Genomic DNA, 62,142 nt, shown 5'->3' with positions numbered 1-62,142 from the left:
CCCCGAAAATCATGTTCCCGAAAATTCCATATGCCCGAACAGAGCTGAAAATGTCAGGGGTCCTGACGCTAAAATCGCCGACGCATACACGATTTTTTCAGATCCATTCACTGAACCGCAAAACCGTGACATAAACAAACCCGACTCAGTCGTGAGTGCCCTAGCTCACTGAGCAGCTGCAATGCGAGGCAGTAGTCGACCAACGCTCATTCGACGTTGCACGCACACACATAAAGAAACAAGTTTTTACACAAAAAGTTGGTATTTATGCGTGGAAATGTAATATTGAATATAAGTTATGGTTGTTTTAAGTGTTTTGCACAGCCTAGAACCATTCAATTGTTTAAAAATAGTCAAAATAGTGTTTAGAGAGGATTTTACGAGTCAGTCATACGACACGAATTGAGTGAGTGTAGCTCATTTTTTCACGTCTCTCATTCTCCAGCAGCCGACCGGCACGAGTCAGGCGGCAGTGGTTGAACGGACACAGTAGGCTTACAGTCACATGCTAGCAGTGAACTGACATTTTGGTTTGCTTCATGTGTACGCTGGGTTGGAATCATTTTGCAGGCCTGTCCCCGAATGTCATTTACCTGAATGGCCATTTTACCGAACTGTCGTTTTCCCGAATTTACACATACCCGAATGGTTATTTCCCCGAATGTTCCATTTTCCCGAATGATATTAACTTAGGTATAAACTAAATTGTTTTTTAGGGATATTTTTACTAAAGTATGTGCATTGTCCTGAAATTTGTTTGAATTTGGTTGCTGAGGTCCCGAATTATAATTACCACTGTTCACGGTAGTCGGGCATGTACGTGTGTCAAACGCATTCTGATCTGAAACCTCTTTGGCCAGTTGTCGCACTTACAGCAATTTTCAGAGTGTGTCAAGTTAGCACGAGGCAACATTTTTCGGTTTTTCGGAATTGAAATCGAATTTTGGGTATCTATGTAGGTCAAAAGATGAGGAATTGTGAGCTGCACAAAATGGCTTTCTTAATTCAATTTGGCTCAAATTCGACGTACGACAAGTTAGCTCAACTGCGACGAAATGAGAAAAATAGGCAAATGTATTAAGCAGCACGCAGCTATTTCGATTTGTTCATTAGAAATATGTACTCTACTCAAGATGTTCTCCTTCTCTACATCATTTGTCATAGTCCTTTAACTCCACAGACTTGGAAAATATTCAAAATTTAAGTGAAGCTGGAATTAAACGCTCGTAAAAAAACTCTGAATTTTTTGAACGTTCAATTGTGGACATGATACTTCATTAATCGCCACTTCCCCGAACCCGGTCAGGCGGGTATGGAGAAATGTCCGTTCGGGGATATGGTCATTCGGGAAAATGATTTTCGGGGATGTGGAAAATTAGGGGAGGTGGTCATTCGGGAAAATGGTTTTTAGGGGAAGTCGCCATTCGGGGATGTGGCCATTCGGGGAAATGGATTGTTCGGGGAAATGATTTTCGGGTAAATGACACTTCGGGAAAGTGTCTTTTCGGAGATGTGGCATTCGGGGCAATGTCTTTTCGGGAATATAGGTTTCGGGGAAATGTCATACATTCTTCAAATATGACTACATGCTAATTTTAAATCGACTTAAGTATAAATTCAATTATATGGACAAATTCATTGAAATTATGCCCTCAAGTGTTTTTATATGAGATTCAAAACAAAATCAAATCCCGGAAATCTCTATGAAAATTCCCTGGAATTCAGATTAAAAAAATCAACAGAAAACAATTTAAAATGCATTTTCATGCGTTGAAAAGCATCCTTAGCATTGCATTGGCCTTAATCCTTCTAAAATTTTTAGGTTGTTAAGTATACATTGTGAGAAAATCTCATGTTTTTTCATGAAATATTATTATCAAATATCGTTTTTGAGCGAGCAAAATGAAAATTTCCAAAATATATGCCTTCCCGTTTGTAATCATAGCAGCCAATGTTTTATGCTAAAAACGCTTATATACCAAGAATTTTGAAAATTCGACACTTTTTGTTCACTAAAATGCAAATATCTCGGCTTTGCGTGGACATAAATTGAATGTTAAAAAAAGAAAACTGATCTCCGTAAAATTTCATATAAGCTGAATGCATTAGTTTTGGCTACAATTTTTTCTCCCTAAAACGCCCTGCCATTGCCAAACACAAGCTTTTATGGACTATGTCTGTTCAGGAATTTGTTCAGGGGACATTAAACTATAACTTGAAGTCCAAGGCGACCAAATTTGAATGACTTTAGTATGATTGTTACTCGCATTTCTGAAAAATACTCGAAAAATGCACTTTTTTCATTCAAGCTCCGCGCGCGAGTTGTAAACCATTTTTGGGAATTTTTTGTTGTATGAAAACATTGTTCCTGACATCCTAATCTATTATTCTAGGGGTGAGCACCAAAGATTTGACAACTTTTCATTTTTTTGGGACGGCCTATTGTGAAGTCGTATACAATTTTTACGACGCTGACTTCGGCACATCAAGATTTGTTGACTTCAAATGCCATAGAATGTTAACAAAAATATGTTGACTTCAACTCTACTTGAAGTGTATGGCTACGAAAATAAAAAAAATATGTTCATTTTGGAAAGGCCACTGTCATGTTTTTTCGCAAATATCTGCAAATATGTTAGAAAAGTTGACAGAAAACAATTCAAATACCAGCAAGTTATATTGGCGTGTAACAAAATTGACTTTTTGGTGAGCATTCTGGGGCTTGTTCCGGTGGGCATACTGAACCCAAATCCCGAATATGAGCTTGATTTGATTTGATTTGATTTAAAATTCAAAATTTTGTTACACTCCAAATTGTTATATGCCGTCAATTAGCTGATCCTTTCCAAAAATCCCAAAAGTATGATGATCTGATACCCCTGCCTTAAGTCATTACCGTTATTTTAATGTACTTTTTTGAAGCTGAATCTCACTTATTTGTATGTAATCTGTGTCATCCAACACATCGTTGGTCGATTTTAAAAAATCTATTTACAATATGAAAGTCATGGCTTGGCCAGCGTAGCACAAGACTCAAACCGGGTAATCCCAGGGTCGGCAAACTACTAGGTGATTCAAGGGAGGATCGGTTACAACAGAAAAACACGGAAGGATTTCCACTTTTCAACAGCACTTTATTTGGGTTTTTGGTTCGTGTGGGTGTGGGTGTGTAAAGTGTGGGTTTTTCAGGGGCTAACATACCGTGATCCGCTCAGCTGATGGTTCGCCTCCGGCGATTGCGGGCCGGCAGAGGAGTTCGTCCAACCTCCACTCTGCGGCGGGAACTGCCCCAAGGGGGTATTGTTGTTGCTGACGGATGCGGCGGCCCTTTGTTCTTGGCTGCGAGTCTGGACTTCGGCGCCAGATGCAGCGTTGTTCGCCGGCCTCCTTGGGCGGCGTCGGTTCCTTCGGCTTCCGTGCCGGGATGATGGACGACCAGCGGGCGTTGCTGGTTCCGATGGGCAGGCGTCTTCCCTCATTGGCTGATCGGCAGCCCCAGAGTCCACTGATGCGGGCGTGCCGAAAGGGGACCCTCCTTTGCGGTTAAGGCCAGCGGCCTGAGGGTGGTCGTCCTTGACGATGATGGCGCGGGGAGGCGCCAGACGACGGGGGTGGTCCTATTACGGATTAGACGTGGGAAGCTACCAGCACGGGATTTACGCAACCCAGGCCGACCAATCCGAGATGGACGAGCTGCTCGCGGAAACCTCCTGGTTCCGCCGATGGGAAGGGCGATTGACGACCCTTCGCGGGAGCACGACTTGTCCACTCGGACGCCTGTTTGGAAGAGAGCGATTTTCCCCAAATCGACTTCCCTCATAAGTTTAGCCCAAGTCCATTTTCCCACCATTTCCTTTCTGACGTAAGCAAATGCGCCCGCAGGAAATTGGTGGACATCAGCCTCGCTTACACTGATACGCTTCGCCCCCTCAAAACTGTTGTAGTGTAGTGTAAGTGGTATAAAATGCTGAGGCGAAGCTTCAATTATCCAGAATTGTAACCAACGGTTACAAATAAGTGAGGAACGCACCAACCGCAGTAAGTTTTATAAGTTGATTTTCATTTTTCAATAAATTGCGAATCGGTCAACCCTAGTGTCCTAAGTCGTAATTTCCAACATTTTGGCAACGCTGCAATGCATTGCCCATTTGCGGCCAGAAAGCTCTCACTGCGAAGCTTTTGTTGTGTTGCTTTTCAAGCTTCATTGGCGCAAGCTGCGGCAATGTGTGAGTTGCTTGAAACATTTCAATGCTTTATGCGGTTTCGTTGATGTGCCGGATCAACATTTGTGGGTAGTGAGACATAAAGATATCGAAAAAGGGATCAAATAGATCAGACTGTTCAAATCAGCCCTCTGGCACCACTGTAAATGCCTAGAACGTTTGACAGTCACCAAAACCTTGAAGAGCCCACGCATTAGTATGTGTGAAGAGCCCACCATAAACAATGCTTTGGATTAGTGTGCGTGAAGAGCCCACCATAAACAAATCTTAGGATGAAGTAGTATTGGTGTGGTCTGATTGTTTACATCAAAATTAGGAAATGGCGAATGTGAAATAGTTTAATAAAAAAATATTTTTGTGTTGAAAACTGTTGAAAATTTTGACACAAGTGGTCACGTTTATCTTGATCATATTTCCGGACATGAAACATGTGTGTAGATGCCGGAAACAAGAAGTGGCGGGACGAGCAGCTGGAAACGGGAAGTGATGGAACGAGCAGCCGGAACGGCGGAAGTAATTTTACCTCTTCCGAAGACTGAAACCGGAACTGGTGCTTGTTGTTTGGAGCAAGAATCCGACATAAAGCTGCTCTGATGCGTGGAGTAAGTAACCTTACACAAAAGCAAACCCCGAATCAACCGGGGAATTCAAGATTGAGAAAACCTTGGAATCTTCGCGGAAGGAACATAATTTCAATGGCCCTGGCCATGCAGATAGTTTAACATGTAAAAAGTACACTATTTAAGAAATGTCTGTGCACTTTGTTTTTTTTTGCAAAATCTGACAGCAGGCACATTCGTTTTCTTCATTGTTTTCTTGATGTTCGTCAACGAATATTTTGGTTTCATAAACATGGCGGCAGTGACAGAAGGCTGGTTCAAATTCTAGTACTATGCTGGTTACTTATCTATTGTTTATAGCAGCCATTCTCAACCTTCTTCTAGGCTGGTACCCCCTACCGTGTAAATCAAGTGGGCTCGGTACCCCCGTTGAGAATCGCTGGTTTATAGTAAGATATATCACAACAGTTTTAAGACATGAATACAGTTATACTACTGCAAAAAGGTTGCAAAATGCCAAAGAATTCATCAAACAGTTTTCAACCTGTTGTTTTTAACTGATTGTGTCATCTCCATTTGGTTTATACAGTGCCATTCAGACATTTCTGCTTGGCAAAACACAACGTCAATTTTTTAAATTATTCATTATTGTGATTGGTTTTCAATCAACAATTTCGAAGAAAAATGAAATAAGTCTCATTCATTAGTAATTTAACGAGAGAAAATGAGTAGAAACTGGATTACACTGTATCCAAGTTTTTAAGTGAAGATGGCGTTCGAATGGTGAACGCCCGAAATGTCAAAATCGCGCAGTAGCACCAACATTAGAAAAAAAATGTGGCTGTCATGCCATGGCACACTTGTTCCGTAATGTTGGTACCACTGCGTGATTTTGACATTTCGGGCGTTCACCATTCGAACGCCATCTTCGCTTAAAAACCTCGATACGGGCTCTATAGATTCATGTCCGTTTGTCTGTGGTATCACGCAGCTTCAATGCAGCAATGACAGTCGTGCTTGCCGTGCAAAATAGAACCGCAAACATTCGAATTAGTTTGACCAGTGCAAAATAGCAGACAGTCCACCGAACTCCGCCAAGGTATCCAACTTGTCTCAAGATCTGCAGCATGCAGCAACATTTGGGGAGCCAACTCAAATCTCCACTAATGGTAGGGGCTCTAGAACCTTGTGTGACACTCTTCTGCGAGATTCGAGACAACATTAGGCCGATAACCGGCATCGGTCTGCATTCTCCAAAAGCGTTGCACGGAATGAGCGTGCCAAAGGAAAACAGGCAAACTAATCGAAGGACTTGCCATATTCCAACCACAGTGCGAGTGGATTCGCCGATGTGCGTCAGCAAATTAAGATGATTTAAGCCGCAGAACTTGCCGCTCAGCGAAGAGTGGCGGCGCAGAAGTTTTCCTTGACGAAGTCTCCATCGGTGGCTTGTGTAGAGATTTGTGGTACAGAATGCTTGAACAACTCCGCAGAAGAACAGCATGAATAACGTGGATTGTTTGGGTAGAAATTGTTCGCTAAATAGCCGGCATTGTAGTTAAGGGTAGAAGAAGTTGTACGTCAAACAAAGAACACGTACCGATACGACCGGAGGCCATCAACAGCGATGATCGATAGGCGATCTAGTCGACCAGTTGACCACGAGGAGTACATGCCCAGAAATGCCAAACGGAAGCACTTGCATCCGATTGGTGGATGTTTGAAGTGCGTGTGCTCAATACGTTTCTCCTGTGTGCATGGATAATCACTACAGCACAACTCAATAGTTCTCTCGATTCGGAAGTACCAAACGTCTAGACCGGTTAGGTTGTCTCACAGACAAGCAGACATCACAGCATGCTTTCGGAATGACCGTTTGTAACCACATTAAAAATTTTAAGTTGCTCGTCTACTTGTCTCCGCGTCTGCTTGTTAGGTCATTCAAGGTGTAATGGGCCAGACCACAGCAAATCGGGGCTGGAGAATCTCGAGAGTTTCCCATTCTTGGGTCACACTCCAGTACATCCAATGTTTAGAGCAGTCGATTGGAGCACCTTCAATTCGATACATAAACGTCAACACTTGGCTTCTTCGGAGGATAAGTAATGACGCAAATTGGGCATGGATTCAATCGCAACACTTGATACGTGGATAAAATTGCTTAAAAAAACGAATCAAAATGTCACATTAAATACCATGTGGTCCCGTTAAATTATTTGAAAATGACGCTAACTTGGCGATTTCATTGGATTACATTCTACATATCGTCTTCTTTCCATTATTTATTTGTGAGCGCCAATTTCGAACGCTAGGAAAATATGATCATTTTCAGTGTGGGTTTTTATGCAATTTTATGAAAATTGGCCAAGTATTCGATATTTGTAACCACAGCAGAATTATTAAAATGGAAACCACCGTCGATCGGCTTTCATTGATTAATCTCTTTCAGGTGCCAGTCAATGAATCATTTTCTTTAGCTGAAATCGGTAACATTGATACCGTAATTGGTTTGAATTTTTAGTTTTTTATCTTGAGAAAGAAATTCTAATAGTAGTTTATGCAACAAGTTGCAAAAAGAGAATTTTTTCAGCACGAGTCGTACATTTATCCAACGAGGTTCACCGAGTTGGATAAATACGACGAGTGCTGAAAAAATCAATTTTGCAACGAGTTCCATACAACATTTTTTGCAATTCCGAAAAACACCCATTGAGTGAAATTTTAAGTCAAATTTTCATGTATTTTGTCAATAAATCGTTTAAATCAAAAAAATGTTGAAAAGTGTTACTTTTCGAAACGCATGCTACGGTGCGTCGCGATGCGTCAGCATGTATTTGTCTAGCGTCGTGTTGTTGTTTTTGTTGTTGTGATTGTTGAGAACGAAAGTTCTTATGGAACTGCAAGAAGCTCTCCGGTTGACTCTCAGGGTTCAGTTGGAATCGATTCTAAACCTTGCTCGAGTGCAACCTAACGCGGCTGTCTTGAAAGCGCTTTATTACGCACGAATGTTGTGTGCATTTTGAATATTCCGTATTCCGGAAGATATTTCTAGATACACGCATTTTAGTGAGAGTTTTCACTCGCTTTGTAATCAATCAAAGAGTTATGGCAATTTGGCAATAAAATCGGTCATAAACAAATTAATGTATTGCATTGACAACATTAGTAAACACTATTTTCATACAGCAGACTTCTCTGGCTAGATATTTTGCGAATTCATTAGACACCAATTGCACTATGTTCGAGCATAGGTTCGCTAACATGTCCCCCAGCACCACAATTGGTCGCGACGAAAAAGATCCACACGGAAACAGGACCAGGTGGGCTTAGAATTAAATCCTGCGATTCACTGCCAAATAGAATACCGGAATCTACGACAGATTAAAAGAGCAGCACCGGTGATCAAATCCTCCGGCACCATCGAAAACATAAGCACAACATCCAAATAAAGCATTTTCTTTCCATGTGTCAAACTTTGACCGTTGTACGCTGGATGTTTTCTCGCTGCTATAGTTACGACGCCTGGCTCTGGATGCGCGCGTTCAAAGAAAGTGTTGCCAATACTAATCAAACAAATTAATGGCAAAAAGTTTTTTTATTTTCAAATCATTGTACAAGCAGTGCTAATTATCAAATCTCTTCACAGTCTTCGGCAAAGTTGTGCCCTGAAACTTAAACTATATGCTCATGAGGTTTTTGAAAAATCCAAAAATCGTTGAAGGCCTCAAAAATGGCAAAAACCAAAACGCACCGATTTTACGGGTTAAATCCCATTTAAACTTTAAAGCCGGAGCGCCAGGTCCTGTCGCAACCAATCGAGCTCATATTTGGGATTCTGACTCAGTACACCTAGGGGATCATCCCCTGAAATGCCCACAAAAAAGTGTGGTTTTGTTACATCCTAATAAACAATCTATGTGATGATTATCCTTCAAACTGCATAGCAAAAGAGCACCTTAGCGCATCTTCGAAAGTGAATTTTTTCCATCGATTCATAAATAAATCGTAGCAAAACGTTGCAACAATATGCTACATTCTGCAGGTGAAAATCGTGGCTTCAAATCAACCAACTAAGCGCTATAATTTATATCATCGATATCATTCCTTCAACGAAATTGATGCAAAGATAAATAAGCCTGACTTCGATGACATTGAAAAACTCGTTTTCATCCAATATATGTCAGCATTTGATGGTTTTTTTGTTCTTCAAATTTGAAAGCCATTTCCGGAAGGGTGCCAAACAGCACTATTTTTAGCCAGAGTTCTTCTTTTTCCGTAGAACTTTAAAATGCTAATGTTCCACCCAAACGCTGTAAGAGCACACACAAAAAAACTCTTGTAACGCTCGTGCGTAAATGAAGAACCAGGAAATGACCGTCGATGGATGATCTTTAGCAAGGAGGAAAAAAAAACCTCCGTATCGGTGTATGAAACAATATTTTCAATCAAGGTCAATCCGCGAGGATACATTTTTTTGTTGCAAACCCCCCAGTTCGGTGGAGGCAAACTTATTTGATTTTTTTTTTTTTTTTTTTTTTTTTTTTTTTAATTTATATTTATTCAAATTTCTTTTTTCATGTACATTCATTCAGTTAAAATATTATTGAGTGTCCAATCACAAACGATGACTTTTCACCTCAATTTTAAATACTAGCAACTTTCATTTATTCATGAAATATTGTAGCTTTCGCTATTCAGTGATTTCAAATGTAGGAGGTCCTACATGTACAAAAGGGAAAAGGGATACCTTAAAACTAACTTATAAACTATATAAAGAGCGGATCAATGCAGCTGAAGACTGCAATGATTTTTGTCGAAATGCATCAATTATCTTATTGGACATAACATCCAAAGTGTCAACTTCGGCTAATTGATGAAGTTCACTGGTGCTGAACCAGGGAGGAAGTTTCAGAATCATTTTCAGAATTTTGTTCTGAATCCTCTGAAGTTTTTTCTTCCTGGTTAAGCAACAGCTTGTCCAGATCGGCACAGCATAAAGCATGGCAGGTCTGAAAATTTGTTTATAAATTAACAGTTTATTCTTGAGACAAAGTCTAGAATTCCTGTTTATAAGTGGATACAAACATTTGATATATTTGTTACATTTAACCTGGATACTTTCAATGTGATCCTTGTAAGTAAGGTTTTGTCAAAACCAAGTCCAAGATATTTCACTTGATCCTCCCACTTTAAATTTACCTCATTCATCTTTATAATGTGATGACTTTTGGTTTAAGAAAATCAGCCCTTGGTTTGTGAGGGAAAATAATAAGTTGAGTTTTGCAGCATTTGGAGTAATTTTCCATTCTTTCAAATAAGAATTGAAAATATCCAAGCTTTTGTAATCTTCTTGTGATGACACGAAGGCTTCTGCCTTTGGCGGAGATGCTTGTGTCATCAGCAAAAAGTGATTTCTGACATCCTGGGGGCAAATCAGGCAAGTCAGAAGTAAAAATATTGTATAAAATTGGACCCAAAATGCTTCCTTGAGGGACGCCAGCACGTACAGGTAGTTGATCAGATTTGCTATTCTGATAACATACCTGCAGAGTACGATCCGTCAAATAATTTTGAATAATTTTCACGATATAAATCGGAAAATTAAACCTTTTCAATTTCGCAATCAAACCTTTATGCCAAACACTGTCAAATGCTTTTTCTATGTCTAGAAGAGCAGCGCCAGTAGAATAGCCCTCAGATTTGTTGCTTCGAATTAAATTTGAAACTCTCAACAACTGATGAGTAGTTGAATGCCCAAGGCGAAATCCAAACTGCTCATCAGCGAAAATTGAATTTTCATTAATGTGCGTCATCATTCTATTAAGAATTATTCTTTCGAATAATTTACTAATAGATGAAAGCAAACTAATGGGCCGATAGCTTGAGGCTTCAGCAGGATTTTTATCCGGTTTCAAAATCGGAATTACTTTGGCATTTTTCCAACTACTGGGAAAATATGCCAAATCAAAACATTTGTTGAAAATTTTGACCAAGCTACTTAAAGTTGCTTCTGGTAATTTTTAATTAAAATGTAAAAATGCCATCCTCACCAGGGGCTTTCATATTTTTAAATTTTTGATAATAGATTTTATTTCATTCAGATCCGTATTAAAAACTTCATCTGATGAAAATTCTTGTTCAACAATATTCTGAAATTCTATTGAAATTTGATTTTCAATAGGACTCAAAACATTCAAGTTGAAATTATGAGCACTCTCAAACTGCTGAGCAAGTTTTTGAGCTTTTTCCCCATTAGTTAATAGAATATTATCACCATCTTTTAAAGAAGGGATGGGTTTTGAGGTTTCTTAAGAACCTTTGAAAGTTTCCAAAAGGTTTGGAATAAGGTTTAATTTGTTCGACATCTCTTGCGAACTTTTCATTTCGCAGGAGAGTGAATCTGTGGTCAATAACCTTTTGCAAATCTTTTGAATTCGCTTCAGTGCAGGATCACGAGAACGTTGATACTGTCTTCGGCGAACATTTTCAGACGAATCAGAAGCTGAAGATCGTCATCAATAATGGGAGAATCAAATTTGACTTGGACTTTAGGAATAGCAATATTCCTAGCATCCAAAATTGCATTAGTTAAAGATTCCAAGGCTGAATCAATATCAGCTTTGGTTTCTAAAACAAAATCATGATTTAAATTATTCTCAATATGATGCTGATACCTGTCCCAATTAGCTTTGTGGTAATTAAACACAGAACTATTGGGTCTGGTAACTGCTTCATGAGAAAGTGAAAAAGTTACTGGAAGATGATCAGAATCAAAATCAGCATGAGTCACTAAAGGACCACAATACTGACTTTGATTTGTCAACACCAAATCAATTGTTGATGGATTTCTAACAGAAGAAAAGCAAGTTGGCCCATTCGGGTATAAAACCGAATAAAGACCAGAAGTGCAATCTCTGAATAGAATTTTACCATTGGAATTTACTTTTGAATTATTCCAAGATTGGTGTTTGGCATTAAAATCACCGATGATCAAAAATCGAGATCTATGCCGAGTAAGTTTATTCAAATCCCCTTTGAAATAATTTTTATTTTCCCCAGTGCATTGGAATGGCAAATATGCAGCTGCAATCATAATTTTCCCAAAGAAGTTTCAAGTTCAATGCCCAAACTTTCAATAACTTTTAACTTAAAGTCACGTAACGTGCTATAAGTCATACTACGGTGGATAACTATTGCAACTCCACCGCCATTTCGATTCATTCGGTTATTAGTTATAACTTTATAATCTGGATCACTTTTCAAATAAGTGCCAGTTTTTAAAAATGTTTCGGTTATAACAGCAACATGCACGTTATGAACTCGTAAAAGTTGAAAAATTCATTTTCTTTCGCTTTTAAAGAGCGAGCATTAAAATTCATAATATTGATGGAATTACTTAGATCCATGATTAAACTTCAGGGTAAGAACAACATCATTCGCAAATTTTAATCCAATCTGGATTGCTTCCATCATGGATGTAGCATTACTCATTGTTTGAATCAAACCAAACAGTGAGTTTTGCAAAAAGTCATTTTTCAAACGTAACATCGCCGAGATCAGAAGATCCCAAAGCGTTGCCAGCAGAAAATTTTTCAAATGAGATTTGAGGTACCTGCCCAATTTCAGAAAGATTGGTAGAGGATTTAAAATTCGTGGATGAACCCGAAACGACGTTAGCATAAGAAATGCCATTGTTGTTACCTAACTTTTCCACGGTAGGGGTATTTCTAGAATTGTTCGAGTGAGACAGCACGAACGTTTGATTTAAAGATGCAGGTACAACCTGACTTTGAGAAAATTTCGGTTTGGATTTCGGCTGATGCTTAGCACGAGAATCCAAAACCTTTTTCTGATGGGGCAATCCCAGAAATTTGATTTGTGATTTCCACCACAATTTGCACATTTAAATTGGGTGACTTCTTTCACGGGACAATTGTCCTTGTCGTGAGAAGAATCCCCGCAAACCATGCATTTTGGAACCATGGCGCAATGATCAGTACCGTGACCGAATGCCTGGCAACGCCGGCACTGGGTCAGATTCTGGCCATTACCGCCATGTTTCTTAAAATGCTCCCACTTTACCCGTACATGGAACAAAAACTGAACTTTGTCCAAAAGTTTCAAATTGTTGATTTCATTTCTGTTGAAATGAATCAGATAAAATTGTGAAGTCAAACCAAAGCGAGAAATATTCCCGTTTGATTTTTTCTTCATTGGTATTACTTGGGATGGGGCAAAGCCAAGCAACACCTTAAGTTCGTTTTTGATCTCATCCACCGACAAGTCGTTGGAGAGACCTTTCAAGACCGCCTTGAATGGCCGAGCATTCTTGGTCTCATACGTGTAGAAATTGTGTTTGTGGTTTTTCAAATAACCAACAAAAGTTTGGTGATCTTGTAAAGATTCCGTCAACAAGCGACATTCTCCTCTTCGACCAAGCTGGAACGAAACTTTCAAATTGCAAGTTTCCTTGCAATTCTTCAGTTGCGTTCGAAAGCTGGCCAAATCGGAGACGGAAGTCACAACAATTGGCGGAGCCTTTACTCGTTTCTCGACGGCAGAAGGCTCAGTACGAGGAGAAGGTTCCTTGTCATCAGTTTCGGATAAAACACCGAAACTGTTTGTCAATGGAATTGGAGGATTGACCTCACATTCAGAATCAGAATCAGACCTCAGAAGAGGCTGTTTTCTTTTTCTGTTTCCGTTAGCCGGTTTAGCGTTCAAACGCTTCACCGACGTAACGACCAAATCTTCAGAAGATTTGCGTTTACCTTTGTTTTGACGCATTTTGCAAGCAAAGTTCTCTTAAAAAGATGGCTTCGTTTGTAAAATACAACAAAATTTCAGGTGGGGTTAGTCTTGAAAAGACTGTTTAGAATTTTGGAAAATAACTCAGGTAGTCTTTAAAAAGACTGTGAATTTTGTTTTGAAATAACTCTGAGCTTAGGTAGTAAAAAATACCGCAGCTCTAGTGTCCGTTCACCACGAAGGTTCGCAAGACACTGAACTTATTTGATTGTTTTTGCAATTAAACCGGCAATCAATCAGCTCAATTTGGATACTTTTTTGAGTATCTTCATTAATAAATTAATTTGTGTTTGAAAAACTCTAAAACTGAATCCTCGATTTGTGCGCACTAGACCATGTACGGAATTCACTTGTTGGTGGCTTGAGAGTGGCATTCTTCTTTTAAAAAGAAGCATCAATTAGCTTTTGCTTGCGTCATCCAAAATTTGATGTGTGTTAGATATTAATATATTCCTCATGACAATTAACAACTGGAACAGAAACTATTGAGAAGCGCACAGCAGTTTCCTAGTTTCTTGAAACAAAAAGTCAGATCACAAAGACCATGATACGTTACAGACTAGGAATGTAGCGCGACATGTTTATGCTTCGGAGATCAAATATAGCCAATCTACTAAGGGACTAGGACTAATACAGACAGATTATAATTTATTGGATATATGTAACATGAAAAAATTGTCGATAAAGTTTAATCAGTTCAATATGCATTGAAAAATGCGAGTTGTTTGGAGGAACCATTAAAAAAAGCTTTTTGAAATCAATCTATCTTATCTAAAACAAACGCAGCCAGTCCGATGAAAGCATGCTGGAAAGTTTTGTGATTAGATTTCGCTTCAAGTACTTTTCTAGTTATAATTGATAATTGCAGTAGGGGAGAGTGGGGAGACTTGATCCCCTTTTTTTGTATCGCACATAACTCTGTCAATTTCTCACAAAACTATGATCTTTTTGCATGAATTGAAAGCTTAAACATTCAACTATGTTTGGCTGAAATGGTATTTCATCAGATAAACTCTTCCAATAATGCCAAGTGTTTTTAAAAAATATTTTTAACCGGCATTTTCAAAATGTTGGGGGTAATTTGATCCCCCTTTCAACATTTTAAAGAAATCATAAGCAAAATGTTTCTTATTCATCCAAACTTTTAATTTTCTATAAGATACAGCAATTTCACATTAAACCTGTACGTTTGTGTTCAAAATATAACAAGTTTAGCATGTAAAATATTTAAAAACTTAAAATTTTCTTTTTTAGACCAAAATTGAGCATGTTTACAAAAGCTGGTAATTTTTGTTTACAATTTTGAAAAAATGGTTCAAACTGCAGTAAGTTATGTACAACTATACTAAAGGAAACTATGTACGAAACCCCAGCCAAATTATTTAATCTTGAGGCTGATTCCAGTGACTGTAAAAATGTGGGATCAAGTCTCCTAAACGCACTTTTAAACAATGATTGTAAAAATAGTATGACGATAAATTTAACGTCAAATGCGTAAGGGTTTTGGAGTTGATATGTTTATCAAACATTCATGTACAAAAATATTTTTGAATAATTTTTGAGTGTTTTCTATACTTATCAAAACAAAGAAAAAAGATCTCATGAAGTTTTGCAGCACTTTTAGAAAAATGTGTCTAACTCAATCTAAACATTTTTTAATTTTTTTCTTTGTTTTCTACAATGAGTTTTAGTCAATTTCGCACAACTTTCTAGAACAAAGCTAATTGTTTTACCCACATGCTGAAGAGATACAGGCTTGGGATCAAGTCTCCCCGGGGATCAAGTCTCCCCACTCTCCCCTACATCCGAGAACACCCAAAAATGTTGTCCAAAAATTAAAGTGGCCAGCCTGCGTTGTGTTTACCGTAGAGGAGATTCTGTGAACAGATCACATTTCGTAGAATGTACTGTACCAAACGCTCCGGTTTATTAAGGCATTGTTGTTGTGTAAATTGTTTAGTGTAAATACAATTGTATATAATCAATTTCATACACTAAATTACCGTCATAACAAGCTGAAAAATTAATAAAATACTAAACGAAATAAGATAATGCGTCCAATACAGCGTTTTTGTTTTAGTTGAGGCATTAAGAGATTATAAAAAGCTTTTTGAAATCGCTCCTAAAATTGCAAATGATTCAAGATCGTCTTTTTTACTCGTCGACATTTGATTTTTTTTATGTTGGAAAACTGTGCTTTTTTTAAATCAAAAATCTAATCAATAAACAAAACGAAAGGAGAAAATATTATTTTTTTCAAGACTTATTAAGTTGGAGAATGAAACACGATTTTATTGAAAATAATTGTCTCAGCCTTTCATTTAGAATAATTTATAAAGGTTTTTGAAAGTTGAACATTAATCTAAAATTACTCCATAAAAATGGACTCCACAAAATGGCCTTCATAGCTCATCTGGGGAAAATGTGACAGCTGTTTTGAACGAATTTATGTTACAAAAAATTTACTGTTCTCGGATAGAAAAGAAACAAAACAACAAAATTAGTACATCGGTTACCATTACCATACCATTTGAAAAGAACATAAACCAAAAAATAAAGATCCTGATCAACTTTTTTTTTGGGTTCCTTGGCCAAAATAATAAGACCCGGAATTTTTCATTGGCCATTAGGGTGACCTACACCGTGTTAGGGTGGTCTAAACAATAGCCTATTTCATTATTTTTGAAAAAAATTATTTACCAATTTTAATTGTTTTGGACGCAAATGAGAGGTGATACTAGATATAGATACAGATGAAACTATGGTATTCAAAGTAAAAATAGTTTGAAGACCGAAAAATCAAGCTTCGTTTTTTCCGATTTTGCACGCAGCGTGACCAATGACCAATAAAAATACGGGTCTAAATATTTTGGCCAAGAAACAGCCAAACAAAATTTGAGACCGATCGGAGAACTTTTTTTCGGATTATGCTGGAATTGCTGTATAAAACATTTCGACTGACTGAAAACTTTTACGTTCTGCTACCCCTAGAAAAAAAATAAATGAGCATTACACCTGTTTCTCTTGAGTTTGTGAGCGAGCACATTGGTATCAATTCAAAAAGATCCTTTACCTGTTTAGGCCACACCTAAACTTTTTTCCTAAATCAAATCGAATCGAATTAATACATTATCTTACGTTTATTTTTTGCATTACAAAAAACTTCAAGGCTTTTTACCAATTCAGATTTTTGAGACCATAGATCAGAAAAGCCGAAAAAGCAATTGAAAAAAATTGAAATATAAAAAAAAAACAAAACACGGCAATTTTATGCCAAAATTTGATACTGAAAATATATTTTTTTTCCAAGATCTCTGAAAAATACAGTCAATAGGTATTTTGAAAAATAACGATTGCAAAACAACTGAACTTGAAACACTTTTTTCAATCAAATTTTGAAACTATGGCTTTGCATCAATGATTACTAAAATGGTACGTATATATCAAAAAATCTGGATTTTTGGAAAGTTTTATTTATTAGTTAGTTTTAGTTATCACCAAAAAATGTTATGGATTAAATAGGCATTTTTTGAGCCAAAGCCTTGATTTTAAAAATGAAAAAATCAGGAATTTTTACAAATGATTCATTATTGAACATTGAAAATCAAATCATAATTTTCTGAGATATCGGCATTTGAATATTAATTTGATATTTTTGAGTGGCTGTACCAAACAAAATGTTTTTGTTTAAAGAAAAAATTAAATGGGGTAATTTCAAAAAAAAAAAATGCTTAATTCTATAATTCGATCTTGCACTCAAAAATGGAGCACTTAAAAAAAGTTTCTAGGTATATGTTGATATATCTGATTTTACATAAGAAGTTGGTATAAAATAGTTATTAAAAATTATTTCTTGAATTATTATTTTTGCCAAAATTTTGTACTATTTCCAAAAAAAGAAGTCAGCGCTAATGGTCCGCAAAAAATTAAATACGTATTTTGAAATTAAACTATGATTAACAATAATTGAACTAAAAAATTATTATCTAATCTACAGATTTTCGAATATTTATATACCATTTTGTGTGGGAGGAATTCTCTACGAAATCGTTCTTTTTTTAATTATTATTTTGTATTTTCAAATCTCGCTGAAACTTTTTTGGTGCTTTTGGTATGCCCAAAGAATTCATTTTGCATCATTAGTTTGTCCATATAATTTTGCATACAAATTTGGCAGCTGTGTATATAAAAATGATATACGAAAATTAAAAAATCTATGCCATTTGAAGGATTTTTTGTTTGTTTGTGTGTCAAAAAATCAAAATATAGAGAATTTTCTCAGCTCTTCAAAAATATTTTTTCTCATAAGTGGGCAAACATGGACACTTATTTAAAGAAATGAAGAACTGCGAACATTTTCAAAAAAGTTACTTTAAAAATGGTTATAACTTGAAAACGGTGTTCTTTATCAAAATTTCACTAAAGTACTTCTTAATAACAAATTCCATTTTACATCGAAAAATGAAGTTGAAGTTTTTTCGACCAACATTTCGATTGTTTGAAAAAAACAGTATTGATTCATAAATTCATAACTCGGTCAAAGATTTTTTGCGCATTCTGGAAATTTCTAAAAAGTTGGCATTCGATGTCCCCTTACACAAGTAAAAATAAAAAAAAGTTTTTTTTGCAAATAAAGTTTTAGTGGCAAAAAGTTAAATGAAAAATCACAAAAAAAAAAAAATAAAAAATTAACGAGTATAATTTTTTTAGTGTAGTCCTTATCTATATCTACAATTTCGCCCATGACACCAAATCGATCAAAAATACCTTCAAAAGATACAGATTTTTGTATGAACAGCTGCCAAATTTGCATGGAAAATTATATGGACAAACTAATGATGCAAAATGGCTTCTTTGGGATAGATAATAGATGGGTGAATTGTACGGCCAACTATTGGCAATGATGTGAAAAAGGTTGTTTGGTTACATGGGGTGCCCTTTTAAAGCTTGAGTCAAAAATAAAAATAAAAAAAATAAAAAATAAACAGTTTTAATTTCATGAAATTTGTCAAATTTGCTTATATCAAGTCACTTATCTTTTTGCTACCGTCTAAAAAACGCATTTTTTGAAATCTTTTTTATGGATAAATAAACATGCTTTGCACCGGATTTCAGCTTGAACAGAGAAAGTGAAATTGAAATATGTACTTCTTTGTCCAAACTGCATATTGAATGACCCACATTGATTGCATTGAAAAACAATCAGATAATAGCCTAGCCTAGCTGAAAAAAAGTTGTCATCATTGTTACTCATCATATTAAATTTATTTCCGGCAAAAACAAAATAGTGACAAAGGCGACACAACACACGCCGCAAGATCCTTCAACGCAACATGCAACAAAACAAACAAAAAAATCAAGCCAACGCTACATCGCACACCGCACCACGTTCTTCACGATCGTCGTCGCGTTCTCGGCTCGGCTGGCCCACGTTGTAGCACCGCAAAAGGCAGCAGCTCAGCACCCGAATGATAAAAATTCATTAAAAGAGCCCGATCAACACTAGCCGCTACCAGACGTTGCAACGAGCTGGTGCCAAGCGGACATCCTCTCCCCATTCAAACTCAAACTCTTCCGTGTCAGTGTGTGCGGCGGGTGTGTTTGTGTGTGCTGCGTAACGGATCAATAGAAGTGCGTTTGTGTTCTCGAGACCGGAAGGACTCAATCAGTCGTCGGCGGGTGCGAAGATTGCGCTCAGTGAGAGTAAAAGTGACAAGTGTGTTCGTGTGTATCGAGGTTACAGGAACAGAATCAGTTCGTTAACATACCTCGCACTGTGTGCTTGTCGATCGTTGCAATTTAGCCGAATTAGCGCCAATAAAGTGCGGTGCGTGCGTGGAGTGTTAAACTTGGGGTAAATTTGATAAGCAAAAAAAAAAACAAATCCCGCCAAAATGATGGGGAAGTCGATTGTTTGCGCGGTGGCGCTGCTGGTGACGATGGCTGCGGCTCAAGGTGAGTGGAAACAAGAGTTTTATACATATATTTTTTAAATATTGTCATTTCCGGGTTGTTTCAGAAATTTATTATTTGAATGAATTGTATTTTAAAAATTTAAAACTTTGCACATCGTGATTATAAAGTTGATTTTTCTGTAAATATTTTTCCTTTTGATTATTTAGCAATTGATTTTGAGCTCGTACTTCGATATGCATAGAATAACAGAAAATAAATTAATCTACCTTCAACTGCAAATGTCTTGTTTTGGTCAGTATTAAAGGTGTACCCTTACCCATACCCCTACCTTGTACACAACAATTAAGGAAGTTGTTGTCTCTTATTCCAAAATTGTTGAACTCACGGACCCAATCCTGTAAAAAAGGATAGTACAATTTTTGTTGTAAATCCTTTTGGTGATAGTAGCTCAGGTGATGAATAAATAACTGTATCGATAGTTCCCGTAATTTTAAAGACAAAAAAAAAGTATAACAAATATCTGGGTGATTGATGTGCACCATTGAAATTAAAAGTTTTTTGAAGCACTTTTAATATTTTTTCCCCTTGAACTGCATTATATCTTATGATATATTCAATGCCACTAAAACATTGGCCATTTTGAAATTGTTTTTTCGTAACTGAGTCATTCTCCGCCAACTTAAACAGCAGTTGCTCCGACCCCTCTTCGATTTGCGTGAAACTTTGCTCTGAGGGGTTATTTTGGTTCCTGATCCCGAATCCGGGGTTTGTTTTTTCGATATTTTGTGACGGTGGGGCGGTACGACCCCATTCATTTTTCTGTTTTTTTACTAATACACGTTTTTCAGTGATTTGTAGCTCGCAACTGTGAAGCGATAGAAATTTGTTGTCAAAGGGACTTTTGTGTAAAATTAGACGCCCGATTTGGTGGTGTACTCAAAATTTCGAAAAAACTTATTTTTCATCAATTATATTTAAAAAATAGTTTTAAAATTGCTGCCATTTCTCGTTACTCAACTGTCAAAAATCGTGAGATATGTCATTTTATGGGAAATTTAATGTACTTTTCGAATCTGTAATAACCCAGAAGGGTCATTCTTTCATTTAGAACAAAAATTTTCATTTTAAAATTACGTGTTTTTCTAACTTTGCAGGGTTACATTTTAGTTTGTAACAATGTTCTACAAAGTTGTAGAGCAGACAAAAATAAAATTGTTGATATTTTGGCATAAGTTATTATTTTGACCATTTTTGACCAGTTTTTCAAATTTTTATCCCCAAAAACTCAATCGTGTGCTTTTGAAAGTATTTTTTCGAAATGTTCAGCTAATTTTGCATAAGAATGACCCCTTGGACGATTTGGAATGTTTGCGGTGATGGTAAAATTGCACATCGGATTTTCTTTGGTGGAATGTGATTTTAACTTTCCAATATAATATAATATATTTATCATTATCTTTTTCTTATTTTTTTTATGTTGACTGTTTCGGTTGATTTTATTCCAAGTGGTTGGTTCAAAGTATCTATAATTAATTTTACAATGTTAAATGGCTCTAAAAACCAGGAGGCATTTTTTTTTCAAAAAACTAACTTAATCCACCTATGTGGTTGGAGCTTCTTCACTTATTACCAACAATGGCTGATATGATGGAATTGTACAAAAATTTCATCTATTTTTAAGATCCGGAATAAAAAAGTACATAAATATCACTTAAGTGGCCATATCTCGAGACAGGGTCGCCAGATCTTCAATGTTTTGGACTCGTTGGAAAAGTCTTTTGATAACCCAACCAACGATGGGTTGGATGGTAGATCCAAACATAGTTTACATACATTTAAGTGAGATCCGGCATCCAAAAAGTACATCAATATCACTTAAGTCGGGATATCTCGAGACAGGGTTGCCAGATCTTCAATGTTTTGGACTCGTTGGAAAAGTCTTTTGATAATCGGATGGTGGATCCGGACATAGTTTATATACATTTAAGTGAGATCCGGCTTCCAAAAAGTACATAAATATCACTTAAGTGGGCATATCTCGAGACAGGGTTGCCAGATCTTCAATGTTTTATGCTCGTTGGAAAGATCTTCTGATAACCTAACCAACGATGGTGGATCCGGACGTAGTTTACATACATTTAAGTGAGATCCGGCATCCAAAAAGAACATAAATATCACTTAAGTGGACATATCTCGAGACAGGGTCGCCAGATCTTCAATGTTTTGGACTCGTTGGAAAAGTCTTTTGATAACCCAACCAACGATGGGTTGGATGGTAGATCCAAACATAGTTTACATACATTTAAGTGAGATCCGGCATCCAAAAAGTACATCAATATCACTTAAGTGGATATATCTCGAGACAGGGTTGCCAGATCTTCAATGTTTTGGACTCGTTGGAAAGGTCTCTTGATTACCTAACCAACGATGGGTTGGATGGTGGATCCGGACATATTTTACATACATTTAAGTGACATCTGGCATCCAAAAAGTACATCAATATCACTTAAGTCGGGATATCTCGAGACAGGGTTGCCAGATCTTCAATGTTTTGGACTCGTTGGAAAAGTCTTTTGATAATCGGATGGTGGATCCGGACATCGTTTTCATACATTTAAGTGAGATCCGGCTTTCAAAAAGTACATCAATATCACTTAAGTGGATATATCTCGAGACAGGGTTGCCAGATCTTCAATATTTTGGACTCGTTGGAAATGTCTTTTGATAATCTAACCAACGATGAGTCGGATGATGGACCTGGACATAGTTTACAAACATTTAAGTGAGATCCGGCTTCCAAAAAGTACATCAATATCGCTTAAGTGGGCATATCTCGAGACAGGGTTGCCATATCTTCAATGTTTTAGGCTCGTTGGAAAGGTCTTCTGATAACCTAACCAACGATAGTTTACATACATTTAAGTGAGATCTGGATATATGTGAAAACACATTTGTATACATAACTTTTGAACTACTTATCGAAACTTCAATCTGTATAAAACTCGATCTATGGGACCCTAAACCAAGTTGAATGCAACAGGTTCGGGTCAAATCACATGAGCTAGTTTGTTGGTCACATACATACATACACACAGACATTTGTTCAGTTTTCGATTCTGAGTCGATATGTATACATGAAGGTGGGTCTACGACGTTTTTATGCAAAGTTCATTTTTAGAGCAGGATTATAGCCTTACCTCAGTGAGGAAGGCAAAATCTAAAAAAATATTCATTTTTTTGTGAAATTTTGGTGTACAGTTTACAGCGTCTTTTTGCGTCGGAGCTTGAATTTTTTGAAGACTACTGTTTGCAAAACAACTGTACTTTTGTAAAATTCAATTTTAGACCTTTTTTTTGTTTAAACCCTGTCTTTACCTCTCTCAACACTTAGGTTATATTTGCAACTGCCTCATAAACTTAAAAAAAAAATTAAAAAATATTCGAAGAAAGGTACAACATATAAACAGTAACGACACACAATTTTGAAAGATTTTTTTGTCAAGGAGCACGTCTATTTCACAAATGTCTTTTTTTTGTTCAGGAGGTCATTTTGAGCTACACAAACTTTACCTCGTTTGTTTTTTTTTTCTTTCGTTTTAAGTATTTTTTGATTCTTTTATATTGTTTTGTATTTGTTTCATATTTTACATTTACCAGTCAAATTTGTTGCTTATTTGTAAATTTTTAGATTTTATGATTGTTTTTTTTTTCAAATTTAAACACAACCATTAGCTTTGAAGTCGCACTGAATATGTGTCAGGTAAAATAATCAACTCAAGATGTTTTTGAACTTCAATGCTTTTTGATGATTTAAAACAAACGTAAAACATTTGATAATTTGATTTTTTTGTGTTTTCTCCAATAAAAAATCGATCCTTGAAAAAATAGTTAAGTTACTTATTTTATGAATAATGTCGAGTTGAAAATTTTACATGGGTTTATACTAAATTTTAAAAATATTTAAAAAAATTCAAGATATTTAATAAAATAGTACAGTAATCCAATGAAGCAGTTTAATCTTAAAAAATGAAAAAATAGTTTTTTATGTTGCTAGTTTTTGAACGGGTGAAGGAAAGAGAGAATGCGTAACGTAATTTTCGAATGATCCTACTTTGTTTACATTTAAAAAGTAGGAGGTTGTTCAAACAAAAGCTTGACCTTTTTTCTTACGGGTTAATCAAAAACAAAAAATATGTTTTGCAAGATTCGATCGGTTTAAAGAAGTTTTCACTTTTTTACGGGTGAACGACTTATTGAGCTATATAATGTGAGCAGTTCCAATCAACCAGGTGGAATAAATTGTTTAAGACCTGTTTAGAAAAAAAATGACATCGACTGCAACCAGAGCTTCTTGAAATACCAATTACCAATTCTGATGTTAGGCGCAAAATGTTCAAAATGTTATTCCAATAAAAATATAAATGATTTTTTTGCTGTTGGTCGATTTTGATTTTTTTTTATTCTACAAAACTGATTGATTAATGAAAGTTCCACCAATCTTGATTTTAACATTGATCAGTGCATTGAACCACAACTAAACTACAGATATACACCTGCAATCATCATAATTGCTATCCGGCCAGCCGGATCTGCATTGTCATGGCATTGTCATTTGGAAATGAACATACAGTTCTTCATATACAGCTGTCGTAAGGTCCAACCATGTCAAGGTGCCACACTCTAGCCCAAAGAACAATGTCGTTGTTTCATCTAATTGGCCGTTTCAAGTTCTTTTTTGTCAGATTTTTTTTCTGTAACGCACCCAACGCAAACATTTAGCACCACATATTCGTGGGTAATTTGCATCCTAAAACAATTTTTGTTCGACAGTACTGAATGCGGTACCGCAAAGGTGTCCAAACCATGCGTAACCATGCAAATCTTGAAAAGCTCGGTACTCCAACAGAGGGTGCGATTATTTAAGGAGTTTTCTTTTGCCGCACGATATTAGCATATCTCCGCCATCGAAGTCAACAAACCGCACAACGAGGTTGCGCAAGAATTTGCAACTTGGTGGTTTCCTACCTATCTAATTGGTTTGTGGATGTTGAAGAACGGAGTCAAACACGGCGGTGGACTTGTACTGTTTACAGTCTATAAGTTGAATTTTGCCAATTGGCAGCAGCAGCAACGTCGCCATGCGACCGTGCGTTTGTGGTCAGATACGAAACCGGAATCCAAGGTAGACGAGATTTCGGTTCTTTGCGGGGTTGGCCGGGTCAAACACTAATGGTATTGGGCTTGCATCTAAAAAGTGGTCGTCCATCGCCAGTCCGGTTGAGTGCAAGCTGCAGGTAGCTTTCCCTAAGTTGTTTTGAAAGGTTCTTTAAAAAAATCTTCATTTGTAATCAAATTGCTATCGTAACAATTAGCATGTTTTCAAAATTCCATTGAATCAATCACAAAAACAATGTTATTGTCACGGCTCATTGAAAACGACTGCGCCCTAAAAAGGAAGCGATAATTGCACTGGTTCAACTTTTTCGGATTCACTTCCTCGTCCAAATGACACAGTTTTCTTGCTCTCTGGCGGATTCCACACTCTGGTACTGGAGGCACGCAACCGCCTTTAAATCGGTCCTGATACGATTCGACCTTCGCCGGGAATAGATTTCCTCTGCCATTCACTGCCCGATTTGGTAAGTTATGGAGCTCGATTGAGTAACGTGGTGTTTAACTGGGAAGTTGTTTTTATTATTAATACACGATTTCAATCTTTGTTTCTTGACAATTGGTAAGATTATCTCAGAATTTCCAGTTACCCACTTATTTTTTTCTGTAGGCAGAATTTGTGAAACAAATACTATAAAGTTAAGTTTTCACCAACTAAGAGTTAACATTCCCTATCGATACTGATTTAACTTTATGAATATACCACGTGGAATTATTTTTTATGAAATCTCAAACCCTCTTCAATATTCAAACCTGGCCAATTTTCTATAAAAAAAATCATTTTTGTATGGAGCGGTGACAATCGCCTGTCACGGCCTGTCAGCTCGACAATAAGACAATTAAATTATTTTAGAGAAACTGACAAACTTTTTTCCATGAATATTTAATTGCCTTCTAAATTGCTTGATGATATTTGACTTTTTTTAAATAATGAATTCGGTAAAATTTCAAGGCTAAATAGCCAGACATTATTTTTGCCCTATTCTTAAATTTTTTTCAGTTTTTACTGGCTTCAAAAATAATGTGAACAAAAATTGCCTTAATTATTTTTCAACGTCAAAAGTTGAAATTTAGGTAAAATTGTTCATTTTTTTTTGTTTAAAAGAACAGAAAATGTAACACAAGTCTCGTTTCTAAACATATATAATGGACCAATGTTTTCGATCAGGGGAAAAGACAGCCATATAACGTGAATCTTAGATTTATTATTAATTTTGATATTTAGTGAACTGTGTATTAGCAAACAGTTGTTTGGCCAATAAAGTAATACTTAAATAAATAAAGTTGTTTATTTAGAGTATAATGAGCAATTCCAGCTCAAATCAGGAATTCTTGTAGTACTTTTGTACCCGAGCCTCTCCGATTTCAATGAAACTTTTTAGACATGTTATCCTAGGCCTATATAAGCGATTTTTGTGTATATGGAGCCAGTTGCACTCGATAATGACATTTGAGAAGGGCGTAAGTTATTTAAATATTGTTGTATTTCGTAATTTAAATATTGCTGTATCTCGAAGCCGTTGCATCGTATCAAAAAGTGGTCAGAGACAAACTTGTAGGAAATTGGACGGGCTTTCTGTTAAATAACACTGAAAGAAAAATACACGCCACTTCTATGAGAACTATCAATTTTTAAGTTTAAAAGTTAAATTTAAAGGTGATGTAACTATTTTTTTTCGTTCAAAAATGTTTGAGGAAGTAGCCTAAGATGTTACAAAAAGACTCACGAAAAATGCAAGATGGTATCATACCATTGGTATGTCTCTCCTAAAAAAATACAAACATCATTTACTAAAACCCTTTTTTATGAAAAGTGATCCAAACGTCAAAATTTTCAAAAGCTGATAATGGAAATCGATTTTCCAGACAATTTTACATTAAAGTCTCCATATTGACCATTGTCGTATGTCCAATCCTTGTGAAGGTACAGCGATTTTAAAAATAAAATTGTTGAAAATATAGGGTTTTTGGGGGTTTTTGGCAATTTCTATATGACAGACTTGATTTTTCAGTCTCGTAAGTATTTTTAACGGAAAGCTCGCCCAATTTCCCTTTGACAGCATTTGAGTTGGATGTATGGCTTACAGATATAAGCTAAATTACTTTGCTCGTAACTGAAAAGAGTATATTTTTTTCAGTGTGGTAGAAACCGGGATAATAAATAGGCTTACGTAAATTTTAAAACGATTGACTCGTTGAAATATTGTCAAAAGCAAACTTATGGAAAATTGGACGAGCTTTCCGACAAAAATATTAACGAGACTGAAAAATCAAGTCTGTCATGTAAAAATTGCCAATAACCACCAAAAACCTTATTTTTTCAACATTTTCATTTTCAAATCGCTGTATCTTCACAAGGATTGGACAAAAGTAACAAATTACATCCTCACGCGGAGAAAAATCAATTCCCAAAACTGTGACCTAGCTTTTATGAAATTTAGAACTACGAAAAACGTACCATTAAATTTTAACATATTGTTTGTGACTCAGAATATCTTGCACGCTTGTTCTCAATTTTGGGAACTTTGGTTTTATCCGTGTACTATAAAGGCTGAATTAAAAATATTCAAAAAAATAAAAGAAAAAAAAAATGATCTCGGCTCTATTCAAAATTGTTTACAGACTTTTATGGAAAAAACATGGACAAAATTATATCCAAATTTTAACAAAAGCTATTCTACCAAAAGCTTTAAAAAAGTAATAGGAGGAGGTGGGGTAAGACGACCATATGGGGCAAGAGGAACAATCGCTCGTACGGCCGTAATTTTTTACAATTTTGAAATTTACAGTATGAGGAATTGTTGCTAGCAATGCAATTGGTAAAAACTGATAATAAATTATTTGAAAAATTGTTCATACAAAATATACCGATTTTATAAAAAAAATACAGTTTATCTTCTAAATAATTAGTTTTTTTTTCGAAAATTGATCAAATTATTAGTAAAATATTATTATTTCATCTAAAAATGAAGAGAACTTTTCAAATACATTGTTATCTGACGTCTCAAATTGATAACAGATAAATTGTTAGCAAATTAACATGCTATTTCATGCATTGCTCCTCTTGCCCCAACGGGTTGTTCGTCTTCCCCCTCTTGTTGAATAGAACGTACTGAACATCAATAATTATTATTAAAATTATTATTATTATTTTTTTTTTGAAATTTATTTTTTATTGTGAAAAACAGGATTTTTTAGAAACTTGTTCTATTAATGTCTTTGTCAAGATCTGGTAAAAAATGATTATCAAAAAATCCGGCAAATTTTTAAACGTGTTTAATGGGTTTTAACGAGCATATTCTTAGTTTGTTACACTTGCCCCACTTTCCCCTAATAGGGGTCAAAAGACTACCCGAGCATTTTATTGAAAAACTTGACAATCAAAAATGAGATAACGAAAAAAAATGTGATTCGATTACTTGAAAATTCGACTATCCCAATTGATTTTTTTTTCAAAGTCTTCGGTTAATCAAGTCTGGACTGTATATCTTTAAATTTCAACAAAGCATTTAAAACATATTTTTAAGCTTCCAAAATAAATGTAGGTTAAAACGTTACACTTCTTGCGGAAATTTCCAACTTTCCGCACGACTGTCAGCCAGTCAACCGGCACAACAAAGCTTCTATGTCAATTGCTCAGTAAGTCAGTCGTACGATATCGTGTGTAACTGGCAAGTTTTCCCTCAAAGCACGCAAACCGCCAGGGCCAAGTCAGTCTGAACGGGTCAGATGGGTCAGTAGCTCAGCTCGACGTTCTCTCTCTAGCTCTTTAGATTTTCTCTAATATTCAATTGTAATGCGTAACCTACCTGCGTCAGCTATTCAAAGGTGGTGGTTGTCTAGCTGGAACCAGCCTATTTCCCAGCATTGTTTTCTAATTGAAACTTGGGGTATGCAGATTTTTGCGTTCTATAATCGGTGACTGGTTCGGCGCTAATTTTCCACAAATTGTTGTCTGTGAGAATTGAGTGTTCCGGAACGATTTGTTCTACAATCGCACATTATCTCACCTGTGGCGGTGATTTTTTTTTGGTTGGTTAGGTAATAACGATGAGGATGTGAACCTGTTGAGAGTGCAGTTCACCGACTAGGGATCACGTTGAGATACTGTTCTAGACGGATGGATGCTAATCAGGTGTTGGTGATTTGTTTAGTGTAATTTGTAGTAGGAATCACCCGAGTTCTAGGGGATCTCCCAGAAAAATTACACCCCTTACAATTGTAATCAGTAGATAATTCGATTAGAATACTGAAATGATCACCGTCTCAAAGCTCTAAAGTGACAACGTAAATCACCTCGTCAAAGGTCAACATGAAACCAAGCACACTCCGTAATGAATCCTAACCTCGATTCATTAAACCCCCTGTGGACCATCATGTAACCAGATTACAGCAAAACTGCTTTGTCGGTCATTAGAACCGTGTAAGATCACGCTGCAGTAGCGCGCGATGATTGACGTTAATGTCTTCACGATTAAGCAAAAGTCACCCCGCCACACGTGCTGTACGTGCTTTATAAAGCCAGAACCGGATTCCGGCGGTGGCGACCATTTTTCCCAAGATTACAAGTTCCGATTATGTCCAGCTGATCGCGCCCGGCCAACGGAACTCTCTGTCTCCTAAGCGAGCGGCAATTCGCCAAATACCTACTTGGAGGCGATTATGGAATCATTTGCTGTGGGCAAACAGGCATTGCCGATGGACTTGAAGATGGCTTTGAGATTGATTTGGTGACATTCTGAAGCCGTTGGATTTTGAAATGTTGACACTGCAAACGATCGGCAGGGTGGATCCAAATGTTTACCACCGGCATCTTCTACTTTGTTGTACTCTTTGAAGGTTTCCACTCCGCTACCGGAGTGCAATGACAATACGGGTTGAAGGATGTGTTGTCATTGCTCTCCATCGGCTCTCTCTCTCAACCTAGCTATGGGTTAAGCCAGATGAGCTGACCTTGTTTGTACTTGTACTGTAAGATTGCAACCATGTTGTTGTGATAAACTATACTCATAATTGTTCTTCTTTTTCACCTTCTTCCATTGCAGTCCCAGAGTACATCAAGCAGTGTAAGCGGTCCGATCCGGAACTGGAGACGTGTCTGAAGAACTCGCTGCATCATCTGAAGCCGTACCTGGCGAAGGGCATTCCGGAAATTAAGGTTTGTAGCTGAGCTTAAACATGCATAACAGGGTTCAAATTCGAAGAGAAACGTATTCGTAAATAATAATTAGATTCAAAAGTATAAAAATCAATATTAGGTGAAATTTGAATATATTTTTTACCAGTTCAAGATGGATTTAAAAATAAATTAGAGCAATTTTTCACGAATGCGGCCGATTTCATTAAATTTTTACCCAAAAAACAAAGCAATCCACTTTAACGACCCCCGGGTCTTTTGTGGTCTCTGTTGCAAGTTTCTGCTCATTTCTAGGCGTCCGAAGGTTATGTGTGGTGAGTCACCCAAAACCTCTTTTACGCAAATGGACCGACGTTTTACTTCCCCATCCGATAGAAGGCCAGGAGGATAAGGCGGGAATCAAACCCGCGCCCCATAGCAACTTAGGGATCGGCAGCCGAAGCCGCTAACCACCGCGCCACGAGGCTTACCCTCTACAACCCAAAACCGCCAAAAATACAATTCTAACCAATTTTTGACATTTAAAAATTATTGAAAAGAAGAATTCTTGAAATTTAAGAAAATTCTATGGTTGGAAGAGACAGTTTTCAACAAAAAAAGTATATAAAACTATGTTTTGCGATAAACAGACATTTTTGTGAAAAAAATGTTCAATCCATTGAAAACCATTCAAATCTTCTTTATAACGTTTATTTCTACTTTAACAATCAATAACAGCTTTTTTGAGCAATTTTTGCAGTTTTTATTGTATTGTAAAAATACTTGAAACATTGAGTTCAAAAATATAATTAATTGATTACATTGAAATTTTCAAATTTTTGGCATTAAATTTTTTTCATATCATATCGCTTTTGGATTTTTTGCTGTGAAAATCAGTAGCCTTAATTATTTGTTTTGCCCATACAAGTCTTCATACTTATTTGTCAGCAAACCATACAAAAATGATTTGGTGGTATTTTAAGCCTTAAACAAGTTAATCTTGCAGCCGAGCAATGATTTTTTTGTTGAGTTTATTTTTAAGATTTTTTGCAAAGACTTTTTTAAACAAAAAAAATGATGTTAATTCGTATTTGCAAATGATTTTTTTCTTGAATAAGATTTTTTTAAATTATGGCGTCTTTTAGTTTGATTTTGAGAAATAAACATCATCCTATCATGAAAGTATATTCTTTCAAAATTTGAGAAAAGTTATTCATAATTCGTCTAAGAAACATTGAAGATTGAGCTTTCCGTTACTGAGATGCAGCCACTCAAATATTAAAAACAATAAAATTGTTTTACCTAAACCTAACTCAATTTTCAACTGCCCAACTTATGAAATGTTATGTCAAAAAGTGATGAGGTCGAATGAACAAAAGGTCGAATTAAAAAAAAAAACATTTCACAAAACAAAACTTTTGATATCTGCCTAAATACACATATATTGAAAAGCAGCTATGGAAAGGTGATTTGAACGTTTTTTTCTTTAATTTCACTGCTGTATTATTAAAAATGTTGAGGCCTTCTGAATAAAAACTTGCCCCCGGATTGTTGGAGGCTTTCTAAAAAGGGGGGGGGGGGGGGGGGGTTATTTTTTTAAAATATCATACGATCGATTTTTTTACTTATACAGCTATATTTTTGAAGTCGGTTTTTTTTATAGGATCTATTATAACCATGAGAGATACTTAACAATACTTAAGAAACAAAACTCTTCAATTTTTCGAAACTATTTAAATTTGATAGCATGTAAAAGTCTCAAAAATATTCCGAAGATTTTTTATAAATAAAATAAATACTTACAAATATTTAAAAGGAGCTTTTTTCAAAAGAGACGCTTACATTTGAAAGAACGGAAAAACACAAAAATATGATTAAAATAAACATAAACAAAAATATTATGGAAATCCTTTTTTTTAAATACTGCTCATGTTTGAAAGAAAGAAAAAACTAACAAAAATATAATGATAGTCAAGAATAGGCTCACAAGAAGGAGTATAAAAATCAGCAAATCATTTATACCATCACTTGGTTTGTGGTATAATTATTGAGATGAATTGTAAAATTTTAATGTAATGTATGCAAAAAAGTTTTCGAAGATTTTCATATTAAGTTATCAATGTATTTATTGAAGAAACTCGTTCGTCATTTTTTTCTTTATTTTAACAGCTAGTTTGTATTAAAGGAGTAGAAAGTGTTTTTTTACATTTTCTTGAATTGTTTAATTGTAATCCAATTTCGTGATAAACGTCGCTAAATTTAAAATATACTTAACTTGAATCAAATTTTTGAAAGCATAAATTTTTTTTAAAAGAAATATCGATTTATCTAACCATAAGTATTATGTTTTCTGTATTTTATACTGAGAGAAATTTTAAACCGTCTGGATTTACATTTTCAGCTGTGTGATAATTGTGATGGTTTATCTAACATTTTTAATTTTTTCTAGCACAACATAAAACTCATAACTGGAATATTTGTTTTTCTTAAAATTTTATAAACAAACTTAAACAATGTTTTATTTTAATAGTTCTAAGCTATTGAAGCCATTTCATATTTTGCGAAGCTCCTGGTGCTCTCAAAAATAAATAATTTTAATGAAATACAAAAATATATAATCGTTGAAATTTCAGCTTCTGAAGTGTCTCCATGGCAACAAAAAAAAATTACGTCGAATCTCAAGTTTACATCAACTGAGTTTACATGTGATTCATTTTTTCCGTGTCGAGTAAATTCACATTTTTTTGCTGTGTAGGCCTATAATAAATATATATTTGAAGAAAAAAATCAGTGCCTGTGTTTAATTTTAATGTGTTAAAAAATTTAGATAAAATGTATTAAATTAATTTTTAACGCCAAAATATTCACTGGAAGAGTTGTTAATAATGCATATGTTACCATTTTTAAATGCATATGTAACCGTTAAAATTTTCCTCGATTGCATCAAACATTAAAACGAATCATGTTTAACTTTAATATTCCGACTAAACGCCATTTTCAAATTCATTACTCATTGTATTCTGAAAATTGGTCCAGAATTTGAGCAAAAATAAAATTTTAAAACATGACAAAAAAATTTAATCAGATCTCAATTCTAAAGATAATTTTTAATAAAATTTTAATCTATATACATGTTTAATAATTTAGGATTGTAACCATTTATTAAAATCGATGTTTGTTCAAGCAATATCTTGACTCTAGGAACAAAATCCTGCACATTTTATGGTTTAGAAATTTTATATTTACGAAACCTTGCTAAATTAAAAATAAAGAAAACTTTATGTAAGAATTCATAAATTGATTAGTTTTATCCTGTAAATCTAATCTTAGTCTGCACTTGAATTCAAACATACCAATATTCGAAGCATCAAAAAACTAAGATTATTAAAACATAATTTATTGAAATGATATAAAATTATTTTTTGAATATCTTTATTTAAAAATGATAAAAAATGTTTTTTTATAATTTAAGGATTTTTTTCGTTGTAATTATTTTATATTTTTTTATGTATTTGATTTTTTCATTTTTGGAATTTATGATTTTTGCCTTCCTCACTGAGGTAAGGCTATAATCCTGCTCTAAAAATGAACTTTTTATGGAAAGCTCGGAGACCCACCTTCATGTATACATATCGACTCAAAATCGAAAACTGAACAAATGTCTGTGTGTGTGTATGTGTGTGTGTATGTGTGTGTGTATGTGTGTGTGTGTATGTGTGTGTGTATGTATGTATGTGACCAAAATTCTCACTGAGTTTTCTCAGCACTGGCTGAACCGATTTTGACCAAACCAGTTGCAATCGACTTGGTATAGCGTCCCATACATCGCTATTGAATTGTTTGAAGTTTCGATAACTAGTTCAAAAGTTATGTATAAAAATGTGTTTTCACATATATCCGGATCTCATTTATATGCATGTAAACAATGTCCGGATCCACCATCCGACCCATCGTTGGTTAGGTAATCGAGAGACCTTTCCAATGAGTCCACAATATTTAAGATCTGGCAACCCTGTCTCGAGTTATGACCACTTAAGTGATATTTATGTACTTTTTTGAAGCCGGATCTCAATTAAATGTATGCAAACGATGTACGGATCCATCATCCGACCCATCGTTGGTTAGATGATCAAAAGACCTTTTCAACAAGTCCACAACATCGAAGATCTGGCAACCCTGTCTCGAGTTATGACCACTTAAGTGATATTTTTGTACTTTTTTGAAGCCGGATCTCACTTAAATGCATGTAAACGATGTCCGTATCCATCATCCGACCAATCATTGGTTAGGTAATCGAGAGACCTTTCCAACGAGTCCACATAATTGAAGATCTGGCAACCCTGCCTCGAGTTATGACCACTTAAGTAATATTTAAGTACTTTTTGGAAGCCGGATCTCAATTAAATGTATGCAAACGATGTCCGGATCCATCACCCAACCCATCGTTGGTTAGGTAATCGAGAGACCTTTCCAACGAGTCCACTACATTGAAGATCTGGCAACCCTGTCTCGAGTTATGACCACTTAAGTGATATTTATGTACTTTTTTGAAGCCGGATCTCAATTAAATCTATGCTAACGATGTCCGGATCCATCACCCGACCCATCGTTGGTTAGGTAATCAAGAGATCTTTCCAACGAGTCCATAACATTGAAGATCTGGCAACCCTGGCTCGAGTTATGACCACTTAAGTGATATTTATGTACTTTTTTGAAGCCGGATTTCAATTAAATCTATGCTAACTATGTCCGGATCCATCACCCGACCCATCGTTGGTTAGGTAATCAAGAGACCTTTCCAACGAGTCCATAACATTGAAGATCTGGCAACCCTGGCTCGAGTTATGACCACTTAAGTGATATTTATGTAGTTTTTTGAAGCCGGATCTCAATTAAATGTATGCAAACGATGTCCGGATTCATCACCCGACCCATCGTTGGTTAGGTAATCGAGAGACCTTTCCAACGAGCTCACAACATTGAAGATCTGGCAACCCTCCCTCGAGTTATGACCACTTAAGTGATATTCATGTACTTTTTTGAAGCCGGATCTCAAGTAAATGTATGCAAACGATGTCCGGATCCATCACCCGACCCATTGTTGGTTGGATAATCAAGAGACCTTTCCAACGAGTCCACAACATTGGCAACCCTGGCTCGAGTTATGACCACTTAAGTGATATTTATGTACTTTTTTGAAGCCGGATCTCAATTAAATGTATGCAAACGATGTCCGGATTCATCACCCGACCCATCGTTGGTTAGGTAATCGAGAGACCTTTCCAACAAGTCCACAACATTGAAGATCTGGCAACCCTGTCTCGAGTTATGACCACTTAAGTGATATTTATGTACTTTTTTGAAGCCGGATTTCAATTAAATCTTTGCTAACTATGTCCGGATCCATCACCCGACCCATCGTTGGTTAGGTAATCGAGAGACCTTTCCAACGAGTCCACAACGTTGATAATCTGGCAACCCTGTCTCAAGTTATGACCACTTAAGTTATATCTGTGTACTTATTTTTCTGAATCTAAAAAATAGCTAAAATATGTGTCCAAACCAGTCATATTACCCATAGTTGGTAAAAAGTGAGGAAGGCATCAACCACATAGGTGGATTAAGTTAGTTTTTTGAAATTATCATGTGTAATTATTATCTTAATTTTTTGTTTTAAAAGTAAAGAATACTTTATGTAAGAATTCTTAAATCAATTACATTTTTCCTGTAAATCAAATCTTAGTCTGAATTTTGCTACAAGAACTATATTTTACTTTCAAACGAAAATTTAAAAAAATGTCCTGTAGTACGGAGACTCTTAAAACTCCATACAAAAATCTCAAGGAACGGTCAAGAAAAGGTTTACGAAAAGACTTCTCTTAAGCGGTACGCAGCTGAAAAGGAACAGAAACAAAAGCGTCGTTTGATATTTCTTCGGGAGCAATATGTGTTGATGAGATTTTGATTTGTTTATTTGGATGCGACTGAAAATAACGTTTGAAAATAATGTATTCGCTTAAATAATATTGAAGAATTGCCTCATGAAGCTGACTATCAAAACGCTGAATCTTAAAATGCGGAAATAAGGGAAAAGCCATTACAAAAATCACTTAATTTTGTGGTAAATATAAATTAATTTAGGAATACTAGAATTCAAACATAAAAATATTTAAAGCATCCAAAAATTAAGATTGAAAAAACGTAATTTGTTGGATTTTGAATAACTTAATTTTAAAATGATATTTTTTTTTAGTTTAGGATTTCTTAAGTATCAATTATTTTATTAATTTTTCAGTTTTAGATTTTTTAATTTTTGGAATTTCAGATTTTTTGATATTATTCTGTTGAATTGTTATCTTAAATTTTTTATGTTTTTATTATTTTTATTTTTGATTTCTGGCATTTCTTTGTCTTATACCAAAAAAATTTAAATCAAAAATTATGAAAATTTAGAAATTTGAAAGTGTAAAATTTTTAAATCTTCAATTAGCCGTTGCGAATATTATTCTGAAGTTTATGTCACTAAACTCTGACCAAAGTTGAGAGGGTTACAAATCATAACTACAAGCTATGGTTTTATTATTTTAAAAGTGTTCAAAACACACTTTAAATCAGTACAGTTGTTTTGCATCATTAGTTTTCAAAATATCTAGCTGATGGCGAAATCCTTTTTTCGTGAGAAAAAGCTTTCCGCGGTTCCGCGACATGTTACAAAAATTCTAAATATTTTTAAACGAGCCCAAACACGTCGTATATGATTATCAAAGCAGGAAATTTGTTTTCCAGACCGACCTGGTCGCTGGTCCTAAAAAGACTTAATCGAAATAAGTTATTTCCATTAAAATTGTGAAGCTATTTTTTTTTTAATATTGTATTTGCTCTCTGTTTTTTGGTCCATTTTGAAAAGGTGGCAACATAAACTTTGGAAAATATTTACAATTGATATTCAGAAATAAGAAATTATAAAAAAATAATAAAGAAATTTTAAAATTTTCAAAATGCAAATTCTAATCTGTAAAATCCAAAAAATAAAAATTAAATAGTTTAAAAATGAATTATTGATCAGAAATTATATAATTTGAAAGTGATGTTTAATTAATTTAATTTCAGAGTTTTTGAATCCAAGCTTAATTTTTTTTAACGTTTTGAATATTTTTATCATTTTATTTCTTCCTTTAAAAATCGCAAGCTCATGCACAAAGTGAAAATTAGTTGATAATAAGTATTCACTTAGTTGATCTTCCGATTTTGATATATTAAATAAAAATTGGAGATTGGCCACGGTGGAAACTAAAAATGTGACCAAAAGAAAGCATTTTGGACGAGTGGTTTCGGAAAAAGGTTAACGAAAAGTAATAAAAAATACACACAGATATTTCTCAAGCATTTTTCTCTAAGGTCTTAGATATGTAACTAACCATATTCTTAAAACCAAAACGATAAAATTAGAATTGTATTTCTGATAATAGTCAAAATTCACTCAAATGTTTTTCATATTAAATGCTTTCGTTTTTGAAAACAAAATCTAAATATTTTTGAGAAATTATGATAAATTATGAAAAATGTAGAGAAAAACATGTATTAACAGTTTAAAGGTTTTAATGCAAATAAAGGAGGGCTATTAATTTTACAATCCAAATTCGACTAGCCGAAGCCTCGATTATCAAAGTTTCGATTATCCGAAGTTCGAAGGACTTCGGATAACCGAATCAGGAACAAATGAAATCGGCATGTTTTATTTGCTTGTTTTTAACATCAAATTCGGCATCTGTTTTTTTAATGGTCCAATACACCAAGTTTTTGCTTTTTGGGTGTTTTTTAATACCCCTGACGGTTTCAAAAGCACCCAAAAAGCAAAAACTGGAAATTTGGATTATTAGACCTTTAAAAAAAACACCAGAAATATTTCTTGACCTCCATTTTGACCGCCACATTGAATCCAAAAATTCTAAATTATTTTATGGTTCTTCAGGGGTCATACTTAAGTTCTACAATCAAAAATAAGACAACAAGATCTAAGGATTTTTGCTGTCCCTATTCAGACTGTAGTCCCGATTCGCCCCAGATGACGGTAATTATTTCTATGTAGCCCCTTAGAGCAGTCCGCTCGGAAATTGCTATTTTCGAAGGTTAATAACTTTTTAGCAAAAAACCCAAAAAAATAAGGTGTCTTCGGGAAAGTTTTTCAAAATTTAAAGAAGATATTAGTTCTGAAAATTGATAAGAACTGGATAGTTATTGCGCCTTCCATTGGTCAAAAACTGAAACAGTTGCTTTTCTCCATACAATTTGACGATTTTGCCCAAACTTGGTGGTCAGTGGTCAGAAAAAGCTCAAATTTTGGAACTTAGGCTAGTGATGCGTAAATCTTTGATTTCAGGGGATAGCCCCAAGTAAGCCCAGATTTGGACCATCCTAACCAATGTAATGCTAAAACTACAAGATAAATGAGATGTTACTGAATGGAACAATGTTCAAATCTGCAGCTCAATTTTTAAATATCCAAATTTTGGATCCATAATCTACAAAAACTGAAACCCGGACAGGCAAATTACTTAGTTTGATCAATCAATTCTTGATTCTCTATCTTACAAATTATTTCTGGGAAGAGAACACACAATCATTGATTTAAGATTTTTTTAAGGTAGTTCAATTTAAAAAAAAATGGAAAAAATTTCGGGGGGGGCTGCAGCCCGGAAGCCCCCCCCCCCTGGCTACGGGCCTGAATTGTTGTGACCACGGTTCAAACCGAAAGTCACCAAAGTTTGAACTTGGGTTTGCGTTCGAACATCCGCACAAAACGGAATCTGAAAAGGGTTGCTGTTTGAACGCGGGTGACAAAATTTTGACAGAAGTTCAAACAATGAACAGTTTGGTCAATGACTGGAATAAATACTTTAAAAAAAATCAGAAGTCGATTGATTTTAAATAAACTGCTAATGTTTTAAAGAATGGATTGAAACATGGTTGAAAGTTATTATGTTTATTTAAAAAAAATATCATTATTAAATGGATGGATAACCCAAGGAATAACTCACAGATAAAAATCAGATTTGTTTGTAAGATAAAAAAAATTCAAGAATTCTTTTTAGAAATTTTTGGCTATAATTATTTTTTTCTCATTTTTTCACATTCGACCTTTTATCCTTTCGACGTTTGTCCATTCGACCTTTTGTCTTTCGACCTTTTGGCATTTGATTTTTTGTTCATTCGACCGTATGCCTTTCTGTTTTTCTTATTCAGTAATCTGAAAAACCCGATTACTAAATTAGGAAAAGAGGCAAAATTTCTAGAATATAGGAATTTTGCACTTTTTTTATTTCAGTGTTGGTTACCTCTGAACTACCAAACTTTTTTTTAACAGTCTCGATGCCCTTCCCAATGTCGTTCCGCCTGATAGTTTTAATGATTAGTCATCTCCCCAAAACCCGTCCCTAACGGAGCCTAAACCGGCTTAACGCCACGTGCGACACAGTTTTACGGATTTAGGATAAGTCTCCTTATAGAGGCACCATCTATGGGTTGACATTTATCTTCTTTTTTTTTTGCGCGCATCTCAACGACTTGGAATCGCCTCCCCGTCAAGGTCACGGCCAACAGACCCGCCCCGTTGGACCGGGTGGCCAACAAAACCACTTTTCTCACGCACAAGGCCAGGCCAACCGGTGCTTGGCTTGGCGAGGTGGAATGTTTTTGTTATTGTTTGGCTTTGGCGCTCGTTCGCCGGGGTTGTGGAGTAGTGTTTGATGAGGGTTTATTGGGAAAAAGGGGTCGTTTCTAAATTAAAGTTTGGATTATGAAATTGTTTAATAAGCTTTTTTCTAATTTTTAAGACATTCTACAAACACGTTCAAGACATTGGTTATGCTTTCAAAGAGAAGAGAATAAAAGCCTCACTAATCAGTCACTATACAATGCAGCCACGGTCTTGGTGGCATGGTCATCCAGTTCAAGTCTTCGAGAGAAGAAAACCGGACTGCAAACTCTCGGATGCTGCCTCGGAGGCCAGGGTAGAGAGGTGTTAATGAGTTGGCCAAAAACCGCGCTGAAGTTCAATGTCAATGTCACGTTTGCTGAGAGTCGAACCGGTGTTCACGGCACGGCCATACTCGGTGGTATTGGTTTTGGACAAGCCGGCTCTTCACTTCACTTGTTTTTCGGGGCTGCCACCCGCAGGCTAATTGACTCACTAGCCGAGTCCGATCACAAAACCGGCCGGTTGTAAGCACTGCGTTGAGCATAGTAATGAGGGGCTAATTGAACTACACAGGTTGCCGACTGATCTTGTATGTTGTGAGTAAGGTTGCCAGATAGTTTAAAAATTCCATCACACCGAAAATATTATTATTGAAGCCCTTTCCAACCCAGAGCTCAATTTGTTTCAAGATTGGATCCATAATTGTTATTATTTTGAAGTAAGAAGTCTACATCTTCCTCGGTTCATGGTTATCCTTAATATAAAACAATCAAAAATGCAAATAATAAAACAATTTAACAAAAGTTAGGCAAATACTTCTATATTGGTGTAAAATATCAAATCACATTAAAAAAAAAAAAATATGCAGAAAATTTTAACAGATTTGAGGTAAATAAATTTCCTCCAAACTAGCAACACTTCCCTTATTGACCCAACCGTTCAAGCACTGGTAATTCCCCACACAGCAGTTAACGGTGGTCACGTAATTTGTACCTTCTGCAACCGTCGTCATGCGTTAGCAGTGGTCAGCTAATTTTCGAATTAGCTTCCGCAAACGCTCGAACCCGTTAATTGAACAACTTAATTCGTTAAGGTCACCCGCGCCACTATCGCACGTGGCATTGTTTTGGAATTTCCGTACCGTTTGAAACTGTGATATTTTTCGTATCCTCACACGAGGAATTAGTTTGACGGTGTTAATAAATCGCAACTTCCCGTTTATTCCTCATTTCCAGCTGCCGTCCGTTGAACCTTTCATCATGGACACGCTCTCGCTGCAGCTGACCGGAGGACCCCAAGGATACAGGATCAACCTGAAGAACATGGAGGTGTTTGGAGCTAGCAACTTCACCGTCAAGGCACTCAAGTAAGGCACTTCTAGTACGGGGTTATTGAATTGATCGCAACTAGCTTTCTTGCACTTTAGGTTGAGCGAAGGCAGCAAGCCTTTCGAGGCCAGATTGACCATCCCCAAGCTGCTGATCCACGCCAAGTACACTTCCAGCGGTGTTCTGATCATCATCCCTGCCAGCGGAGCTGGTGACTTCGATGCCGTCTTCGGTACAAAGGAGTCTTTGCAGTAGAAAGACTTCAATTTATTGGTCTTCATTTCCATTCTAGACGGAGTGACTGCCGACGTCAAAGGTCGCGTCTCGTTCAACGAGAAGCCAACCGGAACGCACATGCGCGTGGAAACGCTTGACCTGAACCTGGCCATCAAGAAGCCCCGACTGAGCGTGTCCAAGATCTTCAACAACAACCGCATCCTGAGTACGGAATCCAATCGTAAAATGCAACAAAAAACCCTAACGCACCCCTCTTCAATTCCAGCTGAAGCCACCAACCTCTTCCTGAAGGAGAACGGCAACGAGGTGCTGCGCGCGCTCCAGCCCCAGCTGCAGAAGAAGCTCTCGGCGGAATTCTCCGGCATTGCCAACCAGCTGCTGGAGAACGTCCCCCTGCAGTACTTCATCGAGGACTAAGGATCCTTCCAGCGTCCCTTGTTCCAAAATATGGTCTTGCCGATTTCCCAGTATTTCCAACCCCTGCGATCGTTGACCGAGAGCGAAAGCATTCCTTTTCAACACCCATGAAATCATCGAAATGAAATCATCATTGGAGCAAGTTAAGAGTGAAAAGAAAACAAAATCCTAATCTTTTAGTTTCTAAACGCTATTGATACCTTATTTGTAAGTTGGAAGCGTTGAGTGGAGTTATTTGTACGTTTAAGGGACCAGTAAGCGAATGGTAATATCTGTGATTAAATGTTGATTGTGTAGAACACAGCATAACGAGTGTTTGCAGGCAGCGTCAGCAAGCGATCATGTTTTTTTTGTATTTGTGAATGTACAAACACGTAGGTTGTAAGGTGAGACGCTACAAATAAAGAGTCGTTTACGCTGTAACAGGTATTGAGTTTTGATGTGATCATATCCGAAAATCCTAGTGTAGAACTTCTATTACTATTTCTGTCTCTTGATTTTCCTGACATTTCAGATAAAGCAAATTGAAAAAAAAAATGCTTCCAAAAGAATCGGACACCTAGTTTCGAGTAGAAATCTCGTAATAGAAAAATCCACGGCAATGCTGTAGAGCGAACAATTTGATTTGATTTTGAAATGTTCATAAATATAAAATTAAATTTTAAAATTCTGATAATTCGTAAAGAATACATGCAAATCCATTATGTGTATACATCCTAAATATAGTTTGTGTATGCTACACATCTTTGTAGAAAACAATTTTGAACACAACTCTGCAAAGTTATAAAATACTCGTAATCTAATAATGAAAAAAAAAAAATGTTCTGTATGAAAAAAATAACTCACTGGGTTGTTGAAATCATTCAAAATTCGAATTATCAACTATTTTTACCGTTTTGTAAAAACCGAGATAAAAATATAAATTTCCAGAGTTAAGCAATTTAAGCACTTTGAGAATTAAATAATTTTGGAAAAAGTGAGGTGGAAAGATTTTATGTAAAGTCCAGAATATGGCCAGAACTATGGGATGTTTTTTTTTTTAATTTTGTCAAGGACATTATTTTGGGCATGAAATATGGTCTTTGTACCATTTTTTTTTTCAAAGTGGCGCACAATGGTCGATTGGCATAATGAATTGAATTTTCAACAATAATTCAATATAAGAATCGCTTTAATAGTCAGGACCCGGTGCCTGCGATTCCCGTTACAGTTTATATGGAATTCTAATAAGAATGTAACAGAAAAATCAGGCATCGGGTCCAGGCTGTTAAAGAAGGCATCGTGACTTGTGATTACTGCTGACACTAATTGATTTGTTTATTCGTTAAGAAGGGAAAACTCTCTTTACTAGGGATAACTGCTAAAGGAAAATTCAACTTGTGTTAACATGCAGTTATCACAAGACAAGGGATGTGTTCTTCTTTAAAGAAGGCAAAAATCAACTTTTGTTCAACGCTGTTATGACAGTCACGAGAGTTTTTCCTTCTTTAAAGAAGGCAAAATTCTGGAGTTTTTTTTGAAAAGGTCCTATGAACCAAATTTTCAATTTTTGCTTTTTGGGTGTTTTTAGAACCGCCTTGAGTCAGGGGTATTCAAAAACACCCAAAAAGCAATAAATGAAAATTTGGTTTATAGGACCTTTTCAAAAAAAAACTCCAGAATTCAAATTCAAAGCGAAATTTGAACTTTTGCCCGTAGTTAGACAGTCAAGAGAGTTGGCAACCTTTGGCAGCAGTACTGCCAGACCAGAGAGTTTTCCTTTCTTTAAAGAAGTTAAAATTCAACTTTAAAGGAAAAATCAAACTTTTTTCAGCAGTACTGACAGACAAGAGAGTTTCCCCTTCTTTAAAGAATAATACTCAACTTTAAAGGGAATATTCAACTTTTGTCAGCAATTATCACACGCCAAGAGAGTTTATCTTTCTTTACAGAAGGAAACATTCAACTTTTGTCAGCAGTTATCATAATAAAAGCGAAATCCGAACACTTCACACATTAAAACTGTTCACTTTTTGAAATAAAGTACATTCATAAAGTAAAAAATTTCTGGGGAAAGAGCGTTAAAAAACATATCTCACCAATACCAAATTGAGTTTTCGGGAATTTTTTCTCAGTTATCGAATTTTCTTATGATAATTTTTGATAACAGAATGGGTTATTTTTCGAACAAATTTCTGTTATTATGTTTTATAATAAGCTGTTATAATGACAACAGCTAATCTGGGTGTTTCAATAACAAGTTCTGACTTCTTAACAATAACAGAACATGAACTTTTCCAGTTATTTCCACCTACTCGGGAAGATAGACCTCCAAACTACTCAAAAGTGATTTAGACTGTATAGTTCCAAGATGGAGGCCAAAATGGCTGTGATGAAATATTGAGAAAATGCATTAAGTAATTTAATAGAATATCAACAACTCAAATTTGACTAAAATGGGGTCGCAAAACTTGAATTTAATGTAGATAGTAAGAATAAAAAAAAAAACTTTCAGATAGTCAAAATTTGGATAATCACATTTTCGGATAATCGAGGCTTCTGTAATTTAAGAACCTTTAATTAAAAAAAAACAGTTCTGAAAACCAATATCTTCAACATTTTTACGATCTATCGTTTGGAAAAGGTTCTTAAGCAGAGCCGTAAACTTAGATTCCCTTTAAAGAGTAAAATATGCTCACTGGGGATCCTGAGCGCGTGGGTTACGACTACTGCGTACTGGATTTCCAATCCAAAGGTCATATATTCGATTTCCGTACCGGGATGATGAAGTTGAAAAACGAAATTGAGTCTTCTTTTTTGTAGTTATCGTCATTAGCCAGCCATTTTTGTGCCTCTCGATTCTCGGGAAATTTGGTCGAGACTTTTGGAAATTTTTAAACATTTAAATATTGAAGCAAAATAATATAACGCAAATCAGCGAAAAATCCTGATCATAGAAGTTAGTATTTAAACTTTTATATATGTTTTGGACAAAACATAAATAACATTAAGGAATTTTTTGATCTATTTGGTGTCTTCGGCAAAGTTGTAGGTATGGATAAGGACTACACTGGAAAAAATGATACAAGTTAAAAAAAATCGGTGATTTTTAATTTAACTTTTTGTCACTAAAACTTGATTTGCAAAAAATCACTTTTTTTTATTTTGTGATATGGTTGTGCAAAAAATCTTTGAGCGAGTTATGAATTTTTGAATCAATACTGATTTTTTCATTAAATTTGAAATCAAAAAGTACTTAAGTGAAATTTTGATAAAGTGTGCGGTTTTCAAATGATAGCCAATTTTAAGATAATTTTTTGAAAATAGTCGCAGTTTTTCATTTTTTCAAATTAGTGCACATGTTTGCCAACTTTTGAAAAAATATTGTTAAAAAGCTGAGAAAATTCTCTATATCTTGCTTTTTTGAACTTTGTTGATACGACCTTAAGTTAAGTTGAGATATAAAATTTTCAAATCAATACTAACATTTCAAATGGCCGTAATATTGAGCAAAATATAGAAAATTTTCTTAGCTTTTCAATTTTTTTTTTTTCAAAAGTGGGCAAACTGTGAACTAATTTTCAAAAAAATGAAAAACTGCGGCTTTTTTCAAAAAAGTTACAAAAAAGTTACTTGAAAACAGTGCAAAATTTCACTAAAGTTATTTTTGATTGCAAATTTGATTTTACATCGAAAAATGAAGATAACAAATTTTTGCGACCAATATTTCGATTTTTTGAAAAAAAGTATTGATTCAAAAATTCATAACTCGTTCAAAGATTTTTTGCACAATCTGGAAATTTCTGAAACGTTGGCATTTGATGTTTCATAAAACATATCAAAAAATAAAAATAGTGTTTTTTTTTGCAAATCAAGTTTTGGTGACAAAGAGTGAAATAAAAAATCACCAATTTTTTTTACCTTGTATCATTTTTTTCAGTGTAGTCCTTATCTAACTAATGATGCAAAATGGCTTCTTTGGGCATACCGAAGGCACCATAAAAGTTTCAGCCGGATTAAATAATACAAAAATCAAAGTTAAAAAAAGATCGATTTCGTGGAGAACTGCTCAACTACCGCATTCGGTAAAAAGAATCCAAGTGTGTAGTTTCCTCATAAGTGTAAATATTCCTTCACTTGTTATTATCAGTAGATATTGAGAAGGAAAAAAAACACATTCGAATGTTGCTTGGCATCTTTATTTGTCTGATATCAAAAATCTTGATCAAAGAAATTAACATTTAAACTTTTGTTAAAGTTTTGGACAAAAAATAAATAACAGGTTAATGCTACTTAAAACTACGACACAGAAAGTTATAATATTCTCAGGGAAAAATAATTCAGCGAGAATTTTGAATCGCAAAATAATCTTTGCAGCTTTGAGTCCGCACAAGGTATTGTGTTAAACTTGTACTAGCAGATTTGGTAAGTTTTTTCAGCAATATTTTTTTTTCATAAAATTGATATGTGATTCACTGAAGAAAATTATTCCGAAATAAATAAAGAGTTCTTTAAATGCGATTCATAAATTAAGTGCTATATACTGGTTAAACGATTGCATTGATCGTGCTGTTGAGCTTTTATAGTTTACACTCGATCCAAGCTTTCATACTACTTTTCGTCATGAATTCCCTTCATGCGATCAACAAGCAACCACCCCGCCTTCAAAAAGCTCTCCAAGCGAGTTCCCCAGCTTGCCAGCTTACAGGAGTTTCCATCGAAGCTCAACGCAACCCACTCAGTTGCACCACCCTCTGGTTGTTCTTGTGGCCGTCCACGGCCAAAGAAAGCCTTTCGCTCTCTTCGTCACGGTGCCTGTCGGGCGTTCGGGGTTTCAAAACTAATAAAACCCTCGTGCGCCGGTCATTTCTTCGGCATTCACGTTCAAGAGCACGACTCGGAAGGAGACCACATCCAGAAATTTCTCCCATCGCGATTAAGTTTGCTGATTTCGCAACAATCCGACTGAGTCCGAGTCCGAAAGAGTGTGAGAAAAGAACGACAGCTGTGCAGAATTTGGATGTAAGTTGATGGGCAGACCTGATGAGGCTTGATCAAGTACCGTTTTGTTGGACTTTTCGACGTGATTTTTTTCTTGCGATTATTGCGGTCATTGCGATTATGTGTTTGTTGGAGGAAGAAAAAAAATGGGAAGTGATTGGCAATACAATTCGCCGGGTTTTGCCCAACCAAGTGTATTATTATTTTTATTGTTATTACGATTTTGAGGAAGTGAAAAGTGAAATTCGAAAATCGTAATTTTCGCAACAAATGGCAAATGGACGACCCGATCGTCTCCACGGACTGTATTGAGTCGCTGTTCGCAGGAAGTATAAACAAAAAGTGGTTGTGTGAAAACATCGAAGATTGAAAGGTGGTGATGAATAGTGTGCAAGCAAATCAACGGGTGTGAATAAGGATGGCAACTGTTATGCTTCCGCGAAAAGTGTCGAACGGTGATTGATTGGTGCTTTAGGGTACTGTTGACACAATAGTAGTTGACACTGATGGTTCAAGTTGACGATTGTTTTCAAAGTTTGATGGGGTCCAATTAGGTGCTTTCATTTTAGAGAAACTGCAGTTTTAATAGGAACAGTATATTTGAAACAGTTGAATAATTTTATAAGAAAAGTGAGACAAATCTGAACATATTCATTCCGATGTCTGAGGTTAGCTATGACGGCTTACAGCGAAAAAAAAATACCCATAAAAATAATTTCATGAAGATATTTTTTGATGGAGAATGCGTCAAACAAAAATGAACTTAATTAGTTCAGTCATGTTTTTTTGTCTCCAAACTCGTTGTTCGTGATCATGACACTGAAAAATTCATGCAACAAAAACGCTACTGGTTTGCTTGCGTAATCAAAGGACGTTTTGCAGATCATTTCCCTGAACAGGAAAAGATTTCAACTTAGAACTCGTACCAATTTAGTTGTCATGTGTCAACTGAACAGTGAAGAGTGATTTCTCCTGAACTGTGGTAGAGGTGAATACTTTGGTGGTGAATTGCTAGGTACTTTTGAAAAATATGTTTGTCTTGATTGGTTTCGTGATTTTTAAGGTGTTAAATATTTAACTTAAATAACTAAAAAAAAACAGAAAAAACACAATCGTATACTCTTTTGGCGAACATTGAAATCTTTCTGGCATACAATACACAATAATTAAAATAATGAACATTGCAGATAAAGGGTGACAAATGAGAATTCCCGGGTAAAATTTTCCGGAAATTCGACTATTTTTGAACCTCTTGAATCCTGGGAAATTTGGTAGAGACTCCCGGGCAATTTTATTCTTATAAATGTCGAACAAAATTATATAAACTTATCAGAAAAACATTTGAAAATTGTTTAGAACATTTGATGTTCAAGTTGGAGTAAACCAATGCCTCTCGTGTTATTTTTGATTAAGAAAGCGCAAATTTTAACTTGTCAAAAATTCCAATAACTTTAATTGAGAGAAGCCGAAAAAATGTGCATTCAAAAATTTATGTTACAACATACTTAACAGTTACACCCCAGAAATGAAAACTAAAGTATCTTTTTTAAATATTATTTTTATTTATTATTTTAAAGACGGAAAAGACTTTCCAAAATAAGTTTAGTTTCTATACCCTCTCTCGAGCATTTTTGATGTCAATCAGTCATTTTGTCAACCTCAATTTTTGTAAAGTTAAGGTATGCCAAGTGTTTCATTGAAAAAGTATGATTTTTTTGTAATTGAATTCATTGGAAAGAAACACATTTAATACACTCCTTTTTCAATTATTGTCAATATTGGCATAGTTGAAAATTTCCCGGGTCCCAGGAATTCCCGGGAAATGGCCAAATTCAACTCTCCATTCTCGGGAAATCGAAAATCTCGGGAATCGTCACCCTCAAATAGTTTTGATTTTATTGTGCACTCTTTACTACGAACTTAATTTTGATATAAAGTTAAAAAGTGTTGTGTTGTAAACTATCAGTGAAATCACTTAAGTCAGGAATGGAATATTGTGATGGAATGAGAAATGGAGTAAGGAATGAGGAACTCTGTAAATAGTGTGTAATTTGTAGGAAGAATGGAAAAAGTGTGAAATCTTCATGAAACCGGGAAAAAGTTAGAAATTTCTCAATTCAGAAACAAAACACACTACTCTAAAGTTTAAAATTTCGCATGATTTTCAAATAAATTTTACAGAAATTTAGTTGAGATTGAATTCCTCAGATATATTTTGCTACAATGTAGAAGAGGGGATTTGTGTTCAATCTCATAAAAAAAAATCAGGATTCAAAAAAAATTGTTGTGATCCAAAAAATAAAATTAAAAACTTGTGTAGCCTAACCAATAAAATGGAGATAAGTGTCCTTTTGATATTTTTCTACATAACAATTTAGGTAATTGCAAAACCATGGATGTTTTTTTATGTCTCAAGGATCAGATTATCTGTGGCCTAAAATAAATTTCAAAAATCTTCAAAATTTTAATGAAAATAAAAGTCAAAACAACTTAAAACAATCTAAAACAAATTTTTCTGCATTTATAATCATATTTAGCATGTTTGGGCTGGATTAAAAGTTTTTTGATTTTTTTTATGAAATTTGAATGTACAGCACCGCAAATTTTTTTTTTGCAAAAATATAAATTTTCGTCAATACTTAAGTATTTTGGAAACTAATGATTGCAAAACAACTGGGCAGGTGTAAAATGCATTTTTAAACACTTTGTTCATTCAAATGTTGAAACCATGGTTCGTAAATTCAATGTTTCAACATTTTTATATCCTGAAAACACATTTTCTGATCGAGTTAGTGTTTTCATCAAAGTTGTAGGTATTGATTAGCAATTCTCAGAAAAAAATTGTTGCTCACTTGAAAAAAAAAATCATTCTTATAATTCGACTTTACACAAAAATTAACGGGGAAAAATAATTGATATTTAAAATTATCATTTTTGGATATGTTTTAGATGACAAAAAGGCATTTTTTAGCAATAGCACAGGTTGGTCAAAATTATGCCTTGAGATACTCTAAATTACATATTTCACCAATATTTGACCCCCAATCAAAAGTTTCCGAACTGAACACTACCAAAAGTGATGCGTTCTTTGAAATTTCAATATATTCCCATTTTTTAAAATCCTCTGCCGTTTATCACGTTTTGGTTCTATTTATGCAAAAATATGTTTAATTTCGTAGCATAAAAAGCGATTCTCTAAAAATAAACTAAATAAATTAATTAATTCCCTTTACGCGATAAAGCGATGAACCCCGAAACGAAATATTTAGATTTTATTCGCAAAATGTTGGGAAAGAGCCTTTTTCTCATGGTGCCGAAAATCAGAATTGACATTTTTTTTAAACCTTGTGTTCTCGGAAAAATATACTATGAAACCAGGCCATAAAAAATGTGGCATAAGCCATTTCAATTTCACGAAAAAATGGATTTCCTCCTGATTTCTTAAACAGAGTATACTGGATGTTCAGGTTTTCTGAAAGATCACACGATTTTGAACAAAACTGCACCAATAACTCAAAAACGATTAAAATGCATATGGGAAATTTATGCGATAAGAGGCAGCGAAATAATTAGAATTTTTGATTAAAGTCTGAACGACAATTAGTGTTCATGGCATTTTCAAATGTGTATGTTGTTATACAATTTTTAATCTTACATATGTGAGAAGTTCTTTCTAAATATATCATACTTTTTGGATGATTGCTAAAAAACGCATAAAAATAATTAAAAGTAAAATAATCTTGATATTACAGAACCTTTCTGATACCTGGTAATTTTTTCATCTGTCTCAATGTTTCTAAAAGGTTTCAATCTAATGTGATGGAAGAGAAGTTGGCCAATTCAGTAGGTCATTCTGTCCTTGCCAAACTTTTGGCGCAACCCCCGGTCTTTTCCATTTAACGACCCTAACACCCAGTCACACCAATAGGGCATATATTATACAACCACGTTGTCGGTGTCTTAGAAACCGTCGTCCATCAGAGAGTGTCACCAACATCCACCAACATCCGCACCTGATATTTCGGACCCAACTCAAACTTCGGATACGTCATCGTCATTAGCACGCCGCCGGCTGGCAGTGACGAGATCGATTACACAACCCTATCGAGCCCAAGTTCGATGGACCCCCAAAATGACCCAAACGTCCACCTCAAAATGCTCAAATTGGATTAGCTAACCCAACTTTCTACCCTGAGAGTGTGCTTTTTCATCGGTTTTAACGTCTATTTCCATGTGTGTTTGTTTTGCCTTCTATTTTCCCCCAGATCGGATCGAGATCGTCAACGAGTTGTCCTAGGGAAGCCGGCAAAAAAAAGCGTCCAATTACGTGAGTTGGCGCCACTGATTGACCGTTTGTCGTCGTCTGTTTGTCCGCTCGCAGGTACGCAGGGCTCCAGTGGAGGCCACGAACGCACAGAACGGAAGAGTGCCAAGGATCGACGCGTTGACCGCCGACGAGAATGCGTTCGTTGACCCCCGTCGCACTGCTGCTCGGTGGCTTGTTCCACCTGGCTTTGGCGCAACAACCACGTAAGTACCTTTATCGGGCATTAGGCAGACGGTGTAACTTCTATGGTGACAGGGGGGATTCGCTGGTTTGACAGTTTTTGATGATGAACAAGTAGGGTGTCTTTTTTAATATGAGCAATTTTCTACGAAAACGGTCTTTTTTCTTCAAGTTTAATTTTTTTATCCGGCAGAAACATGTTTGGTACCTTCGGTAACTATGCCTAAAGAAGCCATTTTGTATTATTAGTTTGTCCATATAATTTTCCATACAAATTTGGGAGTGCATAATTTGCAAAGGGAGCGCGTGGTCGTAAAAAATATTCGGAATGAAAAGTGATTTTTTTGTGATTTTCAAAGCCCTTCCTATATCATTGTTGATCGGAAGGCACGGCGCGGGTGGATTGTGTTTAAATTTTTCGAATAAGGTTTTATTTTTTTTGCGGTGAAAAAGCCATTTCTTTATAATGATCGAAAGACGCACTAACAATTTGGATCGTTGAGAAGTGGAGAAAAGTAACTGTGTGTGAGTGATTTTGCGTGTTAACCAGAAAGACCTTCCCATAGCATCGTTGCTCGGAAGGCTCGCCGACGGGTCTGTTATGAAAGTCCTCCCCAGCGTCGTAGCTCGGGAGGCATCGAAATGCTTGTTGATACCGCTTGAGACCGTTGAATCGGTCTCAAGCGGTATCAACAAGTATATAGCGAAAAACTATGTGCTTGATGAGTCTGCAACTTCAACTATCGGACTAACATTCGTCCCTTTCGTTGAACTGCAGGCTTCTTGGGAGGGCACCGGTATTGACTAATAAAGTAGGGATCTTCAGAGGTTAAACAGTGAACGGATGGTTGGCTCCCACTGATCATTATTGATTCAATGTTTAACTTCAGCTGATCTGTCAATAACGGAGAAGCAGCTCATTGGCAGTCAACCATGCTCATGCTCATAATTTTCCATACAAATTTGGCAGCTGTCCATACAAAAATGATGTATGAAAATTCAAAAATCTGTATCTTTTGAAGGAATTTTTTAATCGATTTGGTGTCATGGGCAAAATTGCAGGTATGGATACGGACTACACTGGTAAAAATGATACACGGTAAAAATATGTTTAAGAGGACATCAAATGCCAACTTTTCAGAAATTTCCGGGTTGTGCAAAAAATCTTTGACGGGTTACAAATTTATTAATCAATACTGATTTTTTTTCAAAAAATTGAAACATTGGTCGCAAAAATTTGTCCACTTCATTTTTCGATGTAAAATCAAATTTGCAATCAAATAGTACTTGAGTGACCGGGATCGTGGTGTAGGGGTAAGCGTGGTTGCCTTTCACCCAGTCGGCCTGGGTTTAATCCCAGAAGGTCCCAGTGGCAAATTTTGTGACGAGATTTGTCTGATCACGCCTTCCGTCGGACAGGGAAGTAAATGTTGGTCCCGGTCTAACCTAGAGGTTAGGTCGTTAGCTCAGTCCAGGTGTAGGAGTCGTCTCCCTGAGTCCTGCCTCGGTGGAGTCGCTGGTAGGCAGTTGGACTCACAATCCAAAGGTCGCCAGTTTGAATCCCGGGGTAGATGAAAGCTTAGGTGTAAAAAGAGGTTTGCAATTGTCTCAACAATCAAGCCTTTTGGACACCTAGTTTCGAGTAGGAGTCTCGTATTCGAGAACACTGTAGAGTGAATAATTTGAAATTTTGATAAACTGCATCGTTTTCAAGTTAAATTTATTTTTAGGTGACTTTTTTTTAAATAGTCGCAGTTTTTCATTTTTTCAAATAAGTGCACATGTTTGCCCACTTTTGAAAATTATTTGCAATCAAAAAGTACTGAAGTGAAATTTTGATTAAGTGCACCGTTTTCAAGTTTAATTAATTTTAAGGTGACTTTTTTGAAAATAGTCGCAGTTTTTCATTTTTTTTTAAATTAGTGCACATATTTGCTAACCTTCGAAAAAAATATTTTCGTAAAGCTGAAAAAATTCTCTATATTTTGATTTTTTGAACTTTGTTGATACGACCCTAAGTTGCTGAGATATTGCCATGCAAAGGTTTAAAAACATGAAAATTGATGTTTTCTAAGTCTCACCCAAACAACCCACCATTTTCTTATGCCGATATCTCAGGAACTAATGATCCGATTTTCAATGTTAAAATATGAAACATTCGTTAAATTTTCCATTTTTTTCGAAAAAAATGTTTTCAAAAAGTTTAAACCAAGACTAACATTTTAATAGGGTGTTATATTGAATGTTTGGCCCTTATGAAATGTTAGTCTTGATCAAATTTTTTTTTTTTAAATATCGGAAAATTTCACGAATGTTTCATATTTTAACATTGTAAATCGAACCATTAGTTGTTGAGATATCGACGTTAGAAAATGGTGGGTTGTTTAGGTGAGACTTAGAAAACATCAATTTTCATGTTTTTAAACCTTTGCATGGCAATATCTCAGCAACTAAGGGTCGTATCAACAAAGTTCAAAAAAGCAAAATATAGAGAATTTTCTCAGCTCTTCAAAAATATTTTTTTTCAAAAGTGGGCAAATATGTGCACTAATTGAAAAAAAAAAAATGAAAAACTGCGACTATTTTCAAAAACTACCTAAATCCACCTATGTGGTTGATGCCTTCCTCACTTTTTACCAACAATGGGTAATATGAGTGATTTAGACACATATTTCAGCTATTTTTTTAGATCCAGAAAAATAAGTACACAGATATAACTTAAGTGGTCATAACTCGAGACAGGGTTGCCAGATCTTCTATGTTGTGGACTCATTGGAAAGGTCTCTCGATTACCTATCCAACGATGGGTCGGATGATGGATCCGGACATCGTTTACATGCATATAAATGAGATCCGGATATATGTGAAAACACATTTTTATACATAACTTTTGAACTAGTTATCGAAACTTCAAACAATTCAATAGCGATGTATGGGACCCTAAACCAATTCGAATGCAACTGGTTTGGTCAAAATCGGTTCAGCCAGTGCTGAGAAAACTCAGTGAGAATTTTGGTCACATACATACATACACACACACATACACACACACATACACACACACATACACACACAGAGACATTTGTTCAGTTTTCGATTCTGAGTCGATATGTATACATGAAGGTGGGTCTTCGAGCTTTTAATAAAAAGTTCATTTTTAGAGCAGGATTATAGCCTTACCTCTGTGAGGAAGGCAAAAAGTCACCTTAAAATTAATTTAACTTGAAAACGGTGCACCTTATCAAAATTTCACTTCAGTACTTTTTGATTGCAATTTTTTTTTTGCGACCAATATTTCGATTTAGAAATAATTAGTATTGATTAAAAAATTCATAGCTCAGTCAATGTTTTTTTGCACAACCTGGAAATTTTTGAAAAGTTGGCATTTGATGTCCCCTAAAACATAACAGAATAAGAAAAAAATTGTGTTTTTTTTTGCAAATCAAGTTTAAGTGACAAAAAGTAAATTAAAAAATCATCATTTTATTTTTACTTTGTATAATTTTTTACCAGTGTAGTCCGTATCCATACCTACTACTTTGCCGAAGACACCAAATCGATCAAAACATTCCTTCAAAAGATACAGTATGGACAGCTGCGACGAAATACTTTCCTCGTGTCTTCGCATGTAAATAATGCCCAGCCGATCGGTATTGCACTGCAGTCCAGTCGCATTGTCCAGATCAGAGCAAAGGGAACACCGCAAGAGTAGCGCCGCTAAAAGACAATTCGACGTCGTCGTGCTATCTTGTCGCACCCGCCATTTTGACGTTCCGAGAAAAACGCGTTTTAATGTTTGACCTTGAAAATTAAAAAACGAGAGCACACAATGTAAACAATAACAAACACGTTTTGTTTGGCTCACCATTCTGTGCATTGCCCCAAAGTTTGGTTGAAGTTGGTTGCTGGAGTCCCGAGTTATAATTACAAATGTTTACGGTAGTCTAGCTTGTACGTGCGACAAACGCATCCTGACTTTTCTGGCCTGAAATCCCTTTGGCCTTTTGTCGCACTTACATCAATTTTCATGGAGTGACAAGATAGCACGACAAGATTGAAACTTCTTTCATATGTAAAGTGACAAAAATGCACGGAGTTTTTTCGATTTTTGTTGAATATCTCAGGATTGAAATCGAATTTTGGGGATCTGTGAAGGTCAAAAGATGAGGCATTATGAGCTGCACAAAATGGCGTTCTTAACTCAATTTGGCCCAAAATGCACGTACGACAAGTTAGCACGATGGCGACGAATTGTCTTTACAAGACCCCGCGCGACAAATAATAGCTGCTGGGAAGAGCTTGAAAAATGACACGAAAAAATTGTCACCGCGGTTCTAGCGATACATAGCGCACAAGGCACAAGGAATGGAGTTTACAGCATCTGGATGGAACAGCACTTTTCCTCTCAATAGGAACTGTGTTATAGAACTGGAAATGCTTAATAACAGTAAAATGGGTAACACGATACAATAGTCCTTGTAATCAGGATTCCGTGTCTTAATACTCAAACAGAAAAAAATGGACAGCTGCCAAATTTGTATGGAACAAACTAATGACGCCGAATGGCTTCTTTGGGCATACCGAAGGCAACAAAAAAATTTCTGTCGGATTAAAAAATACAAAAAATCGAATGACCGAAATTTGAGAGAACTGGTCATATGACACTGTTCATGACGATATTCATAATTCGACGTGTTCGTGCTATTTTGTCACATCTGCCATTTTGATGATTCGAGAAAACCTCGTTTCAACGTGTGATCTTGAATAAACGAAAACAATTATTTAAAAAAATACAACATTAGAATATTAAATTTTTTAGTTGAAAAAAGTTTAAACCACAATTTATGGCCGAAATAATGTCCTTGACAAAATTATTCAAAATTTTCCCTAAAAAAAACATTAACTAAATAAAAAATAGCAACATGTTTGGATATAGACGTGTACAAAAAAAAGTACGAACTCATTATTATTTTTTGGGGGCAATATCTATCTAAAAAAACAACTTTCCAATTTTAATCTTTCTATGGCCAGTTACGTCTAAATTTCCATAGTTTTTTGTTTTAGTTTATTTTTTCTTCAAAAAGACCATTGATGAAAATCCGACGATTATGATCAAAATAGCTATTAAGGGCTAAGAGAACCAGCTGGTGTTTTTTTCAGTAAAATTGAAATATCTCGAAAACGATACATTTTTCTCAACAAACCGACCCGACGCTGCCTGTAATGGGCTATCTAATATCACTTAGCTTAGAAAATTGTTCTTAGCTTAGGATTTTGAATCAATTTAAATGAATGTGATCTTCTACAATGGAAAAGTTATTAAAATAGAAACCTGACGTATGGATTGGGAAATTTCAAAATCTACGGTATACTCAACCCCCGGTGGTTGGTCACTTTTTCGTTTGACACTTTTTAGTTTGTGCCCCGTTAGTTGGTCAAAGTCAAATTAAAAGTGCCGAACTGTCACTTTTTACACGGCACTCACGCACACTATCAAACAAACGTTTGGAAGTGTGTGTGAGCTCCGTGTAAAAGAGGTGTCCAACTAAAAAGTGACCCCGTTCGTTTGACAACACTTGGTGTCATACCATCGGGGTTTGAGTGTAAATTGACGTTTCCTTATCAAAGGAAAACAAACAACTGGATAGCAACGTACTACTTCACAACGTTCTTTGCTTTACTTTACTTGTCTAAGCTTAGTGATCCCAAGTAACATTTTTTCCCAGGCGTTGTACAAGAGCTCTTCAAGATAGCTACAGCATAGCAGTTTGGACCGCGGTAGGATAAAACTCTCTTCAAGTACTCTTCCAAACTCCTGAAGAAGTTTTGAAGAGAATTTTATCCTACCGCGGTCCAAACTGCTATGCTGTAGCTATCTTGAAGAGCTCTGAGAATAGTCTTGATTCTCAAATTGCCACGGCTAGCTGTCATTCGTCAAGGGTACAATCGTTGATTGTAACAAATCATGTCTCCCGGGCCGAAGGGTCTTTCTCTAGGCAATCATATTCGCTTGAAAAGATTTTCTTTCAACCTTGAAAAGAGCACAACTCCGACTCCCATACATATTTCTGTAAATTTTGCAACACCTACCTTCGGTGGTTGACCTAGTAAAACCTCAAAAGAGTCAAACTAAAATGTGTCAAACCACCGTACGATCACTGTATGTAATTACCACCCAGATCCGCTGCGGCTGCGGGTTCTAGACCATGCTGCTGCATCTGCAAGTCATGTGCGGGTTGCGGCAATGCACACACATGCAAGTGTGTTTCGCGGTCGAGCTTTTTCTGCTTCTGCCCTAAGCTCGGGGATGCCAACAGCTTGGGCGCTGCCGGCCATTACGCACTTCTTGAGAGGAGCTTGCCTCAGTGACAGCCTCAGCTTTGCGGCAATCCTCGCGTGTGTGTAAGACGATCGTTGGACACCGGATTGGGGATGTTGAATTGTTAGAAACTTGAATATTGTGTTATTTTTTAAAAGAAAATTTAAATAAAGTATATTTATAATGAAATGTATTTATAGAAGATTCAGAAGTTTTACAGAACTAACACAGCGATTTTTTGAGCATATCAATCGCGCCAATAGATTCGTTTCACTCAGATGATACTCAACCATAGTGTGCTCGTTCTTGTTGGCGAAAGGAATCAAGCTTACCTTGTTGGAACCACTTTTTGCCCGTCTACGACCAACAACGACATCATCATCATCAAGACGATAGGCTCAACAGGTGTGCTAGAAGTTACACCTAAGGACTACAGTAGTAGTGGTGTTAATTTTCCAAATTTTTACGTGCAAAGATTTGTTTTAAGTATTCAGATTTACCGGTTCGCTGTCACGAACTGTTGTAACCTGTTTTTTTTCGCTTCGTTTTGAATACTTTATTCTTTTCGCTCTCTCTATTTCTGTTACACAGCTTACTACATGCACCGGTGCCAGCGGGACGACCCTGAAGTGAACGAGTGCCTGCGGTATGCCGGAAACAAACTGACCCAGCACCTGCGGGAAGGTGGCATCCCGGAGATTGGGATTACCGATGTAAGTTGAGTTTGTCGCTGAAAGTTTAACTCTCAACATTTTACTACGCTTTGTTTTGTGTTTCTCGAACACACATTGTCTTGATTTAAGTTAAACATTAAACATTGTTGAATTTTGTTAGGTTAAAAATTTGATGGGTTAATATTACGACTTCGAAAAAGTTTGACTTGTTTGATTTATGAAGCAGTCTATTCCAACCAAAGTACTTTCTCCTTTCACTACGGTAACCATCTCACGTAATCGAAGAACTGTTCTTTCCATTGTCCGCCCAACTCTACGATCCACGAATATTGATGAGCTTGTCGATTACGATCGGGAGAGGCGTTTTTTAAAGAAATTTAGTAGGTCAAGCCCAGCGCAACTAACCAAACGATTGTTTTTGCTACTGCTCTTCCCTCCGCCATACAGGTGGAACCGGTGGTCGTCGATGAGATCAGCATCGCCCTGGGCAGTGGGCCGGACGGCTACAGGGCCTCTTTCAAAAACATCGAAGCCTTTGGCGTTAGCAATCTGACCTTTGTGAACATACGGTCTGACATCGACACGCTCCAGTTCCAGATGACGCTGGAGATTCCGCGCATCAAGGCAAAGGCCCAGTACAAGTCCTCGGGGGTGCTGCTGCTGCTGCAGGCTTCCGGTTCCGGCGAGTACTGGGGAGAGTATGGTACGAATTCCGGTGTTCTTTATGTTAAATTTGTTACGGTATAATTTGAACGCTTTTCCAGAGGGTGTCAAAGCCAAGGTCTACATGAAGACCTCACCGTACCAGGGAGACGATGGCTTCACCTACCTGAACGTGGACCAAGCAAAGATGGACTTTAGCGTGAAGGACATCAAAATGGGCGTCGAGAACATCTCAAACTCGAACGCAATTCTTCGTAAGTTTTACAATTTGATTTCAACAAAAAATTTCTCACCATGAAAATCCAACCCACAGACGCCGCCATGAACCTGTTCATCAACACGAACGCCCAGGAGCTGCTCAAAGAGATGAAGCCCCAGCTGCGAACGAAGCTGACCGAGCATTTGCACAACTTTATGCAGGTGCTCTTTGACAGGATTCCGCTGGAGTACTGGCTCGAGTGAAGCAGTTGCAGTTAGAATACAGGAAGGACTGAATTTTCATCACGAAGCAGAAGACGGACTCATCATTCAAGTTTCTCGTCTTAGTGCTAAGTCATCGCGGTGTTTTTATTTATCTTGATTAATTTGCATTTAAGTGTAGACAAGGAAGAGCGCCATAAGCGCTTCACGAATGGTTTGTTTTTTTTTTCTTCTCCAGGAGATGAAAAAATTAAGATCAATGATGAATAAAGAATATTGGTTTAACAATTCCACTTATTGGCGGTAGCTTTTGATATTTCGAATATCACAGACTTCCCGTTTCTATATGAATGAGAACGAAGCAGTTTCTTGATTTCCTAGTTCGCATCAATTAAAAGCAGATCTCATTTCTAGAGAAAACTAGATTTTCTTGTTTTCTTTATAGCACAACTGGAGTAAATTTTAGATGTTTTCTGGGATGGGTTAGTATGAGATGTTTCTTGGGATTTTTCAATAAATTTTAAATATTGTCAAAATTAACAAGTCAAATCACCTCGTAAACAGTTAACTCTTTGAGTGTCAACATTGAAAGAACTATCGAAAAATAAAAATTTTATTGAACATATTTCCTTCAACAATCCCCCACAAATCCCCCTTCTACAAGCTTGTTTGATGGGTTTTCTGGATTCTTTGAGTTCTCGCAATCTCTGTCTACAACTTTAGACTTATCAGCTGTTGAAAGGTAGTCCATATCTCAGCTTAAGGTGAAAGGTATTTTTTTATATTCTTTGTTCAAATTGATTAATTGTATTTATTTATTTAATAGTTAAAAAATATAATTCAAAATCAAAATTATTTTTTTTCCAAATTATTAATCTTCTTACGGGTCATTCCAGGTCAACTGGGTACATTTTTGGACTCGTCCTTCACCGATTTGGTTCAAACTTGGAGGGAACGTTCATCTATTTATAATTAACAGAAATCTCAAGTTTGGTGCTGATTGGACCATCCCTCTATTTTTGGCACCGCCCTCTTTTGCCTTCCTCACTGAGGCAAGGCTATAATCCTGCTCGAAAAATGAACTTTTGAAAAACAGCTCGTAGACCTATATTCATGTATACCTATCGACTCAGAATCGAAAACTGAACAAATGTCTGTGTGTGTGTGTGTATTCCCCTTGGTGCTCAAAATTCTTGCCAAGTTTTCTCGGCACTGGCTGATCCGATTTGAGTCAAATAAGTTGCATTCGATCCGGTTTGGTGCCCCATACTGCACTATTGAATTGTTTGAAGATCCGATAAGTAGTTCAAAAGTTACGTATAAAAAAGTGTCAGAGTTGCGAATCGGATCTCACATAAATGCTTGTAAACTATGTCCAGACCCATCACCCGACCCGTCGTTGGTTATGTTATAAAAGACCTTTTCAACAAGTCCTTAACATTGAAGTTCTGGCAACCCTGTCTGAAGTTATGACCACTTAAGTGATATTTATGTACTTTTTTGAAGCCGGATCTCACTTAAATGTATGTAAACTATGTCCGGATCCATCATACAACCCATCGTTGGATAGGTAATCGAAAGACCTTTCGAATGAGTCCAATACATTGAAGATCTGGCAACCCTGTCTCGAGTTATGACCACTTAAGTGATATTTATGCACTTTTTTGAAGCCGGATCTCACTTAAATGTATGTAAAATATATCCGGATCCATCATTCAACCCATCGTTGGATAGGTAATCGAAAGACCTTTCGAATGAGTCCAATACATTGAAGAACTGGCAACCCTGTCTCGAGTTATGACCACTTAAGTGATATTTATGTACTTTTTTAATGCCGAATCTCACTTAAATGTATGTAAACTACATCCGGATCCATCATTCAATCCATCGTTGGATAGGTAATCGAAAGACCTTTCCAATGAGTCCAATACATTGAAGATCTGGCAACCCTGTCTCGAGTTATGACCACTTAAGTGATATTTATGTACTTTTTTAATGCCGGATCTCACTTAAATGCATGTAAACTATGTTCGGATCCATCTTCTGATCAATGGTTGGTTAGGTAATCAAAAGACCTTTCTAAAGAGTCCAAAACATTGAAGATCTGACAACGCTCAGTCTCAAGTTATGACCGCTTAAAAGTGACATTTGTGTATTCTTTATTAAGAAATAAGCTTACCTGACAATTTTCGTTCTGCCTTTTTTCGTTTGTTGACGTTTTTGACTTTTTTGCTTCAGCCTCTTGTGATCAAAATTCGATTTTAACCTTTCCCATACAATCTGCAAATTTTCTGGAATCGGTTCCAGAGTGGCCAAAGTTGTAACTTTTTGGCGTATGACTCACGAACTTACCATACGAACCCAACGCAACAAAGAGCACCTCGATCGGACGTTCCGTGTTGAATTGATTCGCGTTGGAACAAAACCGTCGAAATTTTGTATATATATATATATATATATATATATATATAGAAGATAGATAGAATTTGTGTCCAAACCCATCATATCACCAAATGTTGGTAAAAAGTGAGGAAGGCAACAACCACATAGGTGGATTAAGTTAGTTTTTTGAAGATTTTCTAAAAAACTTATTTTTCTTTTAATCATAACTTTCAATTATTTAAGCAAAAGACTTTCTTCAGGTTGCATTTTATAGAAAATTGTCCAAGGAATTTGATAAATATAAAGTTTTAAACCTGAAATGCCCCCTAATATTATATTTTAACGTTTTGAGTTAATAATTCACTTTTGACCAATTCCTTATATCGTCGCCATCGTGCTAACTTGTCGTACGTGCATTTTGGGCCAAATTGAGTTAAGAACGCCATTTTGTGCAGCTCACAATGCCTCACCTTTTGACCTTCACAGATCCCAAAAATTCGATTTCAATCCTGAGATATTCAACAAAAACCGAAAAACTCAGTGCATTTTTGTCACTTTACATATGAAAGTAGTTTCAATCTTGTCGTGCTATCTTGTCACTCCATGAAAATTGATGTAAGTGCGACAAAAGGCCAAAGGATTTCAGGCCAGGAAAGTCAGGATGCGTTTGTCGCACGTACAAGCTAGACTACCGTAAACATTTGTAATTATAACTCGGGACTC

General features: G+C 35.9%; 1 protein-coding gene across 1 annotated transcript; it reads left to right on the top strand.

Annotated features, from left to right (window-relative positions):
- The first annotated feature begins 19,083 nt into the window (after positions 1-19,083).
- On the top strand, positions 19,084-59,079 carry LOC6039396. Its single transcript, XM_038260738.1, has 11 exons — positions 19,084-19,546; positions 29,725-29,837; positions 40,728-40,858; positions 40,919-41,052; positions 41,113-41,262; positions 41,323-41,471; positions 57,544-57,685; positions 57,872-57,993; positions 58,402-58,657; positions 58,719-58,871; positions 58,931-59,079. The coding sequence occupies exons 1-11, from the start codon at positions 19,486-19,488 to the stop codon at positions 59,077-59,079; spliced, it is 1,560 nt and encodes a 519-aa protein (XP_038116666.1). The 5' UTR covers positions 19,084-19,485.
- The last annotated feature ends 3,063 nt before the right edge of the window (positions 59,080-62,142 follow it).

This window comes from Culex quinquefasciatus, chromosome 3, assembly GCF_015732765.1.
Source record: "Culex quinquefasciatus strain JHB chromosome 3, VPISU_Cqui_1.0_pri_paternal, whole genome shotgun sequence".
Classification (NCBI taxonomy): Eukaryota; Metazoa; Arthropoda; class Insecta; order Diptera; family Culicidae; genus Culex; species Culex quinquefasciatus.
Note: the sequence above shows the minus strand (reverse complement) of the source record. Positions and strands in the feature narration are given on the sequence as shown.

What these genes read in the sequence shown, in the direction of transcription:
- LOC6039396 (XM_038260738.1), top strand. Translation starts at nt 19,486, where the DNA reads ATGATGGGGAAGTCGATTGTTTGCGCGGTGGCGCTGCTGGTGACGATG. An exon ending in TTCACCGTCAAGGCACTCAA is followed by an intron (nt 40,859 to 40,918) that starts GTAAGGCACTTC and finishes CTTGCACTTTAG; the next exon opens with GTTGAGCGAAGGCAGCAAGC. An exon ending in CGGAGATTGGGATTACCGAT is followed by an intron (nt 57,994 to 58,401) that starts GTAAGTTGAGTT and finishes TCCGCCATACAG; the next exon opens with GTGGAACCGGTGGTCGTCGA.